At 35.8% G+C, this 72,089-nt stretch overlaps 1 protein-coding gene across 1 annotated transcript; it reads right to left on the reverse strand.

Annotated features, from left to right (window-relative positions):
- Nucleotides 1-364: 364 nt before the first annotated feature.
- LOC125227846 (nitric oxide synthase-like protein) lies at nt 365-40,017 on the reverse strand. Its single transcript, XM_048132220.1, is given in 23 exon segments — nt 365-735; nt 1,190-1,381; nt 1,461-1,731; nt 1,814-1,901; nt 1,998-2,208; nt 2,303-2,337; nt 2,340-2,471; nt 2,589-2,742; nt 2,828-3,076; nt 3,160-3,389; nt 3,476-3,588; nt 5,494-5,549; nt 5,621-5,725; nt 5,805-6,044; nt 6,267-6,381; nt 8,154-8,335; nt 11,201-11,375; nt 14,645-14,784; nt 24,052-24,193; nt 26,629-26,720; nt 38,026-38,188; nt 39,885-39,913; nt 39,915-40,017. Coding segments are annotated over 23 exon segments (3,294 nt in total). The 5' UTR covers nt 39,984-40,017; the 3' UTR covers nt 365-624.
- Nucleotides 40,018-72,089: the final 32,072 nt, after the last annotated feature.

Consider the following 72,089-nt stretch of genomic DNA (forward strand, 5'->3'; position numbering starts at 1 on the left):
AGTTTTTATAAGGAATTCAATTTCTCACCATCACTTTTATGAATCTAAATTCAACTTAGGTACACCGGTAAGTTCGTAATCGTTTGATTTGGAGTACAGCTCATCAATGCTTGTATACTTTATCATAATATTCATAATTGTTTTTAGTCATATAAGATAAGTTAGCGGCCATTTGGGCATTTTCAGAATTTGGAACCTCCCAATGCGTAAGTCGTTAACAAAAATTAACTCGCTGTCAGCTTTGTGACGACAATTAAGCATAAAATCTGTCTAAAAATGTACTTTTTTCACATTCTGAATGTAGATTATCGTTTAAAGTTTATGTAATTAACACAAAAACAATATTTTTATTGAAATTTCATGCTAAATTATCGTCACAAAACTGACAGTGAGTTAATCTTTGTTAACGACTTACCTACGCTAATTGGCGGGTCCCAAATTCTGAAACTGCCCATTTTTATAGCGTCCTGCAAATGTTTTTTAGAACCTCAAATTTCTATGAATACAACGTTTGGCCCTTGCACAGGCGGAGCTATTAAGTCGCTGTTAACTTAGCTTGCTAACTTTGGTAGTGGGGCGTACTTGCTAGACGAGCGAGTTGGGCCTAAAGCGGGAGGACCGGCGTCAGGGCTGCGCGGCTACTCTGTTGCGCCGTGCCGACTCCCGCGATGCGCTGTGCACTTCTGCGGTACGGAGCGTGATACCAAAGATGTCTTCGTGGTAGCGATTTTCCTCCTAAGAACAGAGAAGTTAGTAAATCTCGATGAAAAAATACATGTACCTAATGTGTCATTTGTCATCAAGCGCTTTGTCGACATCAGCAAAGTAGGTACTGCGCAGATACATCTTAAGCGAATAGGTATTGAATACGGAAAACTGCCGGCCTAGCCGAATGACAGTCGTTAACGCTAGACGCCGATAGAAACGCAGTCTGGCTCTCTCACGCCAATACGGAAGAGCGATAGATACGATAACGATATTTTTATATTGAAGGAAAAAATGGAAAAAAATTACGCTTCCGGCGGGACTTGAGCCCGCATCATATATAAAAATTTATATAAAAATGTTTAGAATCGTTAGCAGACGTTTCTGCTTGTTAAAAAATAAATTTACGATAACGATATTATCGTAAGCGTTTGTACATTTTGTAAAATTACGTACCCAGGATCGTTTAGTGTAATTTACTAACCTTTAATTTAAACATGAAGCTTTGAACTTGATCTTTGGTCATATCGCTGTATTTCATTATGATTCCTCTGAGCTTTTGATTGACGTCTTCGGCCATTTTGCAGTCGCCGCATACGTAAAAGTGCGCTCCCCGATTTATTAATAAATCGTGAATTTCTTGGCCTTCTTTTTCAGCTAACTCTTGAACATACATCTACAATAAAGAAAATGACATTTAGAAACATAAATTAACTGAAAAGAATATTTATAGAAATAATAGTGTCGGATCTTACCTTTGGAATGTTCTTTTCCCTTGACAAAGCAAGGAAAACTTTGGTGAGGACATTGTCTCTCAAAGCTTGCTCCTTTTCTTCTCGATACAGGTCCATAGTCCTCGTTCTACATCCAAAGAAAAGCCAGACAGGCCCAGGGTTACTGCGAGAGCGAGAATTAAGGAGCGCTCTTCGATGATGCCAGAAACCACGGAAAGGTGCAATGCCAGTACCAGGGCCGATGAGGATTAATGGAACTGATAGGTCCTCAGGAAGATGGAAGTTTGGAGCGCTGGAAATAAAAATATTTGTTAAATATTTTTGTTGAACCTGATGGTCTGATGATGGTAACTGAGTACTAAGAAAAATAATACCTTCTAATGAACAAGTACACTTCATCACCGGGCTTCCGGTCCATAAGGTAGTTGGAACAGACGCCGTAGTGAACGGGACCTTCTCCATCTGTTAACACATAAAATAAAGAAAAACTTTTGTAAACGAAAATTTTGTCTGCACATAGGTATGCACCTACAATGAGATTTATGGGAGAATTGTTACCTTGAGTTCTGTATGTAACGACAGCCACTGTAAGATGTAATCGCTTAGGGTGTGCAATAGGCGAAGACGATATGGAATAAAATCTCGGCTGCAAAGGTGACAGCAGGGCAGCCAAAAGGGATGCGCTTGGTCTGGCTGAAGGAAACTGTTGCAATACTTCAGGCAATGTAGGGAAGTGGAAGTGCCGCCAATCTTCGTATGCTCCAGGGTCCTAGACACAAATAAGCACAAAATCACTTTAAGGACAAGTCACATGATAAAAACCTCGACTACAATACATGACCAAGAAAGTTGTTTATACTTACAGTCGCTAATAAATTCAGCTGTGTCCTCTCTCCTCGTTTTCACAGGTTGTCGCCAGATATTGCAAGAGTATCGTGGTTGGAGGAGTAGTGATATCTAGAAAGCGTGTGAATAGTTCACGCACACTAACTATTGGCAATCTTTCATGTGGCTCCCAAGATTTTACCGGCCCTAAAAATGTTTAGGTAGTTGAAATATTTATCTACTAGTATAAGGTATAAGTCTCATACAAGTGATGTATTTATTAGGTATTAGGTTTAACCATCTTATTTGTGTCCGTAGTCTTACCAGCTGATGTGTGTGTTTCCTTCATAAGCTGGAGCTGCAAAGCTTCGTCATAATCTTCAATGTCTTTTAAGCGTGCTAGTAAACTGTCAACCAGTTCTTTACGATTGCATGCAATTATACCAACGTGATCGCCAGGGTCATATTTGATTTCGTCCTAAAAGCAAAAAAGAATTTTTCAAAACTCTCAAAATCTACAATTACTTTGACTTTGATGTCTGTAACATTTTTTTTAAATTTACCTTTGGTTCCATGTCAATAAAGATAGTAGATCTTTCAGCTGATTCATCGCCCAAATCTTTATTCGCCCTAACAACACACGTCACAAGTTGTCTATTGAGGGTGGATTGAAGTGCAACTGTCAAAGATGGGGCTTTGTTTTCTGGGTGGGTAAACCGGACAGTTTGCTCACTCAGTGCCACTGTTCCTAGCGCTCTTTTTGCTTCTTGTAGTGTTTCGTCGTCATCCAAGCAGAATGTTTCACACGCAACCTAGAAATTAATAAAGTTATTCATTTTTATAATGGAATGGAATAATAGTAACATTTTCATAAAAAAGTACTTAGTGTACTTACATTAAACACACTGGAAGCCCATTTTCTAAACGCCTGATCTTGACCACACATTTCGTCACCAGTGGCCACGTCATGAATCCTCTCGCCGCCAAGGTCACCCAACAACTTATCCACATATTTTCCAAAATTGCAGAAATTGGGATAAGCGCTAGAACCAAGCGCAAACACAGCAAAACGAACATTGCTGAGTGGCCCAAAACTATCAATGGATACTGTGTCAGTGGCGCTTCCTAAAATAATAACGAAGTTTTTATTTAAGCAAATGTACATGATATAACAATTAAGTTTGTAATAGTGCTAGTCATCTGTATCTTACCTATGAGTGATTCCAATCGATTTAACTGTTTGGGATTCCCAACCGTGAATTTTTGCAATTCCATTTGGCTGTTGGCTTTAATAAAGGATTTTGGTGTCGGCATATTTTGAGCTCTGAAACATGTCAGGTACCTGATTAATGTGATTATTAATACTTCCTTCTACCGACACTACTAAGAAAAAGATGATATTTATTCATTTATTTCAATATTTTTTGACCTATATTTGTGACGTGTATAAGAAAAATATGCAGATTACGAGTATCTTTAACCTAGTGTAACAACCGTAGTGATAAACTAAACGATTTAGAAGATAGATGGTTGTAAAGGACACGTCAAAAGCTATTAACGTCCTTTACACCCATGATTTGATAGGGTCGTAAATGACGGTCTTAGATGATTTTTATACAAAACCGGGGCGTAATTGTAACCGAAATGGTACAAATGTTGTGCTAAGTTTACAATTAAAAACTGGAAAAATGAGTCAAAACGTACTTAATATGGCATAGAATAGACATTAGTTTAATGCAGTGTATTATTTATCTAAGCTATCTTAGAAACAAAAAAGAACAAGACTATTTTATATCCAGTTTTGTAATAAAGAAACAATATTTGCTTAAAAACGATCTACTAATACTTTGGCAACAAGCTCAAAGTTATTTTTTTAGTATTCGCCGCTGTTGAATAGTCAGTAGGTTACGCATTCAGCCTTTACTTCTAGCAGGGAAACGCTTTCGTAGTATTATTATACTGCGACGAGATGTAGGTATTTAAAAAAAACACTATGGTAATCAGGGTACGTACCCACAACGTATGCACAAACGCTCACGATAATATCTATTTCGCTATATATCTTTATCGGTCTTGCGTATTGCACCAGACTGCATTTTTGTCGGCGTCTGGCGTCGACGATTGCCATTCAGCTATGCCGCCAGTAAACTTTAACAGTAGACTATACTAACATTTAGTGCGACAATAACAGGTGCGTTTCTCTAGCGAATGAGCGTTAGCGTTTGGTGACTTGGCTATGTACCCACAGGTACTTAAAGCATTGACTATAGTATTTCTAGGATTGAACTCATAATTAAGATTATTCTTATTTAACAGGTTAAAAACTAAATAACAATCTTCTGTTTTAAAACTATCAAAAATATGAATCAACATAGTAGGTAGTCTTGACTACAGTTACTATTATTTATTAGTTGGTCACAGTTTGTATACGCGTCCTAACTTGCGTTTATAAATAGGTACTTAACTCTTAGTTATTCTTAGAACTTCTTTCTACTTTAGACTTAAAATTACTGTCGTATTAATATAGTCTACTGTTCACAGTTGCTGATTAAAGTTTACGTGATTACCATTAGTGTTTTTATATTTACTTAAACTACGAAAGCGTTTCCCTGCTAGAATTAAATACTGAATGCTTAACTTATTGAGAGTTGAGACAGCGGCGAGTACTAAAATAATACTTTCCAGAATACTAGATAGTTTTTAAGCAAATGTTGTTTCTTTATTGCAAAACTGGGTATAAAATAGTCTTGTTCTTTGTCTTAATGCTAAATATTTAGACAAATATACACTGTAACACTATTGTGGCTATTCTATGGCATATTAACTACGTTTTGATACATTTTTCAAGTTTTTCAATTGTAAACTAAGCTAAAAGCAACTGTTTTTAGCATTTGTACCATTCCGGTTACATTTACGCCCCGAATTTGTATAAAAATCATCTAAGACCGTCATTTACGACCCTATCAACTCTAATTGTTCAAAAAAATCGTGGGTGTAAAGGACGTTCATAGCATTTTGACATGTCCTTTACAACCATCTAACTTCTAAACCGTTTAGTTTATCACTACAGGTGCTACACTAGGTTAAGGATACTAAAAATCTACATATTTTTCTATATACGTCACAAATATAGGTCAAAAAACAAAAAAGATATAAACATTTTTCTAAAAAAAAGTTGTTTTTTGCTTCTCCTGAAAACCTGCATTTTGATGATTGCAAAAGTTCTTACCCGGCTTCTTCAACTTGATCTGCGTAAAGTATCTCGCAAAGATGTTCTCCAAAAGCCTACAAAAAATAAAATATTAATATGGATATCAATATTTTAATTGAGACAATCAGTTTAAAATATTACTTACTACACCATTTTCTGGCGGATCACCATTTCCAAAAGTGGATGTAACAACCAACAATAGCGCTTCATGCTCTATTGAGGTTATATCATAGTCTGCCATGCAATGGACCTAAAACAAAACAAGTTCTGAAGTTAAGTACTGCGACATTTCACTAGTACTTTATCTTGTTAGCAAACTAACGAAGTACCTGAGCGTTGAAGGCATGTCCAAATATGACTCCTAGCTCCTTGGCGTATTGCTCAGATTTGCCAGTCTCGGTCGCATACAAAACCGTCGCCTTAATCCTCTTCGAAAGCGCCCGGCCGAACAGTTTGGATGTAAATTTGACAGCTCGAGCTATCTGCTTAAAGTGGAACTTTCTGTTTATCGGCTTTTTACCGGTGATTGGCTTTGACTTCTGCCACTGATGGGTCTTCCATGCTGGTTCCTAATTTATGTAGACGGAGGTTAATAGGTCAATTGTGGGCAAGCTTTTGTTTCTTAATCAAGAGTTGACGTTTATACTCATGTTTGGAATACATTAACGATTATTGCTGATTTCAAAGAGCTGATAATTGCTGTTCGCATATAAACATGTGGCAATAAGTAGAGGTAATTGATAAAGTGAAATTTGAAAAAAAAAACTTATGAAAAATATTTTGACACAGACCTGATATTCGTAGGAAGGCCTGAGATAATATAACGCCATCTCCTGATGAAATACCGGTGTGATGGATGACGACATTGGCGGGACGATCCATATCCAGTCCGCTGGACAGCCCGACCTACAACAAAAGTATTCATGATTTACAGGGTGTAATTTATAAGGTGACACATGTTCTTTACAGGATTGCACTCATTACGTCAGAATTGGTTGTTAAGATAGCAACCCTGTAATTGTACAATTTATAGTGACCTATACTTGAATGGCACCCAGGATATTATTATGATGTGATTTCCACATATTCAACGTTTTTAGAGTGAGAGACAAATATGTAGGAGCATTCCATGATTGGACTGTCCCGTACAAACGCATTATGTTCCTTGTGTTGCCAATTTTTTTCGGTGTTTAAAGCAAGCGATCACGATTCTTCACAATGCCCTACATAAAGAACCTCTTACACAAGCCAGTTTACAGAAATACCGCGTTTGTACGGGACAACGGTAGACTAGTTCATGGAATGCTCCTCGAGGACTATTGCCTAATGTTTTGCAATTTACGCTTTATTTCAGCGCATCCATTTTCTGAGTTACACCAGCAATGATTTATCACTTTTCAAATGTGTAAACATTAATTAGCATACTTTGCGGCCGCCAGTCATACCTAAGCGGCCAATAAAAACCGAATTAGGTGTAAATTATACCTCTTAACTATGAATTGTTTCATGGGAGCCGGATTCTAATATAATTCTCAATAGTTAACCAAAACGCTCACATGACATTATGTTTATAATTGTGTTCGTGAACATGTGCATAATATTATTTTGTTTATGGCTGGCTCAGTTCTCAAGACTGCAAGGCCACCGGTATGACAGTTTTATGGTCTATACCTTCTATGACTCTGCGTAAAAAATGGTAGTATATTTGGAACTTATGGATCCCATTTGAAAAAAGATTCTTAGTGGATGGTGCAATAGCAAATTTTTACTTAGGTAATGGTGTCAATATGATACAAGAAACTAATTCAGCATCCTTGATTTATACGAAAAAGATACATGTCTTAGTAATGACTGAGTAGCTTAAACGATATAGCTACCTATATCCCAACGTTAGGAGTCCCCATCCTCAAACATATCAAAAATCTGGGTGGCTAAACCTGACATCTATCCTTGGGCCCTAAAAACCAATCCTGCCAATGCCCTATTTTTAGACCTATAAAGTACACTGTAATTTTTTATCAGTGGCCCATTTCTTAAAGCTGAGAGTTAGAAGTTACAAGCGGAAGTCTCTTTTCAACTTGTCATATTAGATAGTGACTACCACTTGTAAATTGTAACTGGTAGCTTCGAGAAATGGACCACAGGTGGTTAAAACATTGCGATGGCTGGAATTAAGTGAAACCGTGGATTATTTAGTTTTTACTAGCGAGGCTATTTTGAGGCCATTGTAATAGTCGGATTTACGGTATTTAAGACTCCGGAAACCGTGAAAAAGAAGTTTTTAATGTAATGTATTCTAAGTGGCTCGCGTCATCGTTTAATTTAATTAACAGTCGACTTCTTGATTGTCTTTTCTGTAAAAATTGATTAATATAACGTTAACTTATTTACTATTTCAATGAAGTTTATTTTAGTCACACCTGTTGGAAAGTGAGGACAGGGACTAAATTAAGCTCATCGGTTTAGTAACAGCCTATTTACTCTAGTTTTAAAAAGAAATCACATTTCGGTCAAATTCTAATGAACACAAGTTAAATTATAATCTATTGAAAATATTTCAACTTGTGCTGTCTTAAAGTAGTCACACTACTATGTATATAAATTAAAACCGAAATAAATTACACATATGAAATGTTTTAATTTCGGTCAAACTTAAAATTACGAAACAAATTTCTTACCGTAATCGGTTCTCATTGTCCAGATGCTTGATGAAGCTCTCAGAAGCGGTGTGGTGGTCGACGATGGTGGCGTTATGTTGCTGGAAGCTGTGCAGCACGGCGACATTCACTTCCACCAGAGCTTTGTCTTTCCACAGGGTCACTGGCGTTCTGGTGTCGCATCCCATTTTCTGGGCCACTTTCTGATTGACAAAAAAAAAAAAACATTCAGTCGAATTGAGAACCTCCTCCTTTTTTGAAGTCGGTTAAAAAATGGTGGTATAATTTACTGTGGACTCCAATAGGCAACTCATAGTAGTTTTTTAATCATTTATACGTCTCGCTCACTGTTGCGAGACGCTACCCTCTAACTAGTGACTTTAATGGTCATAAAATAATGCCTAAGGCTTCTTTTATTATTGAAGATGTACAGTCAGCATCAAAAGTAGCTGATTAAATTACGCTTCAGAACAGAAATAACTACCATCCCGTAACCGTTAAACAATATTTCTGCGTCTATAAATAAAAAAAAATAGCTAAACTTTGACATTTCTGAGTACAAACTTTACGTACATATTTATTTATAGTACCTGGGCTACCGAGTTTCGCTCGGTTCTATTTTATTATATCACGTCTTTATATAAAAAAAGTAATGCGAAAGAAAAACGCATGAAAACTCAAAAAATGCGTTTTCCGGGACCTAAGGCTAAGCTAAATAGATTGTTCACCCCCGAAAACCACCACATATCTAAAATTCTGCGAAATCGTTAGAGCGCTTTACGAAATCGTCGGTAGTCGGTAAAGGTATAACTTGGTATAAGATTTAGAAAGTTTATTCAGGATGTCAGATATTTTTGGTGCGTTTATTTCATCTGCTACTATTGCAATATTGATGGTATTGATACTGATTGTAGGTATCATAGTAATTCAAATTACGGCAGAATGAATCAAAACTTGTAAAGTCGCCGTCAATAGAATTTGTGAACAATGTAAACAAACCTTGTAAAGTCACCGTCAATAGAATTTGTGAACAATGTAAACAAACCTTGTAAAGTCACCGTCAATAGAATTTGTGAACAATGTAAACAAACCTTGTAAAGTCACCGTCAATAGAATTTGTGAACAATGTAAACAAACCTAGTAGTCAAAATGTCTTCAATTTCCATTGTAACTCATCAGATACTGGCTAAACCCATGTTTTATTTAATCAATTCATATCACATTATGATCCTCAACCTTTGAAATAATAAAATTTTGCTGAAATATTGATATTTTATAAAATAGTTTGTTTACATTGTTGATAATTTCTATTGACGCCGATTTTAGTCAAAATGTCTCTAATTTCCATTCTAACTCATCAGATACTGGCTAAATCCATGTGTTATTTAATCATTTCATATCACATTGTGATCCTCAACCTTCAAAAAATTAAAATTGTGCTAAAATATTTATATTTTATATGATGGTTTGTTTACATTGTTGACAATTTCTATTGACATCGATTTTACCTACTTTTATCTATTCTTTTAAAAACTATTCACTGTCGCTCTCTACTGTCCGTAAAGCAGGTGACCTTTTACGACTAAAAATATTGTATACTATGTAGGAATAAAATGGATGAATTTCAACAATAAGATCAAAGTTTCACGTATTTGAAAACGTGTCAGGATCGCTGGGAAGGTAGCTTCCTTACAAGTTAATAACCTGACGCCCGTTTATGTGATTTTATTACTACAAGGGTCCGGTCACGTCTGTTGCTTATCCCAACGTGATTCCTGTTAACGATTATACCGTTTTCTGAATAGGGAAAAATAAATGGCTATAATACACGTGGCCAATGTCCGTCCGTATCTTACAAAAAAAAACTTTTCAGTAGAGATGGTGCTTTTTTTACGCACTAGTGCGAGAAGTGGTTGATTTCTTGTCAGGTCGAAACTTCGGGGGACCACCTGTACTGAAAAACGTCGTACGATACACGTGCGAAAAGGAAATTCTTAACTCGTGTGACACTACAATGTTGCTACTTTAATTTATACTCTTTTTGGTCAGACTGTAAGTGTGAATAAGCTTAAATTGTGTGGATAGGTTCATTTGTACCATACAAAATTAAAATAACGATAGGCCTGGCGTCCACACTTAGGCGGAATCGAGCCGCGTCGAATCGAGTCCTAAAACATATTGGATGCGATTCGACGCGTCGCTAATGGACGCAATTTCATAATGCAGAAGACGAATTAATGTGTTATTCTCGCCCTTCTTTTTGGCATTCTCTTTAACCCTTCTACTCCGCCTTATCTCAAAGAGCGTTTCAAGTTTCTCTCGTCTATCAGATGTTCTCAAACTCATATTCTTGCTCCTCCACCATCTACTTCTAAATTCTATAGCAACTCTTTTACCTTCCGGGCTGTACGGTTGTGGAATTCCTTACCAGTAGAATTAAGACTAGCAAAATCTCTTCCAATTTTCAAAAATCAGCTTAAATTATACTATCTATCTCTATGTTAAGTTGCCATTTTTATTTATTGTATTTATGTATGAATGTATTATGTGTATGTAAGGTATATTTATTTATGTATTTTGTATATATGTATGTGTGTTTGTGTTGGTTTTCTCTATATTTTTTATTGTTCTTGTACTGCCTGTTAACTTTTGTTTCTGTTCCGTTTTTCCAGCTACCCTAAGGTTGTCTGGAAGAGATCGCTTGTTAGCGATAAGACCGCCTGTTGTTACCTAGTTATACTCTCACTCAACATTCTGTATATTTATAACATGTAAAATGGTGCAATAAAGAATATTTACTTACTTACTTAATGTGACTCGACTCGGCCACACTAGTGGTTTTACACAGTATCCTATAATCACGCTATCCTCCGTGATTTTTCTCACTTAATGATAATGGTCTCACGGAAGACCAGCGCTGGAAGTCGCCAGCAATATGCTGAGGTGAGGCCATTTCGTGGCACTTTATTTTTCTATGTCATTCATAAATATTGTTTATTGTCTGTGTGTTTACGAATAAAACTGTTTTTATTCTATTCTATTCTATTCTATTCTATTCTATAAATTACCTCAAGCATATTAAGCCTGTTGACGTCACAAAAGTTCCTGCAGCCGATCTCCGTGCTCATGTACCAGCCGTTGAATGCGTTCGCGGTGAACTCGATGCCGCCGCAGTCGAAACGCATGCTCGATACCGCGGGCAGCGCATACCAGCGCAGGTTCAGCTCTTCAAACCATTCGTACCTGCGAACATTTCATTAGTGCGTTTGGTGGTTAGATGTTTGCAGTTTACGCTAGTAGCACAACATTTACGCATAATATTGGTCGGGTTAAATACGCTGGTGGCCTAGCGGTAAGAGCGTGCGACTTTCGATCCGGAGGTCGCGGGTTACCCGGCTCGTACCAAATGTGCCAATGAGTTTTTCTGAACTTGTGTGCGAAATGTCATTTGATATTTGCCAGTCGCTTTTCGGTGAAGGAAAACATCGTGAGGAAACCGGACTAATTCCAATAAGGCCTAGTTACCCTTCGGGTTGGAAGGTCAGATGGCAGTCGCTTTCGTAAAAACTAGTGCCTACGCCAAATCTTGGGATTAGTTGTCAAAGCGGACCCCAGGGCTCCCATGAGCCGTGGCAAATGCCGGGATAACGCAAGGAGGATGATGAAATACGTTTTGGAATAAGGTAAATATTTTTCAAGTACCTACTGAAAATGCGTAGTCAAAAAGATTAAGATAATTATTTACTTTACAAACGGACTGACTTATATTAATAAATATCACACACAAGAAAAAGTGATCACGTCTACAGACGGTCAAACCGAAAATCGAACCCGGGTTTTTTTTTTACGTGGTGGTGCCTTTTACCTCCCGTCTATTGTGGTACTCGTCCAATATCTATTTTTTATGCAATCTTTAAAAGACTAGGCGCTTTCCATAATAATCTACATACATATCCTCTACTAATACTTAGTAGTATTAGTACTACTATACTAAGCTTGTCTAGGTCAGATCGTTAATTAGCATGAATGACATGACATTAATATTGTGTATAACTCTGTTGTTAACTTTGCATTTGCGGAGTGGATTTGTGCCGAATACTAAAATAAGTTTTTTAAGGTAGGGACAAACAAAGCGTTTTATAAATGGTGTTAAATTTAACTGATTACAGCAGTTAACAAAAGGTTGCACATAAAGTGGATCGGGTGACGCTCTTAATTAAAACCAAAGTCCATCAAAACATTAATCTATTTCGTCACAAAGGAAAATTGCAAAAGTCACTAAACGCACTTCGGTAATGAAATTTAAATAACCATAACGGCCAGCCAAATGTTCAAGAAGATAACCTTCTTAAACCGGAAATAAATCACTTTTCAGTTCTAGCACTCAATTATGAGATAGCACGCACTTTATCACATTAACACTCGATAACATTATTATCAAAGCAATAGATTATTGAATGGGTGCCGATTTATAGGCCATAAACGCAGATTGGAGATCACTGGACCACAGTTTTACGATAAGCAATCTGCTCTGTATGGGCAGGCGGCTCTTTTCGCCTATTTGCAGGCCTTCACTCGTGTAGCACAATATGCATTCCCCGACTTTTTATGTTGGCATAAATCTGTGATGGAGCGGTATGGGGCGACGTGTTGCTCGTGAGTAGGGATGACGCCAATATTATATTCGGCAACTTCAAAAGACCTTACAAATTTCAAATTCTTGAAAAGGTGTGAAATACGAACACTATGTTTTATTCGGATAATCCGAATACTGTTTGACTTGATTCCAACGGTCACTTTTCATCATCGCACCGCTCGCCATCGACAGGGCGCTCATCCACACACCTTGCAACCTAAATGGTCGCGCACCGTGCGGTTTTAGAGGAATTTCCTCCCACGAACGCTCCGGCTGTGGAATGAGCTCCCTGCCGAGGTATTCCCGATGAACTACAGTATGGGGTTCTTCAAAAAAAGAGTATACAGGTTTCTAATGGGTCGGCAACGCGCATGTGACACCCCTTGAGCTGCATGCGTCCATAGGTTACGGTGACCGCTTTCCATCAGGCGGGCCGTATACCCGTTTGCCACCGACGTGGTAAAAAAAATGGTAGGCCCATATTTCTTTTCTTAGATTAGGTTTTTTACAATATGAGTATAAAAGTAAAATAAAATAAAACACTTACAAAACAATATAAAACATATAAACACATTATAAAAAACCTAACCTAGGGTGCCGCCAGCAGCGGGGCAGGGCCCAAGCTGCCGGTGGTTAGGGCTGCAGAGAGAGGAACCGTCGGACTATCCGCGCTGTGTCCAAAATCACCGCCTTCTGCATCTGGCCCTTGATCCAACCACCGAGCGAGAGTCTCTTAAGATGTTGGTCGAGACTCTTCGCTATGAGACCGTTCGCTGAAACGACTATCGGGACAATGATCGTTGAATCAACATCCCACATGGTGGTTATCTCGTGAGCCAAGTCTAGGTACTTACTGGCCCATATTATTATTATACCTATGTCACACCCAATAAAAACAAAAAAAAATGCAGAAACCACTATATTAGCGATTTAAAAAGTATTCTTGGAAATATGTGAAATACGAAGATTACGTTTTGAGGACACGTCGAAAATAAGAAAGTATCCTGCAGGGACAGCACGGTCGCGAGATATGGTATCGCGGTAGGCTATCACACTATATATAGTGTGCTAGGCCCGCTGTAATTAGATTTTATTGATACAAAAAACTATAATTATAAAAACAAATACAAAAATATAATCTGTTTAATGCTCTGCTTTGTTGGCTAGCACTTCTAAAATCAATGTGCAGTTTCAATATTCGGTCGCCTAACATTTTGTATTTGGCCGAGAGATGGGGCCGAATATGCGGTATTCAACGAACATCCCTATTTGGGCCATCTCTACCCGTAAGCAGCTGTGTAATACATAGTTTGCTGTCGTAAATCGCACATCGCGTATGCAAATCCGGCATTTTATCTCTACGTAGGCATCTAAATAGGCCTTATTGCGATTTAGAAGGTTTGTTTTCTATTTTTTCCGATACGCATAGTTCCCATAGAGTTTTCGAGTTTATTAGATATTTTTTTATAGTAAAGGTGCTTTTTATTTTCATAAATCTAAAGGGTTTAGATATTGAAGCTACATATAACAGTACAGTCAGAAAAAAAGTATCGAATACAGCCAAAATGTTAAAATATTCAGAATTTACTTTATTACCTATACATTACCACAGGTCGTGTATTTTTGTCACTTTAGCTGTTCGTTAGCTTTGTTGCTGACTGTACTTTATATCTGAAATATAAATCGACCAAACTTTACCAAACCAGTTACAGGTAATATTATATTTATGTAAGTATATCACATAGGATTACTCTCTGGACTTAAATGATTAAAAGAGCCTGTTTAGAGAACTGAGCAATCGTCTTACTCATAATATTTTCTGAATATTATTTGACGTTCATTATGGCTAATAATTCATACAACACAATATACTTACGTCGGATGGGTCATGTGAATCTCCATGATGAGTTCTCTGGGAATCTCGAAATAGTCCGGGTCTTTCCCATTGGCGGACAGGACTAAGGGTAAAATATCCCACGCGGTCCTAGGCGGCTTCCAGCCCAGTTTAAGGCAAAGCTGGAACAATTGCATAAAGTTAATATTATGTACATAGACATACTTATTTTTAAGGACATGCTATACGAGCTTACGAACGGAGACGATTAATTGGACGTGTGGCGACTTAAACGGTAGAAAGAAACCACGTAATAAAATTTCCAATAACAAAAAATGCTTAGGGTGTAAAAACTATGAAGTACGTTTATTTTGGTTATCGCTCCACAGAAAAGGAAAAAACACCCTCCCTTCCATCAGTCACTTGTTGACCACGAACGCTCATTACACGCGATATCAGTATTTATAGTTTTATTTTTATTACGGAATAATGTAATATATTTCACAAATTTCATACCGTCTGCACTTAAATTAACATTACAATAACTTCACGCTTAAAACAAATTTTAGACAATCATTTTCAGTTGAACACGAGGTAAGTGCGCACCATTAGTTTACGCAGTATAGCTCCAGATGGCGCTGAAAAAGAGACGCAAACCGTGCGACCGGAATAGTATGAGATGTCTCATCCCTTTACCACTATCGTTGATAGAATATTATTCCTGGGAAATCCGGGTGTTTATAGTCTGTTAAAGGAGACTGGGAGCGGTTAAAGCTAGGAACATACTACGCGGACGTCCGTCGTAAAACGACCGCGACCGCGACCTATCAGTGTGCACGGAACAAAACATCCAGAGAGCCAGATTTCGATCGGACGTCCGTGCGCTCAAGGCCACGTCCGCGTCCGTCGACCGATAGTTTGCACGGTTATGTGTAATGTCATTGTCCAGATTCCCGTCCGCGGTCGATTCACGACGGACGTCCGCGTAGTGTGTTCCTAGCTTAATGAAGCCCTGAGGGTTTAATTAGCAACTTTAAAATGAGACGGTATGCCAAAGCCCGGCCACGTTTTATGGCAACTAATAGGTTGTTTTCAAGTCTTTTGAAAGCGTCTTTTGTCAATTTTGCTAAACAAATAACTTTGGCTTGAAAGTTGCTAGTAAAGTGCAGTTGAGTAATAAGTTTTTTTTAAATTATTACCTGCGATTTATACAAGTATGTAACTCGCCTTAGCTTCGCAACAAGAGTAAAGTATACAAATAGCTATAGTATGTTATCTTTAAATTTTGTATCATCACTACATAGTATAAAACAAAGTCACTTTTTCTGTCCCTATGTCCCTATGTATGCTTAAATCTTTAAAACTACGCAACGGATTTTGATGCGGTTTTTTTTAATAGAAAGAGTGATTGTAGAGGAAGGTTGCATGTTAGGTATAGTACCCGTGCGAAGCCGGGGCGGGTCGCTAGTAGGTAAATAAAATGTAAGTACTTAGACCTACCTCTACAGACTCTTTCGAAGATCAGGGAAATAAAACAATGTAACAATACATTGTGTTGTTAATAGTCATATACAGTGCACGGACAAGTCATCGCAAAACAATCGCAAGACTGCAATAGAACAAGATCAATAGAGTTGCATTATGTACAATATTATTTAATTATAGTATTTAATGACATTAATTACTGCAACCTAAAATTCACCATACAAACAGAGCTCGGGTAGTCCTCAATCCATTTATTAATTGTATTTATTCGCACCATACTCGTATTTAAAATATTTAGAAATAACCATAATTAAGCAAATAATCACAAAACTTTGACAAATCCATGACAGATATGCGACTAAAAAGGTCAAATATTAAATTATAAATTACGATAATATCAGCTTTAGATAATAATAATGTTAAGTGACGACTCTATAATAGTCTTGTCTCATGCCCATATCTGTTTCTGCGATGATTTGACCGAGCACTGGCATATATGTCAAACGGAAGTTGGGCAGTTTTCGAGCAGCTCTTGTAATCAGTGTGATTTTTCCCAACTTGGTGAGCAAAATATCGTCGTATTTGAACAGATTTACACAAATTCGTAACTTGTGTCGTGTCTTCTTTCCGCACTCGTATCGTAATATTATACTTCAACCTTCACTTTATAAGTAAAAAAATCAGTAGTTTTTGAGTTTATTGCGAATAACAGACACACATACATCACAGGCGAAGTGAGTGATTTTCTTTCGATTCGCAAGGTAATTTTACTAAAAAAATCTGTAATAGTAAAACTGGTAAATTGGAATACCTACGTCAAATGTGGAGTGATTTATTTATACCGCAAACAGTAGTTCAGCCATTATCTAGATATTGTGGTCTGAATGCGACATATCTGTTTTTTTGCACGCGAAGTGAGTTCAATATAATTATTTTCAGTACAGATGGCGTTTTTTATACCCACTAGTGCGAGAAGTGGTTCATTATATGCCAGGTCGAAACTTCGGAGGGCCATCTGTACTGGAAAACGTCGTACGATACATACATACATACATACATACAATCACGCCTGTTTCCCAGAGGGGTAGGCAGAGATCACGGATTTCCATTTACTACGATCCTGACAAACCACTTTCGCTTCACACACTTTCATAACATTTCTCATACACGCTCGTCGGTTTCGAGTACTTCTGACCTGGCCTCTTTGCAATATTTCCCCGATTTGATCAAGAAAAGTTCGCCTAGGTCTTCCTCTACCAACTGACCCTTCCACTCCTTTTTCATATACTTTCTTCGTTAATCTCCTCTCATCCATCCTCTCTACATGCCCAAACCACCTTAACATACCCATCTCAATCTTTGTCACCACATCTACATCCACTCCACACTTCTCTCTTATCACGCTATTTCTGATCCTATCACTCAACTTTACACCAGCCATGCTTCTTAACGCTCTCATTTCTACGGCATTCACTTGACTTTGAAGTCTTTTCTCCCACACCCAACTTTCACTACCATACATAAGTGTAGGCACCAAAACTCCTCTATGCACCGCCAGACGTGCTTTTTGCGATACTTTCTGGCTGCCCATAAAAGCGTTTAGTGCTCCATTCACTCTATTCCCAGCATTCACTCTCCTTTCAATATCTTTTCCATGTTTACGTCGTACGATACACGTGCGAAAAGGAAATTCGTAACTCCTGTCGATTTAAAACACTCCCTTCGGTCGTGTTTTAATTTATCGCCACTCGTTTCGACCTTCCTCTTTTTCGCACTTGTATCGTAATGTACTATTATGCATTTATTATTTAGTTAGTTGCCTGTAGGATGAGTTTTGACGTTTTAGAGTACGTCCAGTCAACCAATTAGAATCCTAGGCCACTCTAGAACCCTGTCATATTGACACCGTGCTTTATTTGCTATAGAAGTCAGTTTGACTTTTAGTGTGAAAGGGTTCTACAATGGCCTAGGCGTAGGCCGCCTCTAGAATTCTGTCTCTGTAAGAATGTAATTGTTATAACATCCATACTTCCATACTAATATTATAAATGGGAAATTGCGTGTGTCTCTTTGTTTGTCCGTCTTTCACGAAAAACGGAGCGATGAATTGACGTGATTTTTTATGTAGAGATGTTGATGACGTGATTTTTTATGTAGAGTTGAAGGGATGGAGTGACATAGGCTACTTTTTGTCTCTTTCTAACGCGAGCGTAAAACAAAAGCTAGTAAACAATAAAATAAATGAATATTATTCTTGTATGAATAAGTTATAAAGGAAATAATACTTCCTAAAACTTCTTTCAGTAATTGCCACACTGAAATAATAAACGAATAAGGTAAATAAGGTAAACGCACACAATAATTACTATGTCTCTTTATTTGTTTTTTACCCGATCACACGACCGGGAACATACATATGTTATTACTTTTTATACGCAATTTAGAAGGAAATAATAAAATCTGTTCCACGTTTGTACAAAATGCATTTAATTAAATCATATGAAGACTCACAGGAAAAGGCTTTAGTACCTACTCGTAGATTCTCAGTATAAAGCTTTCAGCTTGGTTTGTTGACATACAGAAATATCTCAATTTGTAAATAAACTAGCTTTTGTCCGCGGCTTCGCTCGCGTTAAATTCTAAAATTGCGAAATTCTCCATACACATTTCCACCCCCATTTTAGGGAAGTGGGGGGTTATAGAGAGACTAAAAGTAGGCTATGTCACTCTCCATCCTTTCAACTATCTCCACATAAAAAATCACGTCAATTCATCGCTCTTTTTCCGTGAAAGACGGACAAACAAACAGACACACACACTTTCCCATTTTAATATTAGTATGGATTTTTTATTGACGACCGGTCGGTCTGGCTCAGTCGGTAGTGACCCTGCCTGCTAAGCCGCGGTCCCGGGTTCGAATCCCGGTAAGGGCATTTATTTGTGTGATGAGCACAGATATTTGTCCCTGTCATTGATGTTTTCTATGAACTTATATAAGTATGTATTTATCTATTTAAGTATGTATATCGTCGCTTAGCACACATTCATTATTTATTATTATTTAATAAACAATTAAATAAATTAAATAATATAATGATTTACTATTTATTATTTAAGGATTAAGATGAAGTGGCGGAAAAGTGTGAAAAAACAGGACGATTGCGATTTTTAGTAAGTATGTCATTTAGGCTGATTTTTTCGGAGTTAGTAATTAGTTTATGTTTAAACATATTATCATAGAGGTTTCACAAATAGTGTACCTTTTTAATAGTAGTCAGTTTTTTAAAATAAAACTTACCAATTACGATATATTTCTATAAGATTTGGCCTATTTAACTACTAACAATGATTTAGTATAAAAAACGATTTTAAATTTTTTTTTTCCCAGAGTCAGAAAACCATTGTCTATCACATATATCAATATCTCGCTAAAAGAAAAATGCTTGCATTTAAGGATTAATAATATATCTTAATGCAAAAAAAGCTAAAACTGATGATTATTAATGTATGTCTCTATGCCTAAATCAGGTTTATATGTCTTCTATTTGCTCCATAATAATGTTGACATACATTGAGTATGTTTTCTTTGGATATATTAGGGGCGTATCGGGAATATAAAACGTGGGTCGAGTGTAACATGTCATTCATGTTTAACGACTTGTTGAACTTGGTTAGGCGATGTCTATGTTGACATTACCGGGTCCGTAGCAAAGATGACGATCGTCTTGTAATCGATATCACTTTTTAGGGTTCCGTAGTCAACTAGGAACCCTTATAGTTTCGCCATGTCTGTCTGTCCGTCCGTCCGTCCGTCCGTCCGTCCGTCCGTCCGTCCGTCCGTCCGCAGATAATCTCAGTAACCGTAAGCACTAGAAAGCTGAAATTTGGTACCAATATGTATATCAATCATGCCAATAAAGTGCAAAAATAAAAAAATGGAAAAAAATGTTTTATTAGAGTACCCCCCCTACATGCAAAGTGGGGGCTGATATTTTTTTTCATTCCAACCCCAACGTGTGATACATTGTTGGATAGGTATTTAAAAATGAATAAGGGTTTACTAAGATCGTTTTTTGATAATATTAATGTTTTCGGAAATAATCGCTCCTAAAGGGAAAAAAAGTGCGTCCCCCCCCCTCTAACTTTTGAACCATATCTTTAAAAAATATGAAAAAAATCACAAAAGTAGAACTTTATAAATACTTTCTAGGAAAATTGTTTTGAACTTGATAGGTACAGTAGTTTTTGAGAAAAATACGGAAAACTACGGAACCCTACACTGAGCGTGGCCCGACACGCTCTTAGCCGGTTTTTCATGTTAGTACGACGACGAATCCATCATCCTAAGATACATCCTGATACAAGTTTAAACTTAAAAGGAGGATTCAGCTTCTACGCGTGTAAACTTTGCTGAAAATATTTTTTTTTAATCCATGTATTCATAAAACTATACGAAATCAGACGATGTATGTAACAAATCAAATTATTTTTCCCTCACTAGCTCGGAAACACGTGTTTTGTCCTTTAATACCAGCGGGTAAAAACGCATTTTATCCACTAGTGGGTAAAGTAATTTGACCTTGAATAAAGTCAAATTAACTGCTTTAAAATTGATAAAAATAGTTGAATCTAGTAATAAAGATGATTTACCACCTGTTGAACTACTCAAAAGCAGTGATAAACGCATTTTTTGCGTTGTAGTTTCCTCGCTATAGTGAGGGGAAATGTTTTGTGTTACACTCGGGTGCAAATGTATTTTCCTTCTCGTGTGTTAAAAAACTCGCAAGTTCAGGATTCTATTCTCGAACCACTCGCTTCGCTCGTGGTTCAACTATATAATCCTTTCACTTGCTCGTTTTTCAATTCCACACTCGGCGTTAAAATACAACTTTGCCCCCTTGTATAACAAATAACTATTTTTGCGTTGTAGTTTCCTCGCTATTGTGAGGGGAAAAGTTTTGTGTTACACTCGGGTGCAAATGTATTATACTTCTCGTGTGTTAAAAATCTCGCAAGTTCAGGATTCTATTCTCAAACCACTCGGTTCAACTATATAGTCCTTTCACTTGCTCGTTTTTCAATTCCACACTCGGCGTTAAAATACAACTTTGCCCCCTTGTATAACAAATAACTATTGTTTAATATTTTTATGATTTGTTTTTTTTAGGTAGGTAGTAACACTACTACATATAGATTATAAACTGAAATAGATACCATACACTAAAGAAAAAGCGATCAACCCCACTGGTGGCGAAGCCGGGAATCGAGCCCGGGTCTCCAGCACCGCTCGCGGGCGGTCGAGGTGGTGTAACGGTTTAGCACGTCAGCCGCGATAGTTGGAAACTCGGGTTCGATTCCCGGCTTCGCCACCAGTGGGTTTGATCGCTTTTTCTTTAATGTATGGTGTCCATTTCAGTTCTTACGAAGTCAGGTTTATATATTGGATTCCCTTTTAAATCACTATAGTAGACATATCATCCATATACAATTATACATATCCGTATCGATTTGTTATGTCACAGGAAATTTCTATGCAATACTACTTATTTTCTTATTAATTATGACGACTTAACCACATATTGTTAGTTTTGCAATAGTTATGATTTAAATGAATTAATTAATAAAGGGCTTACGGGACTTTCCTAACTAAACTGATGTAATAACTTGATACACCAATGGCTCACGAATGAATGAAGGTATTCTGGACTTCCCCAAATGGAAAATCTAGCAAAGTATAGGTTTGACGACCGGTCTGGCGCAGTCGGTAGTGGCCCTGCCTGCTACGCCGCGGTCCCGGGTTCCAATCCCGGTAAGGGCATTTATTTGTGTGATGAGCACAGATATTGTTCCTGAGTCATGGATGTTTTCTATGTAGGTATATAAGTATTTATATATTATATAATATATATCGTTGTCTGAGTACCCACAACACAAGCCTTCTTGAGCTTACCGTGGGTCTTAGTCAATCTGTGTAAGAATGTCCTATAATATATTTTTTTATTTTATTTATAGGTTGTTTTGTCAAGGGACAGAAGAGTTCTTGGTTTTTGAAAGTGTGATATTGATAATACAAAATGATATTATATAAATATCAATCGCATTTGGTTTTTGCTTTATATAAAGTGATTTCTAAGAAGTTTGTGACTGAAACATTAAGCTGTATTATTTTGTATCATCTTTGAAGATAGATAATACATTGATGGAAATCCTAAGTAAGAAAAATAAGCTAAGCCTAATATAATGGAAATGTTACCTAATGAATTATTGGCACAATAATACTGTAGACTAGATATTTGTTTTTGGTACAAATAATAAAATATGAGATATCTAAAAATATTCCCTTTTGCAGAATACTTTCCTATAATATCGGAATAAATAAGAAGAATTTCACAGAACTTAATTTAGATAGAAGAAACAAATTCATATATTTGTATAGGGGCCGAGCGTGTCAAATTTTGTACTGAAGTTGATTCTTGCCTGTAATTTTAAATATGTCTCAGGCTCTTGATTGTTCATAATTTTTGTGTTGTTGCAATTGAATATCACGTAACGAGGCATTTTTTATGTTTTGGTTGACTTCAACTTACAAAAATTGACGCCCGAAAGCTGCAAGCTGCGAGTAAAGACGGACAACTCAGTGGATTTCACTGAGTTCATTTGACACGCTAAGTAGATACGTTTGCTTGATCTATGGTATATATGACATCTGTGAAGAATTTATAATAAAATTAAACGCGTGAAGCTGCAACGCTTAAAATGTTTCAATAAAGATTTATTATTTCAAATTGTAGTTTTAATATTGTTTCAATTTCAAAATTGCACTTTTTTGCTGTATCAATTAAGGCGCTTGTCCCGATTAATTGCTTTTGGGTGTTAGGGGATGCGATGTATTATTGTGTCGAACTTGTTTGGTGTAGGCTGTATAACTTGTTTTGGATAATAGGCTGTATGCAACAGTTTATGAGTTTGGATGCACTAGACCCTACTCATTGTTGTGTTCTTGCCGGTGAGTAAGGCTGCCAGTTTGTAATTTGTTCCGTTTATCGTAATAATCCTTGCTGTTTTTTAGTGTTTGCTGTGTACTTAACACAGCAAAAGGGAGTTTTCTTTACGCGTAATAAAAAAAATTACGCTGTTCAATAAGTTATTATTTAAAAAAAGCATTTATGATATAGACATGATAAATATTATTATACAATGTGCATTTTCATGTTTTTATACTAGTACATGCTAAATCTATTTGAAGATTTATACATGTATATTTTCATTATAGTATAGTGTGTCCTTGCTTTTTAAAAGTTGTTTTTAAGAAAATGCAAGATTTTAAATGTAAATGAAACACGGTATTCAATTCAACCGATTACATCAAAAGTCAATTGACAATGTAAAATACATTCTCAAGATACCCAAAGCTGTCCTTTGTGTATCGTGCCACAGCCATGACCTCACTTCACTGAATTCACAGTGCATCGAATTTCCTAATACCGTGTCCTCCATATTCCATATGTAGTTGTGCTGCCCGTCCGTGCTTTCGTATTGGTCTGACAAACTCAGTTGCGTCTTTTGCCACGAAGCGTCAACGATTGCACTCTTGGCTATAGACCTTGATTGTAACAAGAATGACACCCACAAATGTCTTATTCTATGGAAACTGAAAGCCATAATACTTTAACAGGCGCCATATCCTTACCTCAGTGAATTCACAGTGCATGCCTGGGGTCTCCGAGCACCATGCTGCCTGGCTGCTTGTAACCCGCGTAGCTGATGAGCTGTCTGTTCCATATTCTGTAGTCGTGCTGTCCGTCCGTGCGCTCCATATTGGCTTGACAGACTCATATTCCTATCGTTTGCCACGGAGTACATTGCACTCTAAACTTAAGGCCTTAACTGCTACAAAAAGCACACTCGCAAATCCAAACGACTTCTTCTATACCAATTGAAAGCCACAGGCGCCATAGCCTTACCTCAGTGAATTCACAGTGCATCGGGTCCCCCAGAACAGTGCCGTCCGGCTGTTTGTAACCCGCGTAGCTGATGAGCTGGCTGTTCCATATTCTGTAGTCGTGTTGCCCGTCCGTGCGCTGGGGGAACACCGTGATGGCAGACCTGGGGATAGGTACGGGTTAAGAATACGACAACGGTAATTGGCGCATATTAGGAAATCGACTTAGCGGTTTATGAGTTTTATGACGAAAAGTTCAATTTTATCGGGACCTGGGAGCATCGATGAGTATGGAATACGACGACGGCAATTGCTGACACAATTTTTGTTATTAAATCGACTTAGCGGTTCATGATGAATGGTTGATTTTTACCGGGAACTGGAACGAGGGAAACTGGTGGCACATAATATCTAGTCTTTTAGAAATTGTTCTTGTGGGACCTCGAAATATCAATGGGTATAAAAATACATCCACAAGTTATAATTATAAGTTAGTCCTCCATATCGATTTCGATCACGGCGACCTCAGCAATAAAATTTGTTTTCTCAAATGAGCCCTTATATGGCTGGGCAAATTTACTTTAGCAAATATCGCGTCTTTAATACATTTGAAGGGTTAAGAACGAGTGATATCATTTTGTGACTTCATTCGTCAAAACATAGACCGCGAACCGGTGTCACTCGTGATAACGCGTTGCTTCGTATTGTCATGTACTTAATTGATTCGCCATCTTGAATAACACGTTCCATACCCAAACAAAATTATGTGCGGTTATAAAAGAAAGTTAAAATTTCGATCGAGTTTCGAAGAAAAATACATTAGCGATACGTGAACCGAGATAAAGACAAACTGCAAAGTGAACGTGTTCAGTTAGATTTTGATCAAATCGACACGTACTGTTTTAAGTTTTATTTTGGTCTAGCTGAAATACTCTTTTATTTTTCTCACATCGAATTTTCATAAACCTGAACTGTAAATTGAGTGGATCTAGATATATCTACTAAGAAATGTATGATATCCTTTGATGGAACCGTTGATTTGAATATTAACAACGTAGCATCTGCATATATTGTAATTTGTAATATGCCATTAGCTATAATTAATATGTACCTACTGTGACAGCGTAGTTGCAGGGGCATATTGTAATAGATACAGAATTACCCATCTTATTTCTATCTATAGACTTCCTTAGGCCCCTATTGAGTGCATTAGTAGTACGTACAGATGACGCATGGGTGTAGCAGAGATATTTGGGAATCCCGCTTGCAATAACGAGTCTATTATAGTGGTCTGGTGAATTGAAGTTACTGGCAAAATAAAGCAAATAATTTATTTTTCCTCGTGGGTAAACCTTAGAGCTTATTCAAGTTGTAAGTAACAGGTGTGATGTCATGATGTGTTTGTAATGTTTTTGTCTTAGCTAAATAGTAGTTAATTATACGTACTAATTAAATTAACACTTGATGAGAAATCAGAAGTCACACGGTGCAGAAAAACTAAATTAATAGTACATTACTACAGAGGCCGGGACAAATGGCTTGCTTCGCTCGGCCGTCTATATGTCTTCGGCCGGCAACCCCATTTCCCGCCGAGGTATGTATAGTGCTTTTCTCAAACATGGTATGAAATAAATAAAGTCTACTGAAAATAGTAACTTTGGATGGCTGTATCTCCTAAACGGTGCGTCGTAGCGCAAAAATAATCGAATTTTCGTTCCCCTTTAATATCCCGTATACGCCTATAAAAAAACAAAAAATAAAAAAAAAATTAAAAAAAATGAAAACAAAATTTTTTTGTATGAAAACGCACCCAAAATCAAATATTGTCTAGGGCCCGTACCAGTTGCAGTCGGCACGTCTATAAATCCCCTTATAGTTTTTTTTCATTGGCTAAATACCTGGATGTTATGTCACAATTATCTGTGTTTGGAAATTAAAAAAGAAGACTTTGCCGGCCTTGGCCTGCAAGGTTTGTATGAAATTCCATTATCTATCAATCGTCCTAGCCGCACCTGCAACGTCATACTTCGCTGCCAATTATAAGGCACATAACATCAATATTTCATACCATGTTTGAGAAAAATATAAAACGTCAAACAAAACCATGAAGTCTTCTCCGATTGCCCTGCTGTGTGGCTTATTATAGTTATTATGTGTGGCTGTCCCACATAATAACTTTTTACATCGGGATCACAGTAGCGCAATCGGAGAAGATTCCAAAAGCACGGGGATAACGCCGTCCCTGACACGTTGGAGGTGAGTTGAAATGTAACTAATACGCGATTAAGTCCCGATTTAAAAAGTTATTACCTGCTCAAATGAGGTGCGTTCGGTTTTCGCGCGCGACTTTATACATCTAGGACCATTTCAAACTGTCTATACTTGATGTCGCACAAGAGAACTTGCAAGCGATAAAGTAACCCGCGCTAGCCGATCAGAGAACTAAATGTTTAGAAATTGAAAGAAATTATTTTATGAAACTTTCTTCTACTTACCAAAATCCTGGGACACATTTTGAAAGAATTAAAGATCTTTTTGGATAGCTTTATACATATGAGTTCTTTGAAATGTATATGTAAGCTTAATCCATAGAACGAACCTTATGTTGCCTTTATTGGTGCTGTACTTGATGTGGTTGCATAGCGCTTCGAACATCCCGCTCGTAGTTGTTACTTGTCGGCAATCGAAAACCTGTTGAGAAAAAATAGAATAATTTGAGGAAACAAACTTTTTAAGACGATACAGAAGCGAAAATGCTAAAATGGATAGGAGTCCCCCTTTCAATTTGGGAATCTTAGTTAAATAAAGTAATGTTATTAACTATCTCTATTTGTAAATGACGATCCTTATTGGGAGAAAATATTCGTAATTTTCGATCATGATGAAAGATAAACATAACTTTGGCATGTAACAAATTTATATCATGAAATAAAGAAATCTAATCTAATCTATCGAAAATATCGTAATTTATCGAAAAAATAATTGTCCATTAAGAACAACTTAGTTAAAAGATTGCGATTTTTTTTAAATCGAGGTTCCGCTCTCGACTGTTTCCTACTTCAAAACTTAATCATTCGGAACGAAATGTAAGAATCTGAATAACTATGAAATAATCTGTGTCGGACCGTTTAGTTTTTTTGGCTAATTGTTACCAATCTTGAGTATCACACCTTTTTTGCGCCATAATGAAAAAGGCAGTTTTTGGAAATTTTTGATTGGCTCTAGCGTCTTTAAAAATAAAAATATCAAAAAAATCAAAACGGTCCGACACAGATAAAAATAATAATATACTGTGTTGAAATAATCATTGCACTATCTTCAAAAACCAGGAAGGAAATAGTCGAGAGCGTTTGTATGGATAATTGACCCCTCCTGTATCGTCTTAATAGATATTACGAGTATATCTAAAATTTAATATTAGTACTTCTTCACGTCAAAGATCGATATTGCGCCTTTATTTAGGTATTTATATAAAATATAAAAGTTCGCCTGTGTTATACATCACTTCTAGTTGTATGTTATTTACTACGTTATTTATTATTATACTATTTACTTACTACAGCTAATTTAGCCAAGTTAATATATTAATATGTCAGTAGTATGCGCTCTCTAGCGTAGTTTTAGTCATAAATTTCTATCACTCTTATATTCCATATTAGTACCTCAGGGATATTCAAGTTTCGTCCGCTAGAAAAAACTTAAAAAAATTAATGGAATTTTGTCTAGAACTCCTGGAATATAATTGATGACCTACTGTTAAAATGTTAAATTCTTATATTATTACATATGTTACCTTCATTATACGCAATTTTTAAGCTACGTAGCTAACCTTAACCCCTTTGATCGCAATCCACCTCGCCAATGGAAATGCAAAGAAATCGGCAAAGGATAATTTAGTGTGCTCCCGTGAGCGGACTAACGTACGCTCTCCAATGAACTGTGTGTGTCAATATTTAACAGGAAAGGTTTACTTACTCTTCGAATTTGTGTGAAAAACCTGTGTGTGTCGCGAATGGTTGTACTTTTCGTTAAATTGTAGAGAAGGCGCTTATTTAGGTGTTATTTAGTATTAAATCGTTTAGTCCAAAACTACAAATTAAGAAGAAAAAACAAGAAAGTAAAAGGAGTCTGTATTAAGAAAACAGACCATTTCTAGCCGCCGACTGCACTGAGAAAAAAACAACCAATTTTCATGTTCGTTCAACAAGTTTTTTTGGTTCAAATAGCGCCTACGTGCTCTTTGGTTCAAACAACAAGTTAGATTTTGTTAAGTGTAACTATTACATTTTACAAGTTTCATTTTATTTGAATCAATATTTAATTTGAATCAACAAGTCGATTTTATAAAAGCAACATGACTCATATTGTTTTAAACATATGTTTGGCTGATTCAATCAAATATCTATTAACAAGTTTGACCTTGTTGTTCGAACAAATTCGACTTGTATCATCAGCATTGTCATTTATTACGTTTACTAAAATACTTTTGTTTCAAACGGATAAACCCGCAACAAGTCGAACTTGTTAAATTCACAATGCAAATTTCTCTCAGTGTGCAGTTGTACGACCGTAGGACTTAAACGTTCGCTTTATAACGTAACTGTGTCTATCAATATTTAACGCGAAATGTTTACTTACTCTTTAACCCGTTCGAATTTATGTGGAAAACGTGTGTGTCGCGAATGGTTGTACTTTTCGTTAAGTTGTAGAGGCAGGTGCTGTAAAGTATACTTGAACTCTTTAAATCTAGTAATTTTTCACATGAATGAAATGCAAACCGTAATGAAGTATGATAATCCATACTAATATTATTAATTTCGGGACAGATACATTACACGTATGTTTGTCATCTTTCAAATTTAGAATAATAATTAAACGTAATTTTTGAACCCATACTAATATTATAAATGGGAAAGTGTGTGTGTATGTTTGTCCGTCTTTCAAACGGAGCTACAAATTGACGTGATTTTTTAAGTGGAGATATTTGAAGGGATGGAGAGTTCCATAGGCTACTTTCTAAAGCGAGCGAAGCCGCGGGCAAAAGCTAGTTTTGTATAATAATCTTTCTTAAAAATTGTGGTGTATATTTTTTAAATTGTGATGTACCGCATGCTACCTCTTACCTAGTTTTAAGTAGATTTCGAGGGTTTGACTGGTGAAACCCGATAAGTTGAGCAAACTGGTTTTTGAAATTCGAACTATGTGCAATTTCCACAATGTTGTTTATACCCTCGATTTAAGTAAATAACGTTTTTCTCAGTAAGTGATTTTGTAAAATCTTATGAGAAATCAAATATCTTAAACCATAAACCATAATGTATAATATGTGATGTAATTAAAGCAGCGTTAGATTAAATCACCAACTTTGGGGTTCCCGCGATTGATAGCGGGGGTTTCGCAGTGAACATGGAATGTTGATGAACAAAACATTTAAACATTTCCAGCAAGCATGGTGCACCTATTTTATTCTACCTAATTTATACAATATAGGGTTCTACATAAAATATTAAAAAAACTATATTAAGAAAGACAATTTAAATACTAAAAAGCTAAATAGCGAAAACGGCATAGAGACTAACGAAGTAATTATTTTGGTTTGCACGCATAAGTATTTGGGTCTAAACCAACAATGCAGGCTGATCAGCCAGTTTTGTCATAAGTAAATAAATTACGAGACATAGCGTGACCTTTTGAACTTCTTTTTCTGGTGTAATGATTGTTCATGAAAGAAGATACCTAGTCGTGTAAGGGAACAAAAAATGCCCCTGGCTAATTAACTAAAAACGTCAGGGCATTTTTGTTCCCATACACGCCTTACACGGCCTTTTCTTCTTTTATGATTTTTCTAATTCCTACACTGAGAGAAATTTGCATTGTGAATTTAACAAGTTCGACTTGTTGCGGTTTATCCATTTGAATCAGCGAAACGTATGTTTAAAACAATATGTGTCAGGTTGTTTTTATAAAATCGACTTGTTGATTCAAATGACAAGTAGCTTGTTGTTTGAACCAAAGAGCACGTAGGCGCTATTTTAACCAAAAAACTTGTTGAACGAACATGAAAACTGGTTGTATTTTCTCTCAGTGTAATTTATAATTTCTCACAATTACGTCATAAATAGGCTGTAGGTATAATATTATTATCATTATCTACTTATAATGGACAACGAATGAACAATACCTTCGTCAAGTATGTTTAGTATCAATCAAAATATAACCAATGTATTTTTAATTGTTTGAATGGATTCGTAAAATGTATGTTAAGAAATGACCTCCAGTCACGCAAATCTGACATTCACATTATGTACAGTATTTAGTTTTACATCAGTTTCATGTGACATTTAACATTAAAAATCTTTCCTAAAAGGACGCATGAGTAATTTAGTTGATTTTCAGTAGAAGTTTTGTAAAAATAATCCAAAATTTTTTAAACAACATATTAAAATGTTTGCTTTTACAAGTCATCTTAAAAACGTTGTTTAAAAACATACATACAACATATTTTATCCCAAACGTTCAGAGCACATGAAACTTAAAGCTTCTAGTTCTCGTTAGTCTATTATCGATATCTAGTTTAAAATCTATTAAAATGTCGACTGAGGTTAAATCCTTCTGAATAAAGTGGCTAATAGTGAGTAAATATTTGAACGGCTCCAAGCTCATCACGTCAAGTGCGCGTCGGTTAAATTAACGACGATTTTATTACCGAGCTACGGTTTTGGGGGCCTATTCTGAACTTAGTCACATTTTAAATATTGTATAAACTCCTAACCATTGAGGAGTTGACCTTCCATCATCAGCTCAGCCACATAAAATTATTACCATCAGACGTAAATACTGGTGTACCTTTGAAAAATAGACTAAAAACATTACATGTGCCTATAACATTTGAAGAGTTCCCTCGATTTTTCCAGGATCCCATCATCAGACCCTGACTTGGTGCCAATGGGACCATCTCGGGGTTATACCGGTTCGATCAAAAAAAAAATTTTGAAAATCGGTCCACGATTCTCGGAGATATCGAATAACATACATACAAAAAAAAAAAAAAAAACATTCAGTCGAATTGAGAACCTCCTCCTTTTTTGAAGTCGGTTAATTAGTCACAAATGAAAAAAATAATATCAGTCTATTATGCTAGATGAGCTTTCTCGGGGTAGTCACCGATAAGAAAATACGAACTTGTTTATCTGTGCTTAAGCAATATGTTTATTAAAGATATGTATGTATAGTCGTCATACCAAGTTAAATAGGCGGGGATTTTGACAGATTCGGTGCAAATGTTTAAAATAACACTTCGATAACATTATGACGTTTAGGTACATAACCCTTTCAAAGGGACTGTTGACTTGTTAAATGCATATATTGTGTGTTTCTAGATTATAAACTGAGTAATATTTTACACATTAAGCTTGATTAAGCAATACCAAATTGTATTACAAGTTTATTATCTCATATTACTGTTAGGTAAATGATAATTTTGATCCCAGCACGTTTCACTGAAAAGTTACCTACTTAATAAAATAAAATAATGTAATTTCTGTTTGCCTTCTAAACCCGTATTATTTGAGAAACAAACATTTAAGTGACTCCAAAAGTTTATTTACCAAATTCTCCCTTTTTAATTTACTTAAACGCTACTCAAATAACTCTCTAACCGAAATAGGCCCAACGAAATCCTTCAAATCGTCCCGATTAGCGGCAATCATGGGCGGTAATTACAAATCGCTCGCTATCATGTCGACGACTTAACACTAAGCTCTCGAACGCTCATTTAAGCTTTTAACCACAGCCGATTGAGTGAATGAAGTGAATGGTGAATGGATGAATTAATATTGCTGAAAGCCAGTTGGAATGCTAATTTGGAAAATATTTGGCTTTGATAAGGACTTTTAGATGGTGTTTTAGCAATTGAGTTCATTATTATTAGCTGAGATAAGAATTGAGTTAATTAAAAATTATTCTGTTTTTTAACCGTCTTCCAAATCTCAAAGGAAGGGGTTATCAAGTCGTCTGTATGTTTTTTTTTTTAATGTTTGTTCCTCGATATCTCCGTCGTTACTAGACCGATTTTGAATTATTTTTTTTGATTGAATGTATATGCATACAGATTGGTCCCATTTTTCTCAGAACCCAGTTCTGATGAAGGGATCCTGGAGAAATCGAGGGAACTCCTCAAATCTGAAAGGCATAAATATGGTGATTTTTGTGTTTTTAAAGGAACAGCATGCATTTACGTACAGAACAGTGACATTTGGTGCAGTGGAACTCCTGATGATGGTCAGAATGGAACTCCTCAAATCTGAACGGCACACTTATAGTGACTTTGGTATTTTTATAAGAACAGCATGCACTTACGTCCAGAAGAGTGATATTTGGTGCAGTGGAATTGCTGATGATGGTCAGAACGGAACTCCTCAAATCTGAACGGCACACTTATAGTGACTTTGGTATTTTTATAAGAACAGCATGCACTTACGTCCAGAACAGTGACATTTGGTGCAGTGGAACTGCTGATGAAAAGTGAGCCGCCCCTGGTTCGAGTTCCGTTCTGATAATCATTCTCATCTGTAAGTACTTCAGAATCATCCAGATTTCAAAATTGGTTCAGAAATGACGGAGATATCGAATAACAAACATTAAAAAATATACAGACGAATTGATAACATAATCCAACATTTGAAAGTATTTATCACCAGAATCCCAAAGGAAGGCGGTTTTTTTTTTCTTAAAAATTATCTCAATGGTAATCCGGGAGGAATGCGTGGGGCTGAGGTAATAACGTAGATGCCTTTTTGACACTTTTAGTTGAATAAATATGGTACACCGATGCGGACGCTGCCCTTGCCTGTGTCAAATAATGCCGAGGAAGCACCCACGAGGGTGCAAGGACTATTTGAGACTTAATGAAATCTATAAAATGAACTGTAAAAACGATGGACTAAATACTGGGTGCTTTCATAGCAATGCAAATGTAGGGCATGAATTGACATGAATTACTTATGCAAAGCAATATCGACTGCGGTCACAAATTCGATGCAAGCCCGATGCCCGTGGTTAACTGAGCGATTCCAAGTAACGCCTCAATCCTATTTTGTCGTCTAAGACATTGTTACATACTGGATTGATTTTCGCTGATAATGATAGGGCTCTGTATTTCAGTAAGCTTGTTTGTCTTTGATATAAAAAAAGAATAGTAAGTAGCACTTTTCTGCGGCGATATACAGTAGCGGTTCATATCATACTGCAGGTTATATATCGAAAACAATAAGTCGGGAATTCTTAAAATTAGACTTTTATATTAAGTAAACAACTATTGGATCATCATTACAAATATGTATTTGAATACTTACGAGTCTTAGGACCCACTGCACGTGGCCCGTAGGAAAACACGAGAGCCTGATGCGGATTAGAGTCTTAACAGTCTTAGCGTTGGACTTCTCATTATAAATACCCAAAATAGAGAATCCTACTAACAATATAATATAGATGGATGGATTTATCAATCTCAGAAGTTGGTGTGAAAATTAGGGGAAGGTTGCTATCATTGGACCACTTAAATAACTTCACTTCTCTATAATTTATAGATTTTATGTCAAAAAAATAAAACTAATTTGATAAGTTTTAACTCTTGACTTGATAAATTTAGAGAAAAATCGTGAAAAGGTTTTCATAGGCCGTTGCCTTCTTTGGACCAAATTAGCCTTCATTGGACCACAAAGTCGCCATCAATGGTCTTAGGAAATTTAACCAATAGTCCAATCAAGAAACTTATGGAAATCGATAAAAATACATTTTTAATAAAATATTTTTTAAAAATTTACAAAAAAAAAAAATGTTATTTTCATATGTACTAGTTTTTTTCTTACATGTTGTATAGGTATTTGAAAGAAATGATCCTATGAAGTAATATACTGAAAGTATTTGCGCACGGGTGAAGTTATTACTAATTCTGAAAGAAAGTTGCCATGATTGGACCGGTCCGATGATAGCGACTAGGTATCATATCACAAATAAAAATATTAAAAAATAGAGAAAAAAAATGGCGGGAAACTGTTGTTTTAAATTTGCGCATTAATAAATGTTTATATGTACCTATGTAATACGTCAACACACAAATTCAATTGTAAATGTAATTGGACGTAGTTACGCAGAAACGTTCCAATCCATCTGATATTGTCATTGAAATGAAAGACTTGTTTTCATACAAGATCTAAAACTTAATGATAATTTAATGTGGATTGGAACGTTTCTGCGTAACTACGTCCAATTATACTTATGTCATTTTATTCCTTCGCGTAATTTAACTTCAACAGTGCTCGCAACACACTTGGACGCGTCACGCTTTTCCGGGAAGCGAGGCGCGACTGATGTTACGGGGTGGCCCAAGATGAGGCCTAAGGTTACCTTGTACCGTACTGGATTGTATTAGCTTTTGCCCGCGGTTTCGCTCGCGTTAGAAAGAGACAAAAAGTAGCCTATGTCACTCTCCATCCCTAAATCACGTCAATTCGTCGCTCCGTTTTGCCGTGAAAGACGGACAAACAAACAGACACACACACTTTCCCATTTAAGATATGGATATGGTATGGATTTATACCTACTTACACAAGCAGATATATGTATCTGTTTGTGTAAGTATTACATACACAACAAAATAAAAGTAATGTTAGATCCGGGTGGAAATTGCGGCAACATCATAGTTTATTTTGTCACGAAATAATATTGTTACTCGACGGCAAGCTGGTAATTATGCCCTGTACACAGGGTTCCGTTGAAAATACAAGGGGAAAGGATGTCCTAATAATGAACATTACAATGGTTTAATATTGTCTTCGTTTACCGCGACAGTTACAGTTACTCATGAAGTAAAAATATGGAAACGAATTATATCGCGTATAATGGATGTACAATTCATCCCGACGTTTCGAACACCTTACAGCGTTCGTGGACAACGGGTGACTGAGAAAATTACAATGTGTATAAACTACCCACATACAAGAAATATTAATGTACCATAAATGATGATAGATTTTTTAAGGCTGGTACACACACCAAGTTAATAAATCTACTTACAGTATATACAATAGTTCAATTAATTGTAATAGTTCGTTACTAAATTTAAAAATCTGAAATAAGTTATAGATAACTTTTGTTCAAGTTCCTGTTTTTCTCACTTATTTTTGCACTTAGTACTTTAGTTGCTACTGTGTTGTAAACCGTGTTGTACAATAATAACACGAGCGAATAGGTTATGCGTAACTTGTGCCGTAATATGCAAATACTTATAAAAAACCTAAAACACACATTTATAAATAAATCAAAATATATCTTAACAATTGCTTTGTTATTTACTATCTAAATTATTCCTTGTCGGTTGGAACTTGCTCACTTCATAAAGTACGAGTAAATCAAGTTGATTGAGGAGTAAAGCCGTTTAATTTCAATGTTTGAAATGTTTTCTTACAGAAATTATAGAAGATTAATTCTCTAAGGCAAATACTCAATTAGACAAACAGTTAGACAGCCCTGATTTGATTACATTTTGAATTACTACTCGCAAACCACACATTTTATAGGAGTATTAGATATAGTTATATGAGTGTCCCATGTTTTTAGACATGTTGTTATTTGTAGTGTGTTTGTAGTTATACAATAGTACATAACGATAAAAGTGAGAAAAATTTTTTTTTGCTTTTCGCACGTGTATCGTACGACGTTTTTCAGTACAGATGACCCTCCGAACTTTCGACCTGACATATAATGAACCACTTCTCGAACTAGTGCGTAAAAAAAGCACCATCTGTAGGTACTGAAAAAAATGTTGAAGAGATGGAGTACTTTAAAGGCTTATTGTAATAGTACATTTCGATACAAGTGCGAAAAGGAAATTCGTAACTCGTGTCGATTTAAAACACTCCCTTCGGTCGTGTTTTAATTTATTGCCACTCGTTTCGAACTTCCTTTTTTACGCACTTGTATCGTAATGTACTATTTTGTAGTCACAGTAACAGTAACGTAACGTTTAATACCATGGTTCGAATTTGAAACAGGAATAACATATTCATAACCTCAATAAAATTTACAACTTGACCTATACTCGTCCCTCACAGATATTCATTTGGTAAATATATATCAGTATCGCCGTCTAATCAGAAATCAATCAGTGTGGTGCTTTCTAAGCGGCCATAGATTATTCCGACGATCCTCGTTTTCTCAGGTATATCTTTCAAAATCAAAATCAAAAAATCTAAATAATTTATTCAGCAAATAGGCCACAGGGGCACTTTTACACGTCACATGTACATAGGTATTTAAAAAAATATATTTCTATAACTTATTTGTCCGTGTATTACCTTATTTTATGTATGAGAGTTATTTTAGGGAGTAAACGAAACTATCTCATCGATTCATTTTCCCGTGACTTTTCCTTAAGGTCCTCCCATAACCCCACGGTACCCAAATACGAACTACTGGTTAATTGCTCATATTTTTTCCCCGTTGCGGTGCGAAATGGGAGTTTTCTCATTACAGTCGGCAAATTCATTTACTTGCTTTGCTCTCGCCACTTAGGAGCCACTAACCAAGAACAAGGTAAATTGATTCGAGCCTTCTACTTAGCATGGCTAGCTTCTTTTTTTCCTACTGAAATTAGTTTTTAAATTGCTAGTTTTTATGCAATTTGAAACTTTGAAGGTAATAGTCGAGGAAATTGTAAATTATTTTTTAGCTTTGTTAGAGTTGGTGACATTTCTATAAATATTTCAATGGTTAAAAATAATCTGGAATCAAATTGGTGGCTTGAGGCATTCGCTGTCGTTAGGATGTAACCTTATTTATTACTTTGCTTGTTTTCTTGATTTTTGTCAAAAAGGCAAAGCTTGTTTATTTAGTTAGCTACTTACATAATTATATTCACTATAAACCATGCACTGAATCCACTCAGAACTCCCCTTAATCTTCATTAAAAATATTGAATGTAAGAAATAGAATAGTTGGTTCCGTTCAGGTAACTTTTCCTCTCAATACATGTTCTGGTCACTATTTTACTATCTAGAGGAAATGACATATAATAGAATTTCAAACAATACGAGCATTTTTTCCTTATTATTGTATAATAATAAGGATAATTGGAGGAAATGGCGGACGCAAAGAAGCAATTACTTTAAATATATTTTGTAAGATGCCTGCATCTTCACATGGGACTTAGTGCATCGTTATAATGTTCCTTTGCATTTTCCTTCTAATTAATTTATAAATAATTCAGTTAGTTACTTATTAGTGTGTTATATTGTAAATAGATACAATAATATACTAGAAACAATTCCATTTTAATAAGGTAACAGTGAACGACTTTTTTATACTTAATATTAATAGTTTTGAGGCAAAAAAAATAGGAAACAAGAATACCTCTTTGAACGTATGAAATGAAATGAAATGAAATATTTTATTTCAGACAGGTGTCCATATTTAAACAATATGAACTCTAATAGCAAGGCATTTAAGGCATTATGTCCACCATTTGTACTTATTTTTTTATGTGCAAAAAAAATAAATAAATAAATAAACATTGTTTAAATAGGTCGAATGTGACGGTAGCAACCATATGACACTTTAAACGTATTGACCTGTATCTCTTTCAGTACCAAATTCCGACTTATTAGAGGTATACTGGTATCGGAGCTATCGGTTACCTCACAGTTACAGCCTGTCAAAAACGCGAACATATTTAATAACTGTCATATTTCACCCATACAAGCATAGTCCGCGTTCACCTACACGAGCTTAGACCCTGTGCTAGGAACGCGCCTCTTTCATATATTTGATCTCCAGTGTCCGAGGTGTGACTGTATCCTGCCTATGCATTAACTCGCGTTTCTCCAGGCCAGTGCTACTTCGGTGGTCGTAAGCAGAGCAGGTAGGTGCCGTTCTTCGTTACCTCCTTCTGCACCACATTAAGACTTATAATATACTGGTATATTGAATAACAACATACCTGGAGCTTAGACCACTGTATTCTGCCTATGCATCGACTCGCGTTTCTCCAGGCCAGCTTACAGCCGAATACTAGCTCCGTGGTGGTCAGCTGGTAGGTCCCAGTCTTCGATACTTCTTCTTGAACTGCGTTCCAGCGCGCTTCGTGAGCTGGGGTGTTTGCCCTACATGGAACAAATAATATAGTAAGAGTGAATTTCATATGAAAATAAAAAGATGGAATAAATGTATAAATATTGAGACGGTAGCGGTATTATTATAATTTTAGTAATAGCAGAAGTCACGTCAAGATGGACACGTGCCTCATCCCCAGCTTAACATATGCTTGCCAGACATGGAAATTTACGGAAAAAATTAAAAATAAAATTATCACTTGCCAGAGGGGAATGGAACGAAGCATGATGAACATAAAAAAGTTACAAAAGATAAGACATAGTAAAATAAAAGCACAGATAAAAACATTAGATGCTCTACAACACGCTAGAAAGCTAAAATGGAGATGGGCTGGACATGTAGCTCGTCTGAAAGACCACAGATGGACAGCCATAGTCACAAACTGGATAGGCCCAGCTGGTAAACGCCGAAAGGGCAAACCAAACATGCGCTGGGAGGACGACATTGTAAAGATGGCTGGTCCAAATTGGAAGAAAACAGCACAAGATCGTGAAAAATGGACATCTTTGGAAGAGGCCTTCACCTAAGGGGTTCCTACAAATTAGAATTAATAAAATTAAATTAACAAAAGTTATTGTAATTTGAAAGGAAATAAAAGGTTTTTTATTTTTTTTATTTTATTTTATAATAGCAGAAGTCAAACAAATGTTCTTACTATAAGTAAACATTAAAACTATACGTTTTAAGTAATTTAAGTACCCTGATCTTTGACTTACTGAAAGTATGTTGTAATAAATAGTTATTTGTTATACAAGGGGGCAAAGTTGTATTTTAACGCCGAGTGTGGAATTGAAAAACGAGCAAGTGAAAGGATTCTATAGTTGAACCACGAGCGAAGCGAGTGGTTCAAGAATAGAATCCTGAACTTGCGAGTTTTTTAACACACGAGAAGTAAAATACATTTGCACCAGAGTGTAACACAAAACTTTTCCCCTCACTATAGCGAGGAAACTACAACGCAAAAAATGCGTTTATCACTGCTTCCAGTAGCTCCACAGGTGGTAAATCATCTTTATTACTAGATTCACCTACTTTTATCAATTTTAAAGCAGTGAATTTGACTTTATTCAAGGTCAAATTACTTTACCCACTAGTGGATAAAATGCGTTTTTACCCGCTGGTATTAAAGGACAAAACACGTGTTTCCGAGCTAGTGAGGGGAAAAATCAATTACTTGAATATTTATTTCTACGAATCAATTTTCATAACTGCAGCTTAAGGAAAATATATAGAAAACTAAACTAATTAATACCGCAGTAGACCCATACACGTGTATATAAAAAAATATAACTAATTAATTTTCCTACGGTCCGTGGCAAAAATGGTCTCGCCGGAAGATCAACGCTGACCCGTGGTTAGCATTACGCTGAAGCGGGACCATTTCGTGGTAAACTATTTTGTGGATATGTGTTTTTTCGTTGTTTTTTTTTTTCGTTAACTTTTGAATGTGCTTGTATTGTTTTATATGTGTTGTATCTTGTTTATCACGAATAAATGATTTGTATTGTATTGTATTGGTATCTTATCGTAAGGGAAAAAGTTACGTAAGTTACTTAATATATAATTTTTTTTTTTAGTTTTATAGTAAGTCTGTTTAATTGTTTTTGTGTGACTTGGCATTACTTGTAAACTATTTAAGGTGTGCAATAAAAAGCATTGTATTGTATTGTAAGTCGTAAAAATTACCTCCTGATGGAAGCAAAGTATTGTCCCAAAGAAGTCTTTTGCGTCGTTGAGCACTTCCTCCGGTACTCTTGGCACGTCTCCGCGGCCCGGGATGGCCATGACGCTGCCCAGGCATGACTTCTCGTTGCATAACGTTGGCTGCAACAACAATATTCAAATATAACAAACAGTAATTGAAAAGATTTTTGTAGGTATAGTGAGTTTTTGTATGTTGAGGGGTTCTGCCTAGTCGTCTCACCATCTCCTTATTTATTTATTTAATATTATTAAAATACAGTGGTAACATTATAATTAAATATTGCCCCGCAAAACTCTGGAACGAGTTTGACTGCGGGATCAGCAGACTGTCATTTCATTTTGTCGGTCTGCCACACCATCTATGTTAGTCCGCGGGTACCACTCGGTAACCATTTTGGCCCACCTTTCAGGATGCATGTGGCAGACGTTTCCAGACTGTCCAGCCCAGTCCCGCTAAGCTTAGCGGTCTTGGCACCTACATCTACTATTTAGTCGAGTTCTGCACGGGTAGCATGGTCGCGCGATAGACGATAAAATATCAGGCCGTCCCTATCGCAGTATTAGTACGAGTAAGTGCGATAGGGACGGCCAGATGTTTTATCATTTATCGCGCGACCATAATTGCCTGGCTGGTTCCAAAAGGACTTAAGTTAACCAAATGCCGAGACTTGAACTGATACATAATATCCTTTACAGATAAATTCGTCTTCATGGTTGATATAACAGAGAAACTAGTGGGTTTAGTCTAGATAATAATCCTTTGTTCAGAAACGAAACGAATTTTCTCCATCGCACTAATATGGAAAATGTTATCAATTATTTATCTTATCTAAGTAGGCTCTTAGAACAGAGAGCTATGGTATGGTAATAGTTCTCTTTGACTGTGTTTAAAATGAAAAGTAAAAATGGGAACACAATCACTACAAAATTAAATGAAAAATTATGTAGCCTCCTGAACATTTTATCCAAGTTTACATTTGATTCAAATATTATATTATTCGTGAATATTACGTCTGCCAGGGGATCAATTTCTGAATTTCGAACGCACGTATTCGCCGTTCGAAAGTCTGTGGAAAACGACGTACCTAATGTTATTTTTCAAAAAGGACGGCTAGTAATTTTAAAACTAGTGGTGGACTACTCGTTTTCGATTCTGTTAGTAGAATTTAAATCGCTAGTAGTGGAGATATTATTGAACGAATTCCACGAAATCGAATGGCCGAGATTCAAAAATCTGCCCCCTGCAGGCAGTTTACGAGCAAAGTTTTACAGCAAACGAAAAATGCAGTAGATAAATATTAAACCTATTAAAATGAATACATAGTTACTTTTGGCTTATGTAAGATTGTAAACTTGCCATACGATAAATAAATAAACGAGTACGTATGCAATAATCCTGCTATTTGGATAAGGATCACATAATTTCCAATCTGATATTTTACCAATATTTGCTGTAGCATATTCGTATTACGGAAACGAATGTTAAAAACTCACAGAAATATTTCACTAATATTCCGGCTCCCGTCTGTCGTTTTCACGGAAGTTCACTTATCAAAGCTTTGACTTTGGCAAGGCGAATATCTCTTGAGATATGTTTTATTTAGAGGCCTTAGAACATGATTGGGCTCATATAAATATACCTAATGTGTATACTGTAAGCTATTAATAATTTTTCAGAGTATTAAATATTTAAATATCCGTGACGTGTGATTGATTCTAATTCTATCACTAAACACAATATTTTTGTAGTTTGCCCAGTCTAAGGAGTAGACAATTAAAATTATATTATCTATTAAAAGTATGTACATATTTAATTTTAGACATACTTATACAAAATATAAAAGACAATGGAACAAAAAATTCAGAAATGATCGAAATGCACATCAGATCTAGTTGTCTTATCATGCATTCATAGTTTTTGAAATCCATTGAAAGAAGAACTCTCAGAACAAATTATGCAAGAATTGACTATGCGTTCAGCGTTTGTGGTAAATTTTTATTCAGAATCCATTTCGAATGTTAAATGAAATTCCATTTATATGGTAAATAATATAGTGCTTGAATACTAGTACTTGATATACTTCAGAAGAGAAAATCAATAACGCAGATAAATTATGTTGTATTCTTGAAAGAACTTAGAGAATAGAGCTAAGATGGGCAAGTTTCCATACTAAAATATTTATGAACAATCAGTACTTATCAAAAATAGCATTACAAAGAGTATTTTATTAAGTAACCCCTAAACAAAAAGAAACGTTTTGGTATCTATGATAGGTATAGAGTATAAGACTATGATACCTGCTTCTGAAACGAAAGTTATTTAGGTTATCAGGTAACTACTTTTGGTGCGTTGTTGCATCTGCTACATTAAATAAACATCCGCCAAAATAAAGCAGCTTTTCCAAATTATCAGCATAAAAACAATATGTGTAATTTACGTTTAGTATATATTCTAGTATATTTTCTACTGTGCAGCCAATTACGGTTATAATGAAACTAATGTTTTGCGATATTTATGACATCGGATGTAGATTATCAAGTTCGGTATCATTAAATTATCACAAAGTCTACCAACGCTAAATAAATAATATAGGTAAGTATGGTTTCGTGATTGAAATGTTAAACGCCGGAACCATCTGTTCTATTTTCAGTGCCGATATTAGCAATTAAGTAAAGGGTTAAAAGAAAACGAAACTGTGATATTGTGCTGTCAGGTTCAACTTCTACTACTCGTACACCACGAGAAGAAAGGTGGTGAAATTGTTCACCAACCACACAGGGCTTAGCATTTTTCAATTTATTCAAGTCTATCACAAATAGCAAAAAATATTCAGCTATTAAATCATGCGGCGACATTCGATTTCCTATATCGTGTTATCTCCTACGCCTACCCAACAAACTTGGTTCGGGATTCGTTCCCGCTCAGTTCCGAACCGCCTAAGGCTCCGCAATGTATCTTGCGAAATGCAATAGTTAGGAGTTGCGCTATTGGTGTGAAATGTTGTTGGTATTATTAGAGAAATATGGAAGATTGTACGCTCCAAATGATATTTATATATTCAGCATATGGGCATTTTCGGAATTTGGGACCCCAATTAGCGAAAGTTGTCAACAAAAATTAACTCACTGTCAGTTTTGTGACGATAATTAAACATGAAATTTCAATAAAAATATTGTTTTTGTGTTAATTATATAAACTTTAAGCGATAATCCACATTCAGAATGTAAAAAAGTAATTTTTTAGACAGATTTTATGCTTAATTGTCGTCACAAAACTGACAGCGAGTTAATTTTTGTAAACAACTTTTGCTAATTGGGGGGACAAAAATACTGAAAATGCCCATATATCGATACCTCGTAAGTATACTGAGACAAGTACAAAAAATCAATGATTTTACAGGAGAGCCGTTCAAAGCTACAAAGTAACATAACTAATGTATTTGTTCACGTAATAACATAAAAGTTCGGATTTGTTTTAACGAAATCAATAAAACTATTTCTGCATTTAGAAATTTTCAAATTTATAACAGTTTATGGTATAAGAGTACTTGATCCAGTATACGAGTATTTTAGCGCACTTAGTCCAGTATTCGTCAAGTAAAAAACTTTTTTTACCTTAAAATTGGATTTAAATTGTATCTTAGGCTGTTATTAGCATTCTTTAACTCTTAAAATAATTCTCCCTTCACTAGCTCGGAAACACGTGTTTTGTCCTTTAATACCAGCGGGTAAAAACGCATTTTATCCACTAGTGGGTAAAGTAATTTGACCTTGAATAAAGTCAAATTAACTGCTTTAAAATTGATAAAAGTAGGTGAATCTAGTAATAAAGATGATTTACCACCTGTGGAACTACTGGCCCCGTAGCCGAATGGCATTTCTCCGACGCCAAACGAAAGCGATACGCCGCTGGCTCTGTCGCGCCAATACGCAAGCGCGATAGAGATAGATATCTACTAGCGCTTCGTTTCGTGAGCGTTTCGTGAGCGATTGTGCCATTCGGCTAGCCACCCTGGAAGCAGTGATAAACGCATTTTTTACGTTGTAGTTTCCTCGCTATAGTGAGGGGAAAAGTTTTGTGTTACACTCGGGTGCAAATGTATTTTACTTCTCGTGTGTTAAAAAACTCGCAAGTTCAGGATTCTATTCTAGAACCACTCGCTTCGCTCGTGGTTCAACTATAGAATCCTTTCACTTGCTCGTTTTTCAATTACACACTCGGCGTTAAAATACAACTTTGCCCCCTTGTATAACAAATAACTTTTAATTAGCTGTATAAGTATTCTACACTTTTTTTTACCTCACTCCACGTTACACGACGTACAGTGGTGCAAGTGACTTGTCTCAGTATACCCTGTTCGATATTTAAAAAAAAATATGTTAGTTGCATCAGCATATAAGTCACTTTATTTCCAAAACTAATGCGAATTTCAGCATGAAATTTCAGTAGAAGGTAAATATTGGTATTTTAATGACAAATATGTAAAAAAAGAAAAATCATAAAATTGTCACTTGACTCAGTATAAATACTTAGGAGGTATCGATATCATGCTAGATTTTTTGCACTAGTGTGGGATTGAGCACTATCTACGGATTAAATGAAACTGTAATGGACCATCTGTGAAACGTTGTACAATACACTAAAAGCTTTTTCACTACTAGTTTCGAATTTCACCACTAGTTTCCACATAGTGCTTATTACCTTACGATTCATTTGCCGGAAACAAAATCGAAAAGTGTGTCAATAAACTAGAACACTTCCAAATTGTTTAAAATCGACCGAGTTGCTAATTTTCTCTTGGTACGTGTATTGGGTAGGTAAAGTTTTTTTTGAAGATAGGCAAATAATACATTTTTTTATAGAATACGTTATAATGAACACGGAAAGGTGGCTCGTTTATTTTTATTTCGTATAATTTATTTATTATCTTTTTTTAAGTGACCGAAATGCCGTTTGTGAAATTTAATAGCAGATGACGTGACAATGCCTTTGCGCGTGCTGAATGTATGAAATTAGAAAAAAAAGCGATGTCAACTATCAGGTTTTTTTTCTAATGTATTACAATTCAGCTTGCCTATTAGTGCAGTGAAGTAGCACTGACCTGCAAATCATTATTTTGTAATACCTACTTAATGATTTAGGATTCTATATTATAAAAATTATTCATCATGAGTTCAGAGTAAAATGATCACTGACTTCATCAAAAAAAATAAAACTTAGTTTGACATCAATGATATGTGATTTTGTAGGTACCAAAACGTGACCATGTTTTCCTATAATAAAATTTTAAATACTAAGTACAAAAACCATTATAGTTGCAGCTCTTGTAATGTTATGTTTGTATATGAAATATGTATCTGAATTGCTTGGTTATGGAAGTAAACATTGACGTTTGGAACACACATATCGGTGGGGTAATAAAATCAGAGACACCGTCATGCTTATTGAATGTAATCAGTGTAACGTATGCTCATTGCATGTACATAAAGAATAAGAACTGGAAACGCTAACAATGTATTTTATTCGGCGACGTTAGATTGTGTCATTCAAGTTGACGCGAATGCATCAAATATAACCCTCAATGGCGTGAAAAGGCTTGCTTCGTGATGACACGATTGATATGAAGCAGCAATTCAAAACAATCGTAGGTATATACAATTATACAGTACCCGCGATGCCATACGGATTGCATAGAAAAGTGAATTATTAGTGAATCCACTATACAAGAGTTACTCTGTTCTTAAAGTCGTTGTAGAAAACGATTATGTGATCAAAAAGACAAGATATTCTACTACCCTCTAGTGTTCATAATTACCAGTTTACCCTTCATCGAAAGTAACCATATGCCTAAAATTTCGTAGGACACAGCAAACGAGCAATACTTAAGATAACGTTAATATTTGGCTTTAACGCTTTAATTGGAAAAGTTGAAATGAGTTCCATAATGTCGTTGGTTATGATATCTCGGACAGAATACTGCTCATACTGTCGTATCTAGAAATCTAAGCTCGTGAGTTTAAATATTTATTTTACTTAGTAGTGTTATTGCTTTGGTTAGGTAAATATATCAATTTGCCAAAACTTATGTGATTAAGGATTTTAATGTTAGATGACGTACTTGTAGTAAGTGTTATATTTTTGGACACGTTACCAAATGACCATAGTTTTTATTTTGAAGAAACAAGTGAAGCTTAGAAACAATAAAACCAAGGAGAATTAGAATTGAATACGAAATATGATAGAGAGAGTTTGGTACTATTTCTTTTGTCCGGCGATAGGTACATTTACAAAAATAGGTTGAGAAAATTGAAAAGAAGTTCTTGCCTAAGATTTAGCAAATTTATATAACAATTCTTTAAGAAAATGAATGAAAATACGAGCATTTAAATTAAAACAATCAACCATTCTAAGTTAAACACTTTTTAAGTTAAGGGGACAATTGAAATTATGTTAGAAATGGTCATGTCGATGTTACATTCAAGTTCATGATGTTTTTGGTTTATCCTTATTCTATTTTTGACTTACCATCATAGGGCATCCACTGTCATATAGGCGGTCGTAGAGATAATCGAGAGTTTCTAAATTCTTCAGAACTTTGGGTTTTACAACTTTACGAGTCGCCATCTTAGCTGCCAGCTTAGTCACTACTGTCCCATTTAGATCATCCTTCGCACCGTTTTGCTCTTTCAAGAATACGCTATCCATATGGTCAATAGGGCGTTTTTCGACGCTGATATGAACAATCCCATTCATTTCAGCTTCATTCGCGTCTCCATTAGCTTTAACACCGTTTTCAACTTTACCCCCATTTAACACTTCATTGATAAGTTTGGTATGATCTATAGGACATTTTTCAGGAGAAAGCTCTTTTTGAGCGATCAAAGCACTGATTAAAGTTTCACCGTGGATGGAAGAAATTTCTTCCAAGGGGTTGTTAATGATAGAATCAGTATTGGAAATGACATCGGGCGCCATTTTCAATTAGGAAAGTATTAGTAAGAAAGATAGAATAGTTAGTAATTATAAACGTTTGGACAGTACGCAATGCGCATGGGCGCGGATACACTGTGCTCGGAAAGGTGATATTCGACGTATTTATAAGATTTATCTTGCGGACTTCCAGGTCTGTTTGCTTACTGTCACACCAATGAAGATCTCCTGAGTAGCGGCGCGTGCTGGGTGATTCACATTTGGCGTAAGATTTGAATATTGTAAAAGAATGAGCTACGTCATAAACATAAATGTGTAAAATCACACTTTACATAGGTATTTTTTTACCTACCTACTACCCAAAATTCATTATACAGTGATATTGATCAAGATAAGATACCTAAATATTCATAGTATGGTATTATAGTATAGTATTTTTGACAAAACTTATAAAATAAAATAAAATGTAACGTTCTGCTCAATATAATATTATGCTTTGGTATAATTTGCAAACTTGGCAAGTAACCCATGTCTCAAGATCACACTACATGCCTGAAGTGGAAAAACCTAGTTAAAGCGCGTAGTATATGTGCAGTCACGTCTAAAATATGTTACCCATACATGTAAACATTGTAAACGTAAGTAAACTAAATTTTTTGCAATAAATTTTTGGGTTTTTGTGTCCGTTACGTAGGTTATTTTGTAACCCCCTTATTCATAAACGTTCACTAAAATTATCAACCGATAAACTCGTTAGTCCCTTTCTATCACACCAATACGTCGGAAAGGGACAAACTTTATTGGATTGATAACTAGAGTACATTTATGAATAAGGTGGTAAGTATTGATAAAATAAGCAGAAAAATCTCTGTTTTCCACTTAAAAAACTAAGCCGGTTTTGTGACGATATGTACAGGCATGTATCCATACTATATACTATTATACTATACTATAATATTATAAATGGGAAAATGTGTGTGTCTGTTTGTTTGTCCGTCTTTCACGGCAAAACGGAGCGACGAATTGACGTGATTTTTGGGTGGAGATAGTTGAAGGGATGGAGAGTGACAAACGCTACTTTTTGTCTCTTTCTAACGCGAGCGAAGCTAGCCTATGTATAAATGCATCAATTTAAAGGACCCTTATAAATTTGTTGCACAAAATAGTATTAAGAAAGTTCCGTGTTATTTATAATTTATTTCACCACTTCAGTAATCGTTTTCTTTCAAAAGGGAGGTGTAGGTAATGGCAGTTTGCAACGGCTGCGGGGACCCGTAACCAAGAGTAGATGTAGATATAGGCACTGGTCCCACCGCGAGTTAGTAAGCTACGAGCTATCGGCTATAAAAACGAACAAAAGATAAGCACTCCCGTACAAATAAAAAAGACACGGCGATATTGATAGCTCATCGCTGGGCGAGTAACTATAAACATCGCCGTGTCTCTTTTGTTTACGTGAGAGTGATTATCTTTTGTTCGTTTTTATAGCCGATAGCTCATAGTTTACTAGCTCGCGGTGGGACCAGTGCCATAGTGTAGTAAGTACGCCCGTATAATCGCTCACGCTCCGCGGCGAACGATACGGAACTTGTATCGCACCAATACGGAAGTGAGATACAGATGTCTTGAATAATTGTTTTTCGTCGTATCTCTCCGGAAACGTTCGTTGTTGTCGTGTTAGTCCGGTCTTAGTACTTCTTGTACTAAAACTGACTGAAATAGAATGACCATGTGCGTAAGTTTCCGTGAAAATACGTAAGAAAAAAATGCGCACTACATCTGTACGCTCAAATGCACAATAGTTATTTGTTATACAAGGGGGAAAAGTTGTATTTTAACGCCGAGTGTGGAATTGAAAAACGAGCAAGTGAAAGGATGCTATAGTTGAACCACGAGCGAAGCGAGTGGTTCGAGAATAGAATCCTGAACTTGCGAGTTTTTTAACACACGAGAAGTAAAATACATTTGCACCCGAGTGTACCACAAAACTTTTCCCCTCACTATAGCGAGGAAACTACAACGCAAAAAATGCGTTTATCACTGCTTCCAGTAGTTCCAAAGATGGTGAATCATCCTATTACTAGATTCACCTACTTTTATCAATTTTATAGCAGTTAATTTGACTTTATTCAAGGTCAAATTAGTTTACCCACTAGTGGATGAAATGCGTTTTTACCTGCTGATTTTAAAGGACAAAACACGTGTTTCCGAGCTAGTGAGGGGAAAATTTATTATATCATATCGTAGCTATCGTTACGTATTACATCTATCGTCAATTATTGTCATTTTAACTAGACCGGCAGGTCAGAGAGTCATGTTATGTACCATTAGTATTATCAAAGACATATATAACTCCGTATAGACAGATAAAGTCTAAGAAAAAAACGTACGTCAGTACCATACAGAAAAAGGTACGGTGGCCTAGAGGCATTACACCTTCGGGGTACGCTCAGCTAGAGATGCGCTAATATTAATATTTGACATTTGAACACATATCAAGCTAAGAATATGGGCCAAATTGTCAAAACTGAGGTTCAAAAGTTTTAAGCTTGTGTCGAGAGATGGCAGTCTATGCACTGTAATTACACATTTTACTTTGACAGTAACTCTCTATAATACTCGATCCTCTTTGGTATAATCGACTGAATTAGGCGATAATAAAATTTTTGCAAGCTGCCCTTTTTAATGATATCAATTGTCAAAATCTCGAACATTCCTTTGGTAATCCGTGAACATGGATTTCCGTAAAGTAACCCCTGGCGGCCTATCATGCTTTCAATTTTATCACTTATCAACGTGGATAAGACATCTGTCACTCTCACATTGACATCTTGCCAGAACGTGACGGATGCTTTATCCACGTCGATAAATGATAAAATTGCGACCATAATCGCCCTGCAGGTTCCATAGATTATTTGATAAAAATTGTGTTAGGTTAGGTACGCAACGCCAAAGTTCATTGCACTCCGATCGAACCTTTAAGTTGTCAACGTAATCAAAATAAATGTAGATTCATACGACAAACAAAACCCCTCGTGGTTTCTTATCACGTGCCTTTGTACTAAAACAATATTTGTAGTAAGTCATGCATTTCGAGTTCGCTCATTATATTGACTAGTGATCTCTGGTCATATGATTTTGTTGTATAAATATTGTTTTTACATTGTTATTGAAAATCTAGTACATTTGAAAACCGGTCGCGTTTTTGGAATTGTGCGTCAGTTATTTTTATGGCTTTTACTTTTTTACGGAAGTAATCTTTACAACTAGGGAACAAATCAAATTATTTTATTGAATATTTTTTGATTTGTTCTTTTTCTAAGTAGTCACACTACTATATATAAATTATAAATTGAAATAGATATCATACACGAAAGAAAAAACGGCAAGGCCCACTGGTGGCCGAGCCGGGAACCGTCGGGAGCCGGGGCCTTGCTGTTTTTTCTTTCGTGTATGATATCTATTTCAATTTTGGAAGTAATCTTTGTTTACTATCGTCACACCTCGGACACTGACAATCAAATATATGAAAGAGGCGCGTTCCTAGCACACAGTCCAAGCTCGTATAGGTGAACGCGTACTATTCTTGTACGAGTGAAATATGACAGGTCGACTGTTCGCGTTTTTGACAGGAGGTAACTGTGAGGTAACCGAGAGGGGGTGGGTGGCACATTCAGCGGGGAGCAGGAGTGGCCATACTGTACGATAGTACTCTTTATTATACTGTGCTATCGTGCTTTACAAATATGAGTCAATATGCGATTTAAAATTAAAATTTTATCAATCTTGCCCTATAATCCGTTTTGATAATCATCAGAAAATACTTAAATAAATAGTAATATATAGACCATGCAGGCAATTATGGTCGCGCGATAAGTGATAAAATAGCAGGCCGTCCCTATCGCACTATATGTAAGTACGATAGGGACGGCCTGATATTTTCGTCTATCGCGCGACCATGCTTCCCGTGCAGGTATTATAGGAAATTATGATACAGATTAAGTAAATAAGTCCATACTAGGTAAGATCAGGAAGGCTTGTGTCGTGAGTACTCAGACAAAGATAGAAGACATATTAATTAAGTGTATAGGTATAAATATGCACAATGAGCTTCGAAATTGTATGGAGAAATTATGAATAAATTCGTTGATAAATTCGCTATGCACTTTTGCAGCTCACTCTACATAAAGACGTAGAACCTGCCCACATCACACAATTAGAATATGCCTTTATCGGGATTCGAACGCAGGACCCTCGGTTTAGCAGGACGGCCACAACCCAATTGGCGATTCGTCTAACAATAAATAGGTACATTCATAACAGCGCATAATTTAACTTCAATTCTGTACATATTTGTTGAATATTTTCAGTTCCTTTGTGTTATAAATACGGAGATTTACAAATAGCTTTCTCATTTTGCCGAAAATTTAGAGTCCCCTAGTTTGCTTTGTACGGTTTGTTCGAACTAGCTGTGGGAGTAAAAAATGGAGTGGGCCAAACAATGAACTCATTTGCCACCCGCCGCTCGTGGAATAGGGTCAGGAAGAAAAGCGGAATTAAAATGAGACGTTTCCCGATCTTTTCCTTCATGTGTGCAGTAGGTATGTGCACGTTATTAGTCGATATCTAACTGTTGCATATGAGCGTGATAAAAGCGTAAATTTGGAAAAAAATAGTTATTTGTTATACAAGAGGGCAAAGTTATATTTTAACGCCGAGTGTGGAATTGAAAAACGAGCAAGTGAAAGGATTCTATAGTTGAACCACGAGCGAAGCAAGTGGTTCGAGAATAGAATCCTGAACTTGCGAGTTTTTTAACACACGTGAAGTAAAATATATTTGCACCCGAGTGTAACACAAAACTTTTCCCCTCACTAAGTATAGCGAGGAAACTACAAAGCAAAAAATGCGTTTATCACTGCTTCTAGTAGTTCCACAGGTGGTAAATCATCTTTATTACTAGATTCACCTACTTTTATCAATTTTATAGCAGTTAATTTGACTTTATTCAAGGTCAAATTACTTTACCCACTAGTGGATAAAATGCGTTTTTACCAGCTGGTATTAGAGGACAAAACACGTGTTTCCGAGCTAGTGATGGGAAAAAGATCTTACCTAAATTTTATTTGACTGTAATAGGTAGTAGTTTAAAAATAATTTATAGTTATATTCAAAATTAGGCGAACTAAATTGAATGGTCATTATGCACACAAATGCTACTACATTTATAAAACTACATTCATATCAGATTACGGAATATCGATAATTTATTATTAAAACGAGACTTTTCCGACCGTTTTGTTTCATATATGCAGTAGGTATACATTCAACCAATCTGAAAAGTCAAACTAACTTCTATAGCAAATAAAGCACGGTGTCAATACGACAGGGTTCTAGGGTGGCCTAGTCTAATTGGTTAAGTACACGTCATTCGTCGATATACCAGTGATCGAGAATTTGGTTACAACTTGGACAAAATGGCCTACCTACATTTCATTTCCTATATATACTTAGTAGAATATAAAAATATCCTTCGGCCGGAAAGCGCCAAATTTTACTGCTCTATAATCAAAGTTACCGCTTCCCTGCTCTGTCGAACAGAAAAATATGGCAAGTAAAAAAGAAAGCCTGAGATCTCACGTTCGTTAATCTCGGTCCCGCCTAGGCTGATATTTAAATGTGATATGAGAAATTTCCTACTTTATAGGAATGTAATCTACTATACTACGTACACTTGTGCAAGTAAGATCCTTATTTTTCCGGAAACAATATCCCTCTGTTTTGCCTAACCGTACCAGCGGAGATCCCAACCTAAGTGGTCATAAATTTTATCAAAGCTATAAACAACAAATAAAAGTATTTTCCTAAACGATAATTTGTCATAAAACCCTATTTGGGCTTTATTCGCTGTGTTCCGAAGTTGTAATGAAATGAAGGTCCATCTTCCTTTTTGTGATTACGACTGAATAAATTGTTTTTCTGTGCCTATGCAAATTGTTTGGGGTGTTGTAGGTACAACTTGATCAGATTTATACTTATGTACATATTATCGTATAGCACCCAACTACGATGTAGTGCTGCAATTCTATTATGGACTATGGTTCTCTAATCGACACATATACAGTACTGAAGAGTATTAATTATTTCGTTGGTGACGTATATTTTTCTTCTTTTATAAACCCAGAATGACGACAAAATTAATTTGTATGTTTTAACTATGCAGGATATTTAAATTAGTTTATTATCAACTAGCTTTTGCCCACGGCTTCGCTCACGTTAGAAAGAGACAAAAAGTAGCCTATGTCACTCTCCATCCCTTCAACTATCTCCACTTAAAAAATCACGTCAATTCGCCGCTCCGTTTTGCCGTGAAAGACGGACAAACAAACAGACACACACACTTTCCCATTTATAATATTAGTATATGGATAATCTTAAAAACTTTAATGGAGAAATTGTACTTAATCATTTATTAATTAATCTGTATGACAATGATATTTTTACGTAAACTCACGCATTTTCGATACTGTGAGTATCAATCAGGCGTAGACTGTAGCAGTGTAAGAAAAGTTTAATAATCCCGAGCTAAAAGTTTTCCTATAACTACATACTATAAATAGCCACTAAAGGAAGTTCGAACATCCCATCTGATAATATTACTCAAGGTTATATTACGTAACTACTTATTACAGATCACTTTAACTATTAGACGGAGAATTCAAACCAATTCAAAGTACCACACATAATTATGCTCTCCCTTAGTACAGGATGGCCCAAAATACGTTGAAAAACGTTTGTATAATTATTTTTCTATTCTTACGCGAATGATTGTCATACAAATTAAAATGTGATACTTTAATAATTTTTGACCAAATAAATCGAATCATCTTGAAAATATCCTCCTTTGGCTTTAAAGTACAAACGCAAAATGTTAGAACAAAAAATTAACGATATGCCGCTGCACCTCTAAGTGTGACTTTCGTTTAACTTAGCTTACCCTTTAACGTGCAAGACTCAAAAAAATCGTGAGTTCAAACCTCATCGCCATCCTGTAGTCCTAAAAATTCTGTACAAGAAAAAAATACAAAAAGATAGTCATACAGGGTGGTCTTTTTTGAGACCAGTGCCCTACGAGTATAAAGGGTTAAAATACATATCCTAATTTTATAAACGGGCTAGGGTTTTAAGATTGATTACAAACTATAATTTATAGTTTTAAGTTAGACGATTTTACGTAAGTCGGCCGAAATTAAACGTATCAAACTTATGAATCTGGAAAAAAGTCTTTACATAATAATTGAAAGAAAGAAAGAAAATACATTTATTGCCACAACACCGAGTGAGTACAAAGAAAACATTAAACAAGTTACTTAACCTATAAACTTAATACCTATTACCTAATTGGTCTATATTGCAATCCTTGCGAAATGGACATGAATATTGAAATGTCCTTGGTGAATGTAGAAATGTACAATATAAATAGGCCCAGAAAATATTTTCGGTAACTTCGATATTTTGGTTTATTTCAACATTTCCCTATTCTTTGTCAACGTAATTTCGGGTCACCCTGTAATTATAACATAGGAACACAACAGCATGATCCAGTTGTGTCAATGTTTTCAGCCGGCACTTGTGTAATGTTGAATGGCATTTATGCGATGCGAAACGCCGCAGAAATGTAGTCTGGCTCTGTCGCGCCAATACGCAAGAGCGATAGAGATAATACGAAAGAAATATTATCGTGAGCGTTTGTGCAGTCGGCTACGTAAACTGAGCTGTCATAGGTACCCACTATACTTTTTTTTAAATACAATAATACTTAATGGTATTAATGGTATAAGATGCGCTGCTCGAGTCCTGGTATGTAAAAAGGTACCTATTTCACCAGTAAAATTGTACATTTATATCTGGTTACTACGCGCTCTAGTGATACACCGTGTTTTAATGAGACGTTTTAGTTTCGCCTTACATCCTTCATCCAAATACCTAAACCTTTGTACAGGGTTACATTGCATTATTGTATAATGTTGCCATCCTGAGAAATGGACAGACAGAGGCGGTGGGCGACTTTGTTTAATAAGGGGCATTGAAGTGATTATACGCAGACTTTTTATTATATTAATTAAAATGTCATTAAAATTCATGCATTTACAAAGGTACACTAAGGGTCGATTGCACCAAACCGTTTGTCACCGTCAAAACGTTCGCTAAATTTTATTGTACTATGAGAAGTTCCATAGACCTCTGGCTACGTGACGATGATGTGTCTGTTAAATGTGTCTAAACTTTCATCTCTGAAGGATAGTCAATAAACGAGATTCACTCATCTTTCACTTTCACAGATAGTTCTGTAAGCTCCCAGCGATCTAATTAATATCCGGCAGATATCCCGAAGGTTACTTAAGTACTTATATAAATATTCATTGGCGATATCATCGATCTTTCCAAGTGTCGCGATTAATGGTGTGCCTAACATTTTCACGGCCTTTTTAAAGTGACAGATCCTTGGAAGAAATGAGATAATTTTGACTCGAAAGTTTTAAATGAAGTGTAAAAGTAAGGTAAAAAAAGTAGGTAACTATTTTTTACAGTGAATGGCTACTCGACAAAACAACATTAGGTTTTTTTTGACATTGTAGTACCTAGGTAATGCAGCAGTAATAAATTTACGAACGACCTAAGATAAACAGGAGCATACAAGTAACAGAAAATTTAATAATTGTACTTAGATTTAGATCCAATGGTCTTATTGAAGATTCTTATTGTTGGTGTTTTATTATTGCTTTATTTGAATAACATTCATATTGTGTATTCTTTGTTTTTGAGGTTTAAGCAAATGCGTAAATGACATTTTCCTCACGCATAAAAGCTTTCTATAAACTAGAGATAAACGCAAGCTTTTCCTTTGTAAGCAAATTCATGGTTGCTAAAAAGTAAAAACACCTTTTTCGTGTGCGAATTCTTTCACGTAGGTACTCTTATTTGCCGTATAGGTTTTCGACGCGTAGAATGAGGTCGGAAACACTAAGCGGAGAACTTGCCTGTCCCTTCCGTCACCGCGGGTGCGAATGTAGGTAAATAGTGTTTTTAGGAAGTGACATTTAACCCCTCAAACGCCTTGTTCCAGATCTGACCCAGACAAATTTTTTAAAGGACATTATAGGACACTAAACTGTAATTAACATATTGAAGGTTATTAATTCACTAACAAATTTTTGACAACGGCGTTCCAGGGGTTAAAGCAGGTCGAATATCTTATGGAGTGGGTAGGAAGATCGCACGGAGCAATGACTTTTAGGTTGACACAGGTAATGACCGGACACGGGTGCTTCGGTCATTACCTGTGTAAAATATAGAGGGAAGCCAACTCAGCTTGCCATGAATGTGGCGCGCCGGATGACACAGCTCGGCTGCCCTAAGCAGAAATCAAGTATCTGGGTTTTGTCAAATTTTACAGTAGAGCGAAAAAACGATTTTATTTTTATTTTTCCTGATTATATGCTTATTAATTAATTGATAGCCTTTAAAACAGTCGAACTTTATTATACTAGATATCATTAATAGTGTACTATAATTATTTTTTCAAAATTATTAACACAATCATTTTAAAATACAAAAACAGCTTTCTGCGTAGAATGCGATAAAAAAATTTTAAAGCTTTTCTACTAGAAAGCAAGTATCTTGAACAGTTTTCATTTAGCTTTGGTAGGCTTGTTATTTTTAACTGTATCTAAAACACAAACTACAGAACGGATTTTCATGCGGTTTTCACCAATGAATATAATGATTCTTGGGAAAGGTTTTGGTATATACTTTGTTGAGATCTTGTTTGAATTGGTTGAAATACGTCAATTTTTGCTAATCAAGTCGGACAATATTCTGCTGGCTGAGAGCTTTAATCGAAAACGCTGCCCAAACTGTTTGAGCTATATTAAAACAATGTATGGCGAAATTGTGTATCTTTCATAGACATACAAAAAAGTCCGTAATAGCATATGTTTATCTTTTCAGGATAAATTACTATAACCATTTTTATGATAGCCCCGTGCACAGCCGGCGCGGACCGCTAGTATATGTTTACAATGTATACATTTTAGATAGATGCCTTCAATGTAGTGTATGTCATGCTTGTGTAAATTATAAGTTTTAATATAAATGCAATATTGGAGTAATCTACGGAAAAGAAGCTCTAGTTGTGTTTGAATGCAAGTTGTCTTAAGATTATAGGTTTAAGAGGTTTTTCTGTCACGAAGAGTTCAAAAATACTCATAAATTACTCACGTTGTAGGAGACTATTTAAATAATAAAAAATACCTCGAAAGCGATTTCCCGTGGAACGCACAATATTAATTAAGTACAGTAGGTAGGTGCCTAAATACTCGAAGACAGAAAAAAATAATGAAAGTTATAGTCTTCCTTAATTATAATGATAGGGAACTGTAGTTAAAATAAAATATTTTATACCATGTACGAAATAAAGCATTATGAGCAAATAATTATGAGAAAACATGGACAGCAGTTATTTTTAAATCCAATTTCTACTTAATAAGTCAGGTAGAAATATATAAAGTAACTGAGTTGACCGTGACGTTACTCAATTCAATTTCATATAAATTCCATATTAGCAAGTCGTTCAAATTCGTTTTGACAGTTTTTAAAAAGAAGCTGATATGATTAGGAGGCAAGTAGCCTATTGATCAACTAACCAATATGCAATAATTATGTAAGTATGATCGTTATATGTATTTTCGTATTTTGGATAAAATAAGTTACATATTAAAAAAGACAAGTTCCTCGTGCTTTTACTGTTTACATCTGTTTGTTTTAATACTAAGGCAATTTCTACCTGAAAACCCAAATTAATACATGTATAATAAGTTGATGCAGTTGCTGACTGAAAAGAGCTATTACAGTGTAAAAGATTTCCTCTTTGAAGATATACAGATAGAATAGTAGTTAATTTAAGATTTTTGCATGCTAGTACAACCTGTATAGTACAAATAGCAGAATAAGCAACCAAATGTCACCTACCAACTAAGACACTAATGTACCTACTTATTCTTCGCAAATAAACTTACTTACTTACTTTATAAGCAATTACAAGCTTTTGACATCATAACATAATGATAGATGCCGAAGTCAAGTAACTTCACAATAAATATCAATAGTTCTACGCTGAAGTCAAGTAACTTATCAATAAATATCAATATTTCTACGCTGAAGTCAAGTAACTTCGCAATCAATATCAATATTTCAACTCTGAAGTCAAGTAACTTAGCCATCTAATATGAATTGCAAGTATCTTTCGTAGGGTACTCGATTTCTAGATAGAAATAGGGTAGATACTTGACTTTAGCGTAGAATACCCCGTTAAAAAAAGATACTTGAATTTTTTAAAGTTCTGTATTTTGAAAAATATACACTATAAAAATTTCAAAAAAATACTGAAAGACGTATTTTGAAAAAATGAATCGAATGATGTAAAAAACCATTTTTTGGAAAATTTTGAGATACTTGATTTCTGCGTAGGGCAGCCTGCTCAACACACTCTCGAAGTATGTAGTCGTTGGGCTGTTGACAACATCGTAGCGGCTATGTTGCACAGCGAAGAAAAATGGGAAGCAGTTGCCACCTTCTGTGAGACTGTCATCTCACAGAAGGAGGCCGCGGAAAGGGAGCGCGAAAGTAGAGCTGACGCGCACCCGGACCGACGCAGACGGCGGGGAAGAAGACGGGCACGTTTTGCCGCCCGAATAAATCCCTAGCAGGGTCGGCGGGCTGTGGGAGCCTGCTTTACACGGCGTTGCTCGCCAGGAGAGGGTCACGAAGTTCTGGTCCTCATTTTCAGCGGTGTAGGGACTCTGGCACTAGACCAGGGCCGCTGGAAGGAGTCGTGGTAGAATCTCCGGCATCCCATGGCTCCTTCATAACAGGAAGAAGGGCGTATACCTCCTCTCCTCCTCTCCCTTGGAGAGGGCGGTAAGTAGGAGGGAGTCCCACATATCCCCCCAATGGCTTCCCTGGGAATGCGTAACGCATTTTACCACTCCGAAAAAAAAAGGTCGAATATCTTACACCGAATTCGAAAATTAAAGCCTGACTAGAAATAGGTATATGAATATGACTATTGTCAGGAGGGCGCTGTTATTCTGATGTATGGGGTGACAGTTCAGTTTAGTACGAAGAAAATAGTTGTAACGAAATTCTGCAAGATGGCGCGTAGTCATATATTTCTGGTCAGGCTTTAAGACATGAGTATGTTATTTAAATTTAATAATGTCATTTTGTAATCACTTGCAGGTGACACGCACGAGTTAAATTTGAAGTTTTAAAACTATGGTGGCTGGCACAACATCTTTACCTCTTCTAAAATGGTTTCTCTCTTTATAAAATGCCACTATGTATTATCCCTAATGCCACTATCCCATTTGATTGCTGAATGATAATTCTTGTAAGTGCCAATCAAAATAATATTTACATAATATCAATATGGTAAAAAGTAGGTGTGGTAATATTTTCTAAGCTCTAAATTCGCGTTATAAATGTTACAGAATTTTACTGACATCCACTGCCTTAATTTGAGGTTTATGTTCCGTCAAACTAGTGTTATATTTTATTTGAGTATAATTTATTAATCTCATAAATCTCATGATTTTATCCGATAACTAAATTAAACATCTCTCGATCTATTAGAATAAATACACACACACACACACACACACACACACACACACACACACACAAACACACACACACACACACACACACACACAATCACGCCTGTATCCCATGAAGGGGTAGGCAGAGCATATGAAACTATTCAAGTTTCAGTGCCACTTTTGGCAAATAAGGGGTTGACAGAAAACGAAACTGTGACATTGCAGTGACAGGTTGCCAGCCTACGCCACAATTTAACCCATATCCCACAGTCGCCTTCTACGACACCCACGGGAAGAAAGGGGGTGGTGAAATTCTTAACCCGTCACCACACGGGCAAAAACGGGTTAGAAAAAATAATAATTTAAAATAGGCAGCACATTGTCGAATTTTCCACGCTTCATGTATTCCAATTTGTTGGTCAACACCATTTTATCTATACTATGCAGACGAATTTAATTCACACAGATTATTCGCACATTGGCAGTTCACGGTATTAATAAGCAATTTTGGAGCTAAGAGGTGAGATTCGAGATAAGGCACGTATCGCCCTTCTGAGAGCTTCGATGAAAAAATCTTCGCATTACATTGTCTCAAAAAGATAACATCAAGATTGGACCTTTTGTTAGCGTTAATATCGCTTAACTATTGGAAAAACTATGAAAACGACTTGTGTCATAAGTGGAAAATGTTTCACTTTGTTTCATAGAATAACTATGACAACGGAAAACTTAAGAGGTAGTTAGTTCTTTTGAATAATTGGTTATGGTCATGCCGAAAGTTGACGTATTACGCACGGAAAACAGGCAGACTAGCAGACATGCCAATCATTTACGCCCCGTGTACCGTAGCAAGTGAAACGTCAAGGTCACTACGGCAGAGAAGAGAAAAGTTCATTCTCTCTTTTATATTTTTGTCATTTGTCATCAAATTTTATCAAGTTAAGTATAAATTTAGAATGAGTTTGATTTAAAATAAATATCTAACTGTCACTAAATCTAATTGACAAGTCCTTGTAACCATTACTTCTAAAGTATACAAAAGATTTATCTACTTAAATGAATATTTGTAAAAAGCAAACAATGCGTTTATCTCTGATGCGACTAGTTGAAGCAGATGTTTTATTTATAAAATGTTTGATACAATTAAACATTTATTTAACCTAATATGTTGCGAAGTTAATAACCCCATTTCAGATTGTTTGTTTCTTATTCAATAGTATCGTTATATTTGTTTGTTTACAGTGTATTTGAAGTAAATCTACAATTAGTTGATCTAGGTGAAAATGGTTTATTTAATACTGTCTACTATGTATACTATTAGACCATGGAACTACTTACTCTGCCTGACGGGGACGACCGATCAGTTAGGTAGTAAGTAATAAGTGATAGCGTCGAATAACTGACAGACCCTAGCTGTCCGGCAAACTGGTAGCCACCTTATTTTTTCCTCACTAAAAATAAACTCATGGAAAAAGTGACTCGAACTAGTATAAACGATGTTTTTTCCTTGAAATACGCACTTTGACTTAACGTTTATAATAGAAATGTTCGAAGAATATACTCAAAGTCTTGAAATGTCTTGTTGTCTCAAACTATTTCTGTTTTGCCCAATGGTTGACTGGTAACGTTAAGTCCGCCATTTGTACTTTTTATTGATAATTTGTGCAATAAAGTTTAAATAAATAAATGTCTTGAAATAACAACGTCATTTTAGACACTGAAATATGTATACTTACTATCCGATCTAAATGAAAATGAAATGAAAATGAAATGAAAATGAAATATTTATTTTTCAAGTAGGCATATTACAATGCGCATATGAACGTCAAATAAAGCTACGCCGGCTCTAACCCTACGCCTCAGCCTCGAGAAGATTTCAGTCCCCCCTCAGTTGGGAGGGGGGTATCCCACAGATGTCATATATACCATAGATCAAGCAAACGTATCTACTTAGCGTGTCAAATGAACTCAGTGAAATCCACTGAGTTGTCCGTCTTTAATCGCAGCTTGCAGCTTTCGGGCGTCAATTTTTGTAAGTTGAAGTCAATCAAAACATAAAAAATGCCTCGTTACGTGATATTCAATTGCAACAACACAAAAATTATGAACAATCAAGAGCCTGAGACATATTTAAAATTACAGGCAAGAAACAACTTCAGTACAAAATTTGACACGCTCGGCCCCTATACAAATAGATGAACTTGTTTCTTCTATCTAAATTTAGTTCTGTGGGGGTATCCACTATGGGACCGGCAAGAAACTCGGCGGGCAACTTCTTTTCAAAACATTACATCTTATAACTAACATGCATTAAATAACAAGATACAATTTAACCTGCAAAAGTATTCATCAAAGAATATGAACAGACTAGGTACTCTATGGAAATTAATTTCAATAAATTATATTATTGCTTAATAATACGTCGTTCTTCTTCAGAGAAAACATATCAAATTGTCACAGAAGAAAAAGATAATACGAATCTCAATGTCATTAAATATGTAATTTACCTACACAACATAAAATATAAAATATTTGATGTGCTTTCTTATCTGAACTGTGTCCTCTATACATAATGCAATTATTTTAATTGCTATTCGTTTTTTGTAGTTTCTGGTTCGGGCCATGCATGTTTGTCTGTCAAATAGTCCTCGACTCTGTAATAAGCCTTTAACATCAATGATTTTTTTAAGTAGTTCTTAAGAGCTGGGAGGGGTAATCTCAAAGCAGTGTCAGGTAACTTATTATAAAAATGAATGCATTGCCCAACAAATGACTTCTGTACTTTACGGACACGAAACTTCTTTATGGCAAGCTTATTTTTGTTTCTAGTGTTATAATTATGGATATCAGAATTCTTAGTGAAACAGTCTAAATTCTTAACAACATAAATTATACTATCATAAATGTATTGGGAAGCTACAGTTAAGATATTAATTTCTTTGAAGAGTTCTCTTACTGATTCACGTGTTCCTAAGTTGTAAATAGAACGAATGGCTCTCTTTTGTAATACAAAGATAGTCTGTATGTCAGCTGCTTTGCCCCAAACCAGAATACCGTATGACATTACACTGTGAAAATAACTATGATACACTAGGCGAGCTGTCTCAACATTAGTCAGTTGCCTGATTCTCCTAACGGCGTATGCGGCTGAACTTAATTTGCTTGCTAGTTTCCTTATATGAGGACTCCATTGTAGATTTTTGTCCAATGTTAAGCCAAGGAACAGTGTTGTATCTACCATCTCTAAGCATTCATCATTCAAAAGTATTTTTGTATCGATTGGTTTAACATTCGGCAGAGAGAATCGAATACATTTGGTTTTCTTAGAATTAAGAAGTAAATTGTTGACAGTAAACCACTGCAGTACATCAGCTAACGTGCTATTAATTACATTGTAATCCGTAGATTTTCGGTCAACATTAAAAAGCAGTGATGTATCATCAGCAAAAAGTACTATTTCACAAAAGTTTTTTACTATACATGGCAAATCATTTATATAAACATTTGTCGACCGGTCTGGCGCAGTCGGTAGTGACCCTGCCTGCTGCGCCGCGGTCCCGGGTTCGAATCCCGGTAAGGGCATTTATTTGTGTGATGAGCACAGATATTTGTTCCTGAGTCATGGATGTTTTCTATGTATATAAGTATTTATATATTATATATATCGTTGTCTGAGTACCCACAACACAAGCCTTCTTGAGCTTACCGTGGGCCTCAGTCAATCTGTGTAAGAATGTCCTATAATATTTATTTATTTATTTATTATTTATTATAAACCAAAAACAGGAATGGACCTAAAATTGAGCCTTGTGGCACTCCTAATTGGACAACAGTCCCGCTAGAGCGAGTTTTGTTAACAACTACTGTTTGTGTTCTATTGCTAAGGTAAGAAGACATAAAGTTTAGGGCATTTATAGACAAACCATAGTGTTCTAATTTCAAAATGAGCGTTCCATGATCCACACAATCAAAGGCTTTTGAAAGATCACAAAATATGCCAATTGCATCACAAGAATTTTCCCAAATATTATATATATGTTTAATGAGTACCGAAGCAGCATCGGTCGTGGAACGGCCCCTTGTGAAACCGAACTGTTTGCTTGTAAGTAATCTATGTCTGTTGAAGTGTCCCAGTAGATCATTTAACATTAGCTTCTCAAAGACTTTACTTAGAACAGGAAGTATTGATATGGGACGGAAATTGGTTATATCACTCGAATCACCCGATTTAAAAAGCGGTATGACTTTGCTACATTTCATAAGATCTGGAAAGGTGCCTTGTGAAATTGAAATATTATATATTACGGCCAAGTAAGGTGCTATTATATCTATGACATGACTAATTACTTTAACTGATGTTCCCCATAAGTCTTCCGTTTTCTTTAAATTGAGTGACTTGAATGTTTTAACAATATTTACAGAGTCTACTTGACTAAATTCAAATGACTTATTACATTTCTTAACATTAGCACAAAGTAATGAATGGGCTTGAGCCGCAGAAGAATGTAAACATTTTGTGGTGTTAACGGCTATGTTTGAGAAATAATCTTCGAATGCCGAGGCAACATCGCTGTTCGACACTATTTGTTGATTATCTGATACAATGTTGACTTGACAATCGCGTGATTTACATTTACCAGCTTCTTTATTTATAATACTCCAAGTTGTTTTCACTTTGTTGTCCGACACTTTCAATTTAGAACTAATAAAGTTTTTCTTGTCAGTTAAACACACTTTCTTGAAGATTCTTGAGTAGTTTCTTACATAGTCCAGGAATTCTGAATTCTTGTTCAGCTCTCTCTCACCATAAAGTTCATAAAGTCTTTTTCTACTTTTGTGAATACCTACAGTAGCCCATTCACTAAACTTTGTTTTAACTTTTGACCCACTAATAGATTTCACTTTGAAATTGTTATTAAATTGATTCAGAATTACATTGAAAACTTCTTGATACAAATGATTACAGTCATAATGCGAAAATGGTATTATAGACAAACTATGTTGAATAATGTTGTATGTTGTATAATGGGTCTATATGTTATTGTTTGTGGAGTATCATGAATAACGTTTAAGAAAGCTGCCCTTTGGCCGCTGTGATCGGAATGAAAACAGTTAAATAATTTCTTATCTATACATTCACAGTCACAAAAAATATTATCTAGGCATGTTGCACTAGTCACACCTACCCGGGTAGGTTCAAGAAATAAATTAAATAAATTAAATGATTTAAACAAACAGAGCATCTACATTTATGGAGCTGGATGGAGCTAATATTTGACGTATTTTCGCATTGGACCGTTAGTAGCCATATTGCGCACATCCTCTTGCATATTATATTATGGAAGTTAACACCTTGTTTGCAGATAATTGTTGGCTAGATTGTGTATCTATCTCAAGCCTCAGTGAGCATAGCGTGCCGTTGTGGCTCGTCTAAGCTAAGCTGCTAATCCCATTGCTTACCGACAGTAAACCGCTTATAAACTTTCAAGTGCTGGGTACTTTACACATGTTGAATGTTATAGGAAAATTTAGCCGGTCCATTGAGATTAGGAAAGAAGCCAGCCAATCAATCCATTATAAAAGTTAAAAAGATGTAGGTAACTATAGAATAAATCAAATTATTTTATTAAATATTTTTTGATTTGTTGTTTTTCAAGTAGTCACACTACTATATATAAATTATACACTGAAATAGATATCATACACGAAAGAAAAAACGACAAGGCCCGCTGGTGGCCGAGCCGGGAATCGAACCCGTGTCTTCAGCTTACGCGGCTAACGTCATTACCACTAGACAAGTGCCTGCCAGTGGGCCTTGTCGTTTTTTCTTTCGTGTATAATATCTATTTCAGTTTATAAGATGTAGATATTTATATTTATTTATACATTTTGTGTTTCACTCGGTCGCAAACTTTGTTAAACCGTCCTTGAAACCGTCGCAACGCTCAAGATTCCACATAATTATCATACATATTACAAGACTCCACAATAAAAAAAAACTGTTTGGTTAGGCAAAATAATATTTCTTAAACTATTTATTTTGAACTTTATGCTAACTTGTTTTAAAATGGAGTCCTAAATATGAGCAGCAGTGATCGCTTACCATCAGGCGACCTGTCTGCTCGTTTGCCTCCTATCCCATAGTTAAAAGATTAATTAATATCAGCATAAACAATAAAATGCTGAAGGTTACAATAAAATTCTGAAGGTTTCAATGAAAGGGATGAGGTTAATATAAAGAGCGGTAGCTTGATAATCATATCATAAGTTTTACATCTCCAATTTTACACATTATTACTAAAGTTGCTGAAAATATTGAGGTATTATTTAGGTACATTTCAAAATAACAGGTAACCTATTAATTTACGTTGTCCCAGGTGTATTGCGATATAGTTTCTGTTTGTAGATTTAAATCAAACGTTTTAAATTTATGTTTTGGCTGAGTTTTGCATGTACATAGGTAAAGTTACAAAGAAAAGTTGTTGGTCAAAAGTGTTGCCTACCATAGTTAATTAAAGTTATGTGCTTATTTTTTTAATGTCATCTTGTTATATTGGTGAGTAATAAAGAATATTTATTTTGTATTGTATTGTATTGTTTATGACGATTTACATTCCTTAAAGAGTCCTTATGTGTCAATTGCAATAAGTATGTTTTCATCTGGAATTTTCAAAAAAATCGACCGCTACATGTAATATGTACCTACTACTTTACGATACACGTGCGGAAACTAGTTCGCAAAGTAGTAAATTTCTTGAAAGTTAATCTTATCAACTTTCCGATATCTAACTTTCACTAAAAAAACTTTGGTCTCAACTTTGGATTCTAAACTCGATGTGCGCGATTAATTGATTAAGAGTGAAGTTATAATATTTTTCAACCAGAACTGTCACTGTTATCAGCTGGCAGATCATGAAAAACAAATATAAATCAAATTAATAAGAATAAGCCCTTTACAGTATTTAGCAACTTGTAAAACACATTTTGGTTATAAAGTTTCCAAAGTGTGTGTTTCCAAAGTTTCCAACTGATACGTTAATAATCGGGAAGCAAAGGAAATTTGACTTTGTAAAGCCTGACCAGAAATATATGACTACATTAATTTGTCTTCATACTGTACTAAACTGGCACCATACGTCAGAATAACAGCGTCCTAGTGACAATAGCCATATAGTTATTTCTGCGGGCCGATTTTTGAGTCTCACGCGTTCGAATTCAGAAAATTGTCACTGAAAATAATAGGCAAGTCGCCGTTTTCAACCGGTATTTTAGTGACAGTGAGACTCAAAAATCGGCTCCCTGATCAGGCTTTATATGAATAGGTATAATATGCTGGCAAACACGGTCTGCCCTGAACTGAACCGAATGCATTGCGTGCCATTTTGGAGTAAGCCACTATGCAGCTGTGCACCGCAAGCAGATCGGCTGTGGTCAGAGCGTTGCTTTGCATTACCAACACGATTTCTTAAACGTGATTAAATTAAACAACGTTTTCACATAATTCTGAACATTTACGACCTAAAAATTAATATGAGAATAAGCGGAGGTAGTTTATGGAAAGATGTCAATAAAAATCTGTCAAATATAGTTCGGAAATTGTGTCCAAAGTTGGCGTTGTTAATTTGAAGCGCTGGTGGCCTAGCGGTAAGAGCGTGCGACTTTCAATCCGGAGGTCGCGGGTTCGAACCCCGGCTCGTACCAATGAGTTTTTTGGAACTTATGTGCGAAATGTCATTTGATATTTGCCAGTCGCTATTCGGTGAAGGAAAACATCGTGAGGAAACCGGACTAATTCCAATAAGGCCTAGTTACCCTTTGGGTTGGAAGGTCAGATGGCAGTCGCTTTCGTGAAACTAGTGCCTATGCCAAATCTTGGGATTAGTTGTCACAGCGGGCCCCAGGCTCCCATGAGCCGCGACAAATGCCGGGATAACGCAAGGAGGATGAGGATGATGAGTTGGCGTTGTTAATTTAAATACTATTTTCAGACCACGGATTATTTTTGCTAAACTACGTCTAATTACTTTCACAGTATTTTGCACCCTATTTTAACCCGAATATTTTTAGAAAACGTATAGAATAGAAAACGTTTATTTGGTGAAAATATACAAGTAAAACAACAATAGCCTTAATCTATATACATCTTAAACTAAAGTCACCAAAAAGGATGCCACTCAGCATATGCCAATGGCTAATTGGTATTAGCCACGGCGCTGGTTTTCAGGGCAACCAAGAAAACAGGGTGGGATTTCAATATTTTTAAAATTAACATATGGTGGACGAGGTCGCAATAAATACAATTATAACAGTCCACTTACTTATACATTTAAAAGTAGTATCTACGCAGATTTAATATGCAGTAGAGCAGGCAACATAACTATTTAAAAACAGAAAATAAATGTAATGAAAGATTAATTGATCTATTAAATTAGTTTAAATTTAAATTTAAATTAGCACGATACGTCTGCTTATGTATTGGTAATCTGAAGAGCTGTAAGGTAGTTTTTCATCTTAATTTTGAAGGTTCCTACCGATGTACAGTTTCTAATAGGTGGTGGCAGATTGTTCCAACACTTCGTGGCAGCGTAACGAAAGCTGCCACGAAAAGCAGACGTATTGTGCTTCGGACCAATGAGTCGTTGGGCGCCCCGGACGTGACGCGTTGAAAATTTCAATTTATCATAAAGATATGTTGGTTGCTTGGTATGAATTATTCCAAATAACAAAGAAGATAAGTGCAAAGTGCGTCTTGCCGCCATATTGAGCAATTTATTCTTGTTTAAAAACGGCGTGATGTGGGAACGAGGAGGAACATGGAAACAATATCGTGCACAAGCGTTTTGTATGCGTTGTAACAATACAGAAGTACGTGCCAACAGGCAGCCACCGAAGACAGCATCGCCATAACTTAATTTGGATAGAATTAGCGCGTCACATAGATTAATTCGCAAGTCAACATTAATAAATTCTCGAAACCGGTATAGCACTTTTAGCCTGTAGAAACAATTACGTACGAGTTCCGAAACGTGCTCTTCAAAACGCAGTTTACTATCCATAGCAAGGCCTAAGTTCCGTGCGACGTAAACACGCTCTAAAATATCACCCATGACAGTTACTTGTGGCAAGAAAGACTCAATGTCATTTAAACTTTTCTTTGAAGCAAACATCATTAACTTTGATTTACTAGCGTTTAGTTTAGATTTACTAGCGTTTTTAAAGTTACACAGGTTATACCGATTTTTCTGTGCGACTGATATGTTAATAATCATAAAGCAACGGAAATTTGTATATGAATATATGTATATGGTGGGAAACACGGCCTGCCCTGAACTGAACCGAATGCACAATTGCGTGCCATTTCGGAATAAGCCAATACGCAGCTGTGCACCGCAAGTGGATCGGCTGTGGCCAGAGCGTTGCTTTACACACGATTTCTTAAGGGCGTTCCCTGCGCCAGTGACCTTCTATTTGAATCCATTGATATTATGATAGTTTCTAAAACATCATATTAACAGCATCGTCTTTAAACAAAATAGTATCTCATAATTACTTCACAGGTCATTGTTTCTGTGATATTTGGCATCAAAGTTGAACAAATTTAGGGTTAAAAACTGGTTTTTATGTCATAACTTTTGTTTTAATTAGTTTAAAATTAAAAACTCTGGTGAATATTTAGCAAAGTCAAAGGTTGATCCAAACATTATGTATATCCTTCACTAAAATCAAATTTCGATAAACGTGTTTTTATACGGTGTTTAAAAAAACATGAAAATATACTTACTTACTTACTGCGATGGCTCAGCGACCCGAAGTGGATCTTGGCCTCCGACACTAGATTCCGCCATTCGCTCCTATCCTGTGCGATCTGATGCCACTCAGTCACTTGAAGGTGAAAATATAAGTATTCTTTTTTTTTCAAAATATGGCTCTTACGAATTGAGTTAAAAGATTGAAGAGCCGATATCCGTTAGTCTTATAATTCTATCTGTAGTGCAAAATTAGGAGTTTTAACTCAAAACATGTCAAAAATCGATGAAAACCGTTTGGAGCCCCTTGAACAAAACAACGTTCTCATGTGGATAAAGGGCGTAATAGCCCACATTAGAACACATCTTTCAAAATTTTCTGTTTCTTTTATATCAAAATCAAAACCCTAAAATTTTATTTTCAAAGAATTAGGATTTAAGGGTGCAGTTAGTTATGAAACTCCTGCACATTTTTTTTTTCAATTTGAAATTTCTCTCAAAAGGAAAAGTCATTTCCTTTCGGAATAAGCCATTACGTAGCTGTGCTGTGTGCATTAAAAATAGATCGAGTATGGTCACCGCGTAGATTTATTCTTTATCTATACAACGTTATAAAATGAAAGTTTATTAATATAATAAATTTTATTTATACCAAAATCTGAAACCTAAAAATGTTCTAGTATAACGGGACATAGTACGAAAGTATCCACAAAATTATGTCAATATAATTTGAACTAGCTGTCAAAATTGAAGGTCATTCATTTGAATTGAATGCCATTCGAAATAAGCCACTAAGTACGAATCTGTGCACCGCAAGAATATCGACTACCGACAAACTGCGGCCAGAGTTTAAGCTCTGCACACAAAATGTTTTGAAGCAACTGAACAACGTAACGTTGTAAGTGGGCTTTTAGTATAAATCTTTCTGAACTTTTCACCGGGTACTGAAACGAATTGAAAAATTAGAAGCGGTCACTTAAAAATAGTGAAATCAAATAAAGTACTTCAATAAGTATTATCTATCTATCGTTAAATTGAAAGCATAAAAACAATTTGTAGTAATATTTAGTGGAAAAATATGTAAGTAATAAATATTTTGTTAGAGTAATGGCCAATAACTTGTATTAGTTTTTAATTACCTATATGATATTTTGTTCTGGAACATCAAAAGTTTAAACATTTCCTGTATCTCTATCACACTTCTAGAGTCTGTTCGGAAAGTAAAGAGTCATGGAATGTACTGGACCCCATCATACATTTCAGGACTCTTGACTTTCCGAACATCCATACTAATATTATAAATGGTAAAGTGTGTGTGTGTCTGTTTGTTTGTCCGTCTTACATGACAAAATGGAGCGACGAATTGACGTGATTTTTAAGTGGAAATAGTTGAAGAGATGAAGAGTGACATAGGCTACTTTTTGTCTCTTTCTAATACGAGCGAAGCCGCGGGCAAAAGCTAGTACTCTATTAGAAGCACAGACCAATACAACAAGACGGCCCTTACAGGGCGACTCGCGGTCACCAAGCATACGACAAATCAGGTTTATAAAAGTTTGAACGCGTGCTACACCGATCAGTAGCGCCCAAGTATACGACCCGCTAACAGTGTTCGTGTCCGCTCGGGAAAAAATCTTAAATAATCAAATTTGGTTGCAAACAATGGTCTCTTGCAGCATAAAGTGGTGTGGCAAGTCTTCTAACACTTCTACATATAAAAAAGATGGAATAACATTCCACAGTTAAGTCAAATTAATTATTTTGTTGAATATTGTTTATTATCCGCGGAGTTCATTTATACTGGTCAATATGGTTGTACTGAGCGGCGCCGAGGCGCGTCCATCCCTTTTTGCCTAGTTAACAATGCGATATGCTATCCCTTACACGTAAACGACTAGGGATGGGGCCATGTTAGTTTATGTCTGTTGCGGGAACTTCGTACTGCCGTTCGTACCATGTGCTACCTTTTTATGAAATATAAACGAAAGCAGATTTGTAATTGTGAATAATTATCTAGAATCTGTAGAGTCTGTAGTGTTATTTAGTTGATTGATTAGTTTAGAATATTTAGTTGGTAATTTAACTTAGTAAACGTAAGTAAAAATGCACAGTTTAGTTATTACTAGTTACTAGAATGATTTTTATTGAGGTGCTATCACAATCATCATCCTCCTTGCGTTATCCCGGCATCGGCATTCGCCACAGCTCATGGGAGCCTGGGGTCTGCTTTGGAAACTAATCCCAAGATTTGGCGTAGGCACTAGTTTTATGAAAGCGACTGCCATCTGACCTTCCAACCCGAAGGGTAACTAGGCCTTATTATAATTTAATTATAATATTATAATTTGTTGCAAAACAAATTCACCACAGTACTGGTACTGGTACCATTATCTATAATAGACATGTCCCATTCCCATCCCTACTGCTAATCGTAAAGGCGCGCCATTATTTGAAACGACCAATGGCAGCACCGTGCGCGCCCGCCTCACCCCGCAAGGATTGGTGATTTGCGTCTCGAACAATATCGCTTGCATTAGGCTTCTAGTGGGGTGTTCTGTGATTAGAAGCAAACGTTACATAGGAATCGTAAGCATAACACAAATCATTATCAACTTGGTTAGGCTCCCCTCGTAGTGTGATGTATGAAGATTAAAGAACTTATAATTATAATTATGAGCTTGGGTTCAACGAAACAAAAGTAAACAAATATTATGAAACCTCATAAGGGCGCTATCGGTGTGTATTTATAGTCTGAAATTATACAAATGATATTTGAGCAAGATAGGCGTATTGACAGTGTGCAGACGGTGGCATTAGAAACAATAAGTGTTGTTTAATGTTAGATTCGGTT

This window comes from Leguminivora glycinivorella, chromosome 7 (genome assembly GCF_023078275.1).
Source record: "Leguminivora glycinivorella isolate SPB_JAAS2020 chromosome 7, LegGlyc_1.1, whole genome shotgun sequence".
Taxonomy (NCBI): Eukaryota; Metazoa; Arthropoda; class Insecta; order Lepidoptera; family Tortricidae; genus Leguminivora; species Leguminivora glycinivorella.